The 72,089-nt window shown below is 32.8% G+C and overlaps 3 protein-coding genes across 7 annotated transcripts; all 3 read right to left on the minus strand.

Annotated features, from left to right (window-relative positions):
• Positions 1 to 15,415: 15,415 nt before the first annotated feature.
• On the minus strand, positions 15,416 to 16,897 carry LOC132736924 (fibrinogen-like protein 1). Its single transcript, XM_060724134.1, has one exon. It carries the CDS (start codon positions 16,680 to 16,682, stop codon positions 15,432 to 15,434), a length of 1,251 nt encoding a protein of 416 aa, XP_060580117.1. The 5' UTR covers positions 16,683 to 16,897; the 3' UTR covers positions 15,416 to 15,431.
• Positions 16,898 to 20,771: 3,874 nt separating this feature from the next.
• On the minus strand, positions 20,772 to 48,368 carry LOC132736925 (mucin-2-like). 5 transcript variants are annotated; one of them, XM_060724138.1, is made up of 21 exons: positions 48,185 to 48,368; positions 47,132 to 47,242; positions 46,437 to 46,571; positions 44,830 to 44,880; positions 43,618 to 43,725; positions 42,393 to 42,521; positions 40,349 to 40,399; positions 39,919 to 39,960; positions 32,661 to 32,726; positions 32,197 to 32,307; positions 31,566 to 31,604; positions 30,873 to 30,950; positions 28,259 to 28,315; positions 27,525 to 27,923; positions 27,207 to 27,326; positions 26,172 to 26,312; positions 24,325 to 24,402; positions 23,447 to 23,557; positions 21,824 to 21,946; positions 21,511 to 21,546; positions 20,772 to 20,909 (listed from the first exon to the last, which is right to left on the minus strand). In XM_060724138.1, the coding sequence occupies exons 1-21, from the start codon at positions 48,291 to 48,293 to the stop codon at positions 20,818 to 20,820; spliced, it is 2,187 nt and encodes a 728-aa protein (XP_060580121.1). In that variant the 5' UTR covers positions 48,294 to 48,368; the 3' UTR covers positions 20,772 to 20,817. The 5 variants fall into 5 exon arrangements, with proteins under 5 accessions (XP_060580121.1, XP_060580118.1, XP_060580119.1 ...); XM_060724135.1 differs by having other exon boundaries at positions 27,525 to 28,019; positions 48,185 to 48,367; XM_060724136.1 differs by lacking the exon at positions 40,349 to 40,399 and having other exon boundaries at positions 27,525 to 28,019; positions 48,185 to 48,366.
• A 7,105-nt stretch (positions 48,369 to 55,473) lies between these two features.
• On the minus strand, positions 55,474 to 70,610 carry LOC132736927 (peroxisome assembly protein 26-like). Its single transcript, XM_060724140.1, has 5 exons — positions 70,221 to 70,610; positions 60,601 to 60,741; positions 58,057 to 58,388; positions 56,949 to 57,092; positions 55,474 to 56,455 (listed from the first exon to the last, which is right to left on the minus strand). The coding sequence occupies exons 1-5, from the start codon at positions 70,418 to 70,420 to the stop codon at positions 56,358 to 56,360; spliced, it is 915 nt and encodes a 304-aa protein (XP_060580123.1). The 5' UTR covers positions 70,421 to 70,610; the 3' UTR covers positions 55,474 to 56,357.
• Positions 70,611 to 72,089: the final 1,479 nt, after the last annotated feature.

Consider the following 72,089-nt stretch of genomic DNA (forward strand, 5'->3'; position numbering starts at 1 on the left):
AATAAATATAAATGACCAAAAAAAGCAGTAATTTTCCACATTTTCCATAAAAAAAATTCAGAAATTTAAATAGCTCCAGAAGACTGATTTCTGGATTTCTCAGTAATTTCTCAGGAAATGCATATTTAAAAACTCCATTCCATGAAAACCACATGCATGGTTCAAAACATAATAAAGCAACAGTACATAGGACCTCTAGCTGTTTTTCAAGCAGCACGCCTCTAATTTCATGTTGATTTTCATTAAAAATATGAAAATGTATAAAATTTTACTATTTTTAAGTATTAAAAGAAAGTAATATAAACATTTCAATCCAAATAAATTTTTTAAAAATGCCAAAAAGGACGAAAAGAAGAAGAAGAAGAAGAAGAAGAAAGAGAAAAGAAGAAGAACACCTTACATTAGTCACGCATTAGAAATATGGTGATAAATACTATAAGTATCTTACAACCGGCTACCAGTACATACAGAGATACAGAGCTCAAGGGTAATTGTGTACGGTGGTAACTAGGCTCTACCGAGTTTGCGCTAAACAGTTACTGTCTGTGACGACAGCTGGTGTTTGATTATTTTCCTTTCATATTACAAATCAGTGATATTTCAAACAGACACTACGAAAACTAATATTTTTATTAAGTACTTTGTTATAGGAGCGTATGATTTTTTTTACTTCATTCATTAATTTTAGAAATTTTATCTGGCATCGAGGGTGCCAAATTATAGTTGCGTGCTATACAACGGCATGCTAAGGATGACGTAATTTTGCCGTTATGAATGAATGTGTAATGAAAGAATGTTGTTACTGGTGTAATGACCTAAATTTCCATGAAAATTGTTTTATTATGATAAAGAATTTAAAATATAATGGAATATAGTAAAATATGCAAGAAAATGGGCCGTTCTCCTCGGAACGGATATTCCAATCTGAACCGCCGCATATGACTGATGTTATTAGTCTTACATGGGGGTGTTAGACAGGTTTTTCTAGCACCGGTGTAAACAGTAGATAATCCTGTCTGATATGCAAGAATGCAAAGTTTTTAGCTTAAATTATTACTTGAATTGTAAAAAAATTGTGCTTTTTTTTCAAAATCTTAGTAGTTCATTTTTCTCTAGGTTTATTTCCTTGAAATTTTGGGCTTATGTGGAGGCATGCAATTTTAGAGTCTCATCCGAAAAACTTGTTAATAAACAAACTTGGAGAACTTGGTGATAGAACTGGTGACCCCCTCTGTGCTCGCTCTTGTAAACTATTATGCTTAAGGCCATAGTAATGTAGCTTCTATCGTCCGTATTAAGGTTATATTAATTTGTAAAGTCAAGATTATGCTTGTTTTATCTATTTAGCCAAGAACATGTCACATAATGTATTATACCATGACTTCATATTAAAGTACCATGTCTTGTAACTAGGTAAAAGCGTTCTCATTTAAATTTAAGTGGGTATCCGTACGCTATATCAGAACAAATCGGTTTGGTTTAGTATAATTGAAATCATGACCGTGTCCGTATGTTTCATTTCATATTGCTTTCATACTGTCTGTTTTAATACATTGTCAGAAATGACAGAATTCTACGGTGGCACAAAGGAAACATGTGTGTTTTTTTATTTATCTCGTGTGCACATGACACTATGTCGTGGGCACGAGCTACTAAGTCGTGGCCACAAGATAATTAAGTCGTGCGCACGAAATACTATGTAGATCTCAGTATTTTAAAAGATTAATGTTCATGTAAAATTTTAAACAGGAACTTTCTAAATAATTATCTTGTGACCACGACTTAGTAGCTCGTGGCCAGAACAAAGTTTCTCGTTCCCACGACTTAATTATCTCGTGTCCACGGCATAAAATCTCGTGGCCACGACTTAGTAACTCGTGGCCACGCCATATCTCGTTCCCACGACTTAATTATCTCGTGGCTATGACTTAGTAACTCGTTGCCACGACATAGCATTTCGTTCCCACGACTTAAAGATCCTGTAACACATTTTTTTCATGGTTTTATTTCATAAATATGATGCTCAAATTAAGATTTGTTAATATTGTAAGTTCCAATAAGCATTATTTGTATAGATATAACTGAATTTAACATTTCATGTAAATAAAGGGAGGGATTTAGAAATTTATTTTCTTTTAATTCTAAGTCAAATTTTCCAATAAAAAATGAATGCATATAATTGATAGATTAAATATAATGTGCACAAATATTTGCAGTACACATTTTACATGTTCTTGATGTTTGAAAATTGTTGTATTTGCATAATTATATACATATTTTTTTTTCAAGTGTGAACATACAGGATCTTTAATTATCTCGTGCCCAGATCATTTTGAAGAAAATAACTATACGTCTTTTACATTTCTAGAGGTGTGTCACTTTGAATAAATGTGATAAAACTATATCCGTAACCATAACTATTATTATAGCAATAGTTACACGTTTAATTTTATTTCATGTTGTCAAACCTTAAAAAAACCCTGACTTTTAAAAGAGCACCTTTCATTGACTGTGGAAGCTATTTTGTAGGCCGGTTTGAATCTACATGTGTACTGCCTAAAATGAAGGGTTTAAAATGTATGCTTTTATAATAAAGATTGAATGATGATAAAGTTATAATCAGCCACGAAGTAGTTGTTGGTTACATTTATGTAGCACTGTCAGTTTTATTATAATAATGATTATTATTATTGTTAATAGAATAATAGCAACACTAATGATAGGCTGATAATGATGTGGGTAGGTAAAAATATTTCTTTTGAAAGTATTTTTGTATTTTCTGATCTGCGATCAGAAAATACAATGCTGACATTCAATCTCTAGCACAGCGCTTCCAGACAAACCTAACAACAACTAGTTCTCAAAACAGCTTAAAACTAGCGATGTAAAAGAAAGAAGTATTTTTTTTTTACATTATATTTAGACTTTTTGAAAAATAAAGTAAGGATGTTTTGTTGACTCTAGGACAGGGACGAATAAAGGGGAGTCGACGATCGATAATCAATTTCTTCAACCGATAATTAAATCCAAATCAAATGCTATTCTTAGAGATGTCGATAACCGGAAGACACTTCAGAGCGTATTTACACAAATAAATCTAACTGTCGAGTAGTGAAATATATACATTTCGGACTGTTTAGGCGAGAAGATTTCCGCTAAATTATTTACATCAGTGTTAAACAACAGGCTTACCTAGAAATTAATAATGATTACAAACCCTAAATGAAAATTCTAAATTTAGAATTATTTTATTTTATTCAGGCTTTTTTCGTATAACTTCCCCATGGTGCAGGTATAAGGCGCTCGTTTAGGGTGTGAGATGTCTTGGGTTCGAATCCCAGTCGCGGCAACTATTTTTTATATATTTTTAAGTGTCTTTTTAAGAAAGTAGCAACGAAATGCAATTATAAAGTGTGGCTGTCATAAGAAAATGAACATAAATGATTTTTGATGCATCTCTAGTCATGCAAAATTTCGTATGTATCAAACATCAAAGTAAAAATCTGAGTCCAGTCGCTGCATCTCGGTGCCCTGCAAGATGAATTAAAGTATATAAAAAATAAAACTTATACAGAGCTTGCAGCCCTTTGATTTATTTATATAACTGAATTATATGATGTCAAAAACATGCTTATCGTCTATATAAAGTTTTAAAGTTTTATTCAATATACACGATTTTTACCAGTTTGTATATTTAGATTAAGAAAAGAGACAAAGATATTATTCACATTGACATACTCTGCTGCCATGTTATGTAAAAAAGACAACTTTTTTCATTCAACTGACAATATCTTTTTAGAGTAGGGGTGGAGGGGGGGGGGGGGTATGGACTCATGCTTTTTGAGGTTAGGTACAGGGACGGAAACAAACAATTCTCTATCAAAGCACCAGCAATATAAGTATTGTTAAATTATGTTTTTGTGCTGCATTAGAAACATATTTCTTACTGGGCATACAACCCTACTGAATAAAACCAAAGCACAGAAGGTGCTGAATTTGTTTGGGTCTCAGAATGTAAGAAAGGTACAGGTTGTGAGATTATATGTATAGTGCCATCAATGCTTTCCAGCGTTTTAATTGTAGTAAATTGGCTATAAGACTAATTGCAACACTGATATTCAAGGCCACGGTGAATTTATATGTGAACCATATTATTCTAAATTAGGGCTTGTAACAACTTTAACTGTTGTTTAACACAGATGTAAATAATCATGGAGCTTACTATAAGCATGTATCTATAAAGAATTAAAGGGCTGCAAGCTCTGTGGTATTTTCTGATCTTTGCAACCTAAATCGTACTGTTTATCTGTATGTATTTTCCTGTATAAGTTTATTTTTATGTACTATAATTCATCTTGCAAGGCACAAGGGCTGCGTTTCATGGAGAGTCCTAAATCCTAGGACTTATGACCAACTTTAGGAGAAAAAGTTTTTGAACTTAAGACCGTTTCAAGTAACTGTCCTATCTTTTGCCTGAAACTTAAGACTTATGACCAATTCGCTCTCCTGAAAAAAGTTACAAAATACAATGGCACGCGCATAATCCCGGATTGGATTTACTAATTAATTGATTATAGCAAGTATAAAAAGCAATGTATTGCCCTCTTATCATGTTGAGTGAAAATATATACCATATTTCACGAAAAACGATAAACATTTTATTTAATTTCATAGTAAAAAAAACGATTACGAACCCCCTTGCTTGCTACGCAACTGCAATTGTACAGCGTGCAGTAATATTATTATTTATAGATGCGTCTTGTTTTGCGCGCGATATTTGGCGCTACATTGTGACATCCTGTAAACAATTCTTTAAACGTCTGTACAGCGTTAATGACTGAATTAAAGATATTGGTGTTCGGATTTTTTTTTCTTAGTTAGACCATTATCTATCATTCTAGATAGTTTTCAAAACAAAATTCAACAATAAGTTGTTTGATTTTGGAGTGGTTTTGACTTAGGACAATTAAGATACCTTTAAAACACTCCTAGACTTAGGACTGTTTTTGGTCATTTATAAGTATAGGAGTCATAAGTTAGGACCTTTTTTAAGACTTTCTTTGAAACGCAAAATTGTCACAATTTTTATCCTAAGACAAACTTAAGACTTAGGACTCTCCATGAAACGCAGCCCAGAGTTTGATACATACGGAATTTTGCATAACTAGTGTTGCATCAAAAAATCATTTATGTTCATTTTTATGACAGCCACACTTTATCCTTGCATATCATGGCTACTTCCTTAACAAAGACACTTAAAAAAGAATTTAAAAAAAAGTTTCCTCGACTGGGATTTGAACTCCAGACCTCTAACACACTAAGGGAGCGCGTTACTCCTGCACCACGGAGAAGTTATACAAACAATAACTGAATAACATCAAGTCATTCTAAATTAAGAACTTCCATTGCATTTCGGGTTTGTAATTCTTATTAATTCGAGGTATTTTGTTCAGGATAAACCTGTTGTTTAAAATTGAAGTAAATAATTTAGCGAAAATCTTCTCGCCCAAACAGTCCGACATGTAGAATCTCTATATTCCACTACTCGGTTTGTGTAGTATTCGGTAATCGACATCGCTAAAAATAGTATTTTCATTGATAAAATCATATTCATCCGCGTAATTTGTGATTGTGCATTTATTGACAATTCTATAAGCCAACGCTACTTTTAAACTTTGAATGCGTTTTAATTTGTTGGATACTTGTAACAAAATAAAAAATATTTCTTTCTTTTAAATCGCTAGTTTTAAGCTGTTTTGAGAACTACTTGTTGTTAGGCTTGTCGTGAAACTTCTGTGTTCGAGATTGAATGTCCGCTTTGTAGTTACTTATCTTCGATCAGAAAATACAATAAAACAATATAAGAAATCTTCGACCATTCAGGAATTTTTTTGCTTGAACATTAATGCGTCTGTCTTTGGCCATCTTTACGCAGTGATCTCCCCTGAATTTTTCGGCGTTAGTGTACATATAAAGGGAAGTAACCGCTTCAAAAAAGCGGACTACTTTCGGCATTTGCAATTAACAGCATTAGAGTCTGAAATTTCGCTACCATTATTTGTTTGGTCTGACGACCCAAACAAATAATCAAAGGGCTGCAAGCTCTGTGGTATTTTCTGATCTTTGCAATCTAAATCATACTGACTATCTGTATGTATTTTCCTGTATAAGTTTATTTTTATATACTATATTTCATCTTACGCAGCGACTGCGTTTAGATTTTTTTCTATAACAGTTTGAGATTGATACATATAGAAGTTTGCATGAGTTGCATCAAAAAATCATTTTTCATTTTTTATGACAGCCACACTTTATCCTTGCATATCGTGGCTACTTCCTTAAAACAGACACTTCAAAAAAAAGTTGCCTCGACTAGGATTTGAACCTTAGGCCTCTCACACCCTAAACGAGCGCGCTACCTCTGCACCACGGTGAAGTAATGCGTATGCAGCTTGAATAAAAACAAATATCCCGGAACAACCAATATTCAATCAGTTAAGTTGTTTTCAGCCAATACTAAATGAAAGGGGAAATTATGCTTTAAATTTATTTTAGATATTAATGCATCTATCAACATTTATTCATTTTAAGGTTGGTACATATTCAACATGTCTTGATCTTTCTTAGAAAAACAATCAAAACGATATGACCCACTCAGGTCAATCCCAGGAATATTTTAACCTAAATTCAAACAGCAGTGTAATCACCACTAAAGAATTTGTTCAAGATAAATCAGGGCAAATAAAAATTGTAGAAAATTTAACAACAGTCTATTCAACGATTTTCAACTTTAAAAAACTTACACTAAATGTTATAACATATGTACAGTACAATGCATTGGTATGACTACTATTTATATGTATATAAAGGGCAGTTAAAGGTGTCACTTTCTAGTACGCTATTTCGAGTGCTAAATGCTAAATGCATTCAATCTTTACAGCCATTTTACGTTACCCATTTTATAATATTACCAAATATGGAAACTTGTCTAGATCTGCCAGATGGTATCGCATACAACAGATTTATTTTACAATCATCACTTAAAAAATCTTGATTAAAATTTAAGATTTTATTAATAAGGACCCCTCTGTAAAGTCTGATGAATATTTAGTGGTAAATCATATAAATAAATGTTTTAAATACACATAAAACTGAGGTAAATGGTAAAACCCTGTACCCAATACTGACCTGCTTGGAATTTTTTTTATCACTATGTTAAACAAGTGACTATTTTGATATAGTTTAAGTTTGGCAATTTATATTGTGTCACTTAAAACAGGGTCTTTCAAATAGAAATTTGACCCTGCTTAAAACAAACAATTTCTTATTGTTTTTCTGATAACATCTGACAATTAATCAAGTTTGGCATTCCTGCAAGTGTTGAAGTTAATACGGTTAATAAAGTGGCTTTATGTACTTTAGTCAGACATGGCATCAGCATCACGGACTCAAGAATGTGTTTGAGTTTAGGTTGTGATTGAAAATTGGTTGTTTCGGGATACATTGTAATTTACATTTCGTGTTTGTAAACCTTTTTAATTTCGAGGTATTTTGTTCACGATAACACTGATGAAAATAATTTAGCGAAAATCTTCTCGCCAAAACAGTCCGACATTGAGTCTTGAGCGAGGTACACGTTTCTGTTACGCTTTGAAGCATTTTGTATTAAATTATTCATGATTCATTTGGAGAAGTTTGGAGTTACTGCCCGGCGATATGTAACTGAAATGCTATTAAAAAGCGGATTCCAACCCAATAATAAGAAATATAAGAAGCAAAACACGAATTAACCATTTCTTTAGATCTACTCTGGTATTGTTTATATGTTGCAAAAATAGAACGAGCTCCGTCTGAGAATGTTATTCTTTCAGTCATCCAAGTTAAATTTCATGTCGAAAAGCGATAACTATAATGCTCATTCAACAGATAATTGTTAATATTCTTTATTTTTTACCTTGATTTGGACCAGTTCTACTACTTTAAGTGAATGGTTAATACACGCTATTGAGGACAGTTTATGCGTAATAAACATAAAGACATTCCCATTGGAAAATAATGGCATATACAACAATTACCATAAATGTAGTTTTGTTACATAATGAAAATCATCATTATTTTCAGAGTCTTCAGAACTACTTGGATATCGCTTTCGAGGGCTCCGGTCAAAGTCATTTCAGACCTTTTTTCTTAAATACAGTATAAACATACAAGGAATCGTTATCGCCACTACACACACGTCATCACCGCAACCACACCACCACCGTTTCAATAAGCACCCCATAACTTGACCATCACTACAAAACACCATCACTTCGGCAATAATGCCATCGCTTCCACCACCAACACCACAACACATCACTACTACAATAAGAAAAATTGGAAATTAAACTATAACTTCGAATTTGACTTTTCATCTTAATTATCGCAGATAGAAACTGTTATTCTTGTATATAACTAATATTACATATATATTCATATATAAATGTATATTTTTTAATAAATATAAGATCAAAAACATTATGATATCCTGCTGCAATTGGTTGATTTAAGTTGAACAATCATGCAAATCTGTTATGTTCTTCTTAATAGTTACAATAAGACTAGTCTGTTCATTAACGCTTGTACATACCAAAAGATACATGCCAAAAAGAAAAAAAATGTTTGGTCCAGTTCTTGCGAGTAACACATTTTTTTTATCATAAATGATTTATTTTTTACTTTTGTCTTTCAGCAATCTAACGTCGGAACATCCTTGTGTAACAGAACATGTGACCAGCTGCAAGGGACAGGGTGTATCTACCTTATCTTCTGTCATTGGTCCATACCTACCCCTTCTTGACATAGTGCACGAGTTGTCGTGCAAGAACAGTAAAAAGTAAGAATAAGTCGCTATTTGATGTTCTTATTTCTATGACATTAAAAATAGTAAGTTTTTGGAAACTGTAGATATACAAAAAACAACAACACCCCCACCTCCCAAAAAACAAAAAAACAAAAAACAAAAACAACAGTTTTTCAGAAATAGAAATGCGTTTCTGAAGCATAATGGGCCTATTATTATGCATAACCTTATTTTTTTAAACGGTAGTATCGTAATATAATAAATCAGAGACAACTATTACCTGCTTAGCGTAAGCCAAAGCAGTGTTATATTGCAAAGCTTACACAGTTTGTGCATTTTAATATTGAAAGATTAGACATCTAAAAATTCACAAAACTACTGCAGCACGGTAGAAGTTAATATAAATTACTTTGAAGGAAAATATTTGAGATTGAAATGACCGAACACGTTTCTTGTCTTTTAATGCCGAGAAAAAAGCACAAAAATAAGTGTCAATTGGAAAGACTTTCTCGTTTAATTTATATTTCATATGTTTTATTATTTTGGGTTCATATTCAAGTGTTCGGATTTTTTCTTTTTCTTTCCTTTTGCTTTCGCAGAAACACTTAGAGCTCAAGTGGTCACGCGAACTTGTTTTTATCCCACTTCAGACAAACCTCTTTAGCACTTTTAGCTGTTTGTCTACATTACTTAATCGTTGTACCGGGATGTCAAGATATTAGGTGGCCTTGATAGCAGACGAGATGCAATTGACCCCAGACCGTTGGTATATAGAATAAACCTCGCCTGTCAGTATATAGAGGACGGATTGCGTATCATTGATGATCCAGTTGCCATAGAAATGCAATCAAATTTAATTTGCAGGTATTTAGTTGTAATATTTATAATGGATGGGTTTTATTGGAATTAGAGATAAAAAAGTGCCTAAAATATTTTTTTTCCTTTTATCTGAACAACTTTTTCCGATGAATTCGTCAATTAGCTAATCAATTGTATTATACAGTTGGAATACTGTCGAAAATGAAAACTGAATCTTTTGGTTTAATATTTTTTCATGAACTGTTCTGTCAGTCGTTTCATTATAGAAACGAAGCGAAAGGAATAGAGAGAAACAAAATCCTTAAAGAAGGCCCAACACAAAATTGTAAAATGCTGCAGGATCGGTTTGATTGATACTGTTCATGGACGGCACTGAAAAGTGCAAGTTACCGTCCACGCCCCCAGCACCGGTTTAAGCAGAATTCAACAGGAAGTTGTAATTTCGAAAGGAAGTTATAGTATGTATGGTTCCTCGCAGATACTGATATATGTTTTACTTCAAGTTATCAAACTTTGCCTTTGCAAAATGAGTAACCATTCCGAAACAACAGTTAAGTCATCGTTAGCATACATAACCAACAACACTGGCCTTTGCGATTCCATCACTATACCGCAATATCTGTCAAAATGCTTTATGCAGTTGTACCAGTTCTCGGCTGCTTCCTGTGCAATCGGAACAGGAAATGAGATGACTTCCGGTTTCCGGAATACCATTCGAGCCCGTGAGGTCAAGGGTTATTTATTTAGTGTCAGTCAGTGCAAGTTACGTTATGGCTATAACAAGGGTCTGCTTACCTATTCAGGTATGTATATGGTGTCGGAAAATAATTCGTAAAACATTCCTCTGTTGAGCTTCTGGAAAAAATAGAAAAAGACCGATGCGCAAAATTTAAGCATGAATTTGATAAATATGCACATGCTTCTTTTCAAGTTTCGAATTGTTTTCAATAATGAATTTTGAAAGTACTTCACAAGGAAGTCAATTTTAGGAGTATTTATTTAAGGTCTCTTTCTTTTTTTAGTATATTCTTACTTTATGTTTGTGTCGTCTGCTTCCAGATTTCATCTCTATGATTTGCGCTGTGACGTCATTGTATCGACAATGTATAGCCGTCTTCACCTCGCTTAAAAAGTATCGCACCTTTATACGTTCGACCATCTGCACGCAATGAACATTATAAACCGAGTAATACTCACATAATGATCATTATTCACCGGCTTCAACTCACATGATAAATATTATTCACCTAGTACTACTCACACACAAAGAGTACTACTCACATCACGAACTCTCTGAGCACTACTCGCCTTATGACATGAATAAATAAATTACAACATTATCAAAAATATAGTGAAAAAGCAAATTAGTTTATAGATATAAAATCTTCGTAAAAGAAACTATTTCTTTTTGTTTTTATTATTCAAGTAATGTACATTTTTGAGGTAGGTTGAACCTCGTCAATCAGTCGAAATTTGACGGAAACAACCGAACAGTTGGAATTGCTGAAGAAGATATTTATAATTCTATAATACAACTTGCCTTATTAAGAAAAAATGACACGCTTAGCAAAAAAGTCATCTTTATAAGATGCCATTCTCTATAAATATAATTGAAAATACAGCTTTAGTAATTCACACGAAACGGTATAATTTTGCACCAAAATGAATGAAAATAAGCTTTCTTTCTTCATAAAAACACAAAATCAACGATGATATTGACATCTTTTATCGTAGAAGGCCATATAAAATGTTACAAGAGAATGTGTAGAGTAAAACAGTTCTTAGCAGATGTATATTTGCAATTTACAATGTTCTCGAAAACCATTAAATGTAGGACAATGCACTTGGTATTGATATATAAGAAAGTTACCGTGCATATGAAAGGCAAAGTCTAGTTTGGATTTAGGGAACGTTTCTCATCTAAATTTATAAATAATAATGAAACTACCGAGGCTCAGGAGTCGCCATTACTTGTTTGTATTACTATACAAAGTCACGTGATTTGTCCCGTGATACATGTAAAAGTCAATTTAATGTATGGTTTCTTAAACTGAATTTATTATGAGCATGTGTATAATCAATTTTAATACATTGATATGAGGAGAAATCATATTGCAATCAGTTAGCGAGTTTGTGTTTGTATAATTATTTGTACTTTAGAACTCGTTCTCTCTATTCCCCTTCTTGGGCTTCAAAATAATTTGTAGATGCTTTCATCAAATCTTCTGTTTCAAATGACACCAAGGACAATCAACACGCATTTTTATTATATAACAAAACCTTTTAATAAATGACAATGATCATATGAAATTTGTGAAGCTAAGGGGGACAATTCCTAAGTGTATTCAACAGAAAACCTGCTGTGATATGGTCTATGGAGTCGTCTCCCTTAGAAGCAAAAGTAAATAGTCTCTTATAATTCTGTTTAGAATTGCTTTTCATGTATTTTATATTTATGTTTTATGTTTTATATATATTCATGTATACATGTTACGATGAGACTTAAATAAATAAATAAATAAATTCAATTTAATTATTTTTAAGTAAAGATATCATGGTTATTGTGACGTCAACTTTAGAGGGGGATATCTCTGGAGTAGGATGGGTCGTGTTTACTAATTCTGAAGTTCCTGCAAGAAATGAAAGTGAATTAGTAACAGTAATTACCAGTACCCGTCTAAATACGTGTTTATAATAAATTTCCAGTCTTCAGCTACTCATATGTTTTATGGTAAATTTCAAGTCCCCATCTACAGACGTTATCATAGTAAATTACCAGTCCATCTACGAACATTTAAATGGTAAAATATCAGTCCTATACACACATTTATAATGAATTGCTAGTCACTGATTATGCACGTATTAATGGTAAATTACAAGCCACCGGCTATGCACGTGTTTATGGCAATTTCTGGTTACTTGTTGATTAATTAGCAGTCCCAGGTAATACACTTATCTAATGACAAATTTAAATTTCCTGGCTTTACATGGATTAGACATGCAAAGTATTATTTCATTGTTATTCACTTATTTTCTTCTAATTAGCAGTCCTAGGTTGAAAATTATTTTAATAAAAAATCCAGTTAATGGTTATACGCGTATTTATTTTAATTTACTAGTACCAAGTTTCGCGTAAACAAATATTTATCGAAAATAATGTTTCATGTATGTAGTCTATCCATCTGTCTGTGCAGCTTTCGCTGTCGGATATGAACCCCAGACCATGTCATTCGTAAAGATCAATTTTGAAGCACAATAACCAGTTATTTGGAATGAGGGGGTTGACAAAATGAATCATGTTTTCCGATTTTTTTTCACTGGTGTCTTGCCGGACAACTTTCTTTTTAATTCATTAAATACAAAAAAAAATCAAAGGGGAAATCTTTAAATTTCGTAAAGTCTAAATAGAAAAGTTTATAATGAACAGGAAAAAAACAAGTTTAATACGGGATGTGGTTTGAAAATTATCATTTAATTAAAATTTCTATGTCATAAATTGTCATTTAATAGACATTAAACGATGCTCTCAAATGTGTCAAGAAAGGACATTTGGCAATGGAGTGCTTGCTAACATGCCTGTTACATAATATGTATTTCGGATAAATCTCGAATTTGTTGGATTTTAAGCAACGTGAAGGTGAAACATTTCGTAAAACTTTTGCCGGCAAGTAATTCATGTTGAGAAGGTTAACTCCCTAACTCTGTTCTCTAATTTTCTTCGATTTTCATTTCACTGCATCTCTAAGTAGATTTTCTCTTTTTCTTCAGAAGGTAGATGTAGATCATATATACTCTATTTTTGGACGACCTCGTCTTTTAAAATTTAAAAAAAAAACTTAAGTTGGCAGGGGATACATTAGAATTTTTGCAACGATACAATTTATTAATAAAACAAACTGTCCATATTTCAAGGGAGATTTTGGTTTGTTGGTGCAAATATGAATTAAATGCAAACTGCTACTTTCTTTTATGTACGGCACTATCCTTGAATAATGACCAGCGTTATGCATATTGCACGTGCAATATTTTTTGTGTGTGAATATTTGGACTTTTGGCCACCAGGAACTTAACCCTTTACCTCATATATACGCGAAACAACGCACTTTCGACCCTCCCCCCCCCATCTTTTGCGCCTCAAAAAGTGAAAAAAATGTCCTATTTTTGCCCAAAACACATGTTTTCTTTTGAGAAATGTTGCTTAAAAAAGTGAGCAGTTTTTCGGCGACGCCGCCCCACCCCCCCTCCAAAAGATACATCAGGGGCATGCCAGAAGGGGGATGTGCACCCTTCTGTTTGGGGGTTTTGAAGGGGGCGGTAGTTCCCCTCATTGCCAAGAAAATTTTGGACTTGTGAGAGGCTAAAATGACCCCAGGTCAATCATAAGGTATTGTGTAACTAACGCTGAAAAGTCAATAACTCTTTCTCAATCCCTTGAGAAGTTGCAGCACTTTGATATTTTGATGGAAACAATCAACACAAAATAGTGATTTTTTGAGATGTCTCTTCGTTGCCATGGTAACAGCAAATTTAAGACTGATTATGTCGTTACAAAGGCAATGGTCCAGTCAACATTTATGCCAAGTTTGATTAGTATTGAAGCTTTTTTTATAGTTTCATAGCAGTTTGAACTTGTAACAGGAGGCTTTTCAATGAAAATGGCCATTTTTCACAATATGCTCATGAGGGAAAGGGTTAACAATTGCACATTTTAGATCCCTTTTCTTATAACAGTTCCAATTTGATGTAACTTAATAAAATTTGCATCCGCATTCAGTTTAATGCATTCAGTATTATCATATTGATTTTGCAAATACAGTACAAACCCTCTGTTAACGAAACTGGACCAAAAAGGTCTTAATTGCGGGATGGTCATATTTGTAGATATTATTATTTTATTTATATCATTATCAATGTAAATATAAGCATACGCAATAAGCAGACAAAAATGAAAAGCACGAATTGTATTAGAAGACGATTTATTACAATCTTCTTTCTTGAAGTTATTTTTCAAAATGTTAAGATATTTTTACTTACATTTTCTGAAATATATTAGGCTTGCACTGAGAATGTTACGTTCTAGTGAAATCAATGACAATATACGGTAAATATCGTACAATGTTAGTTAAATATAATCTGGTTATTGATATCAATGGTCAACATTGACTTTACATTCAGACAATAGTTTTATATGTCTATATAATTCTCTGTCCCTAATTTTTTAACAAACGTTAAGGTAAATTCTCTTTTTATTGTACAACGTGACCGTCAAATTTTATTTCCTGTAGTGGAATATTTTGGTGTCCAATTTAAACTGTTTCAAAAGGTTAAGTGAGTTAAATCCATTCCATGTCCTGTCAAGGTAACAATGCTCAATTTTATCCGGATGATATCTATACAGAACGATGTACACATTTTTCAAAAATGCACTTTCATTACAATATAAATTTTAAAGCCACATTTCGCCTGCCCTTTTGTTATTTAAATGGAATCTAAGATAATATTTAGCGTAAAAGTTTGCGGTATCTTCACATAGTTTGAAGGCTAGGAGACAAAACAAACTTGTATGAAACACTTTTAATTGCTATCAGCAACGGGCTATGGATTAAGCCAATCTTACAGTGATACGACTATGCGTGTTCACGGTCCATTTATCAGCTATCGCAAGAAATGTGTATTTAATGTTTACATAACAAAAACTACACATTATATTATCAATTATTCATCACTTTTTAATCAGTTTTTGTACTTTGATTAATCTAAGTTTATCATGTTAACGGAATTTCATTTCTACTTTTTTCAAACTGTAGTAAGTATTCTTCCAATAATACCAGGTAATTCCAGTATTATTTAATTTACCACGCAGGTTATAATACCGTCCATTTAGATTGGAAAATTGGCAATAGTTATACCACCACGCACCATGACGAGCTTTTGCACAATTGCCCGAAGAATATGTATCATGGTCTCTGTCATAAGTTGAGAACATCATTCCATTATGAAAGGCAAGAGAATCTCCAGCAGTTCCACTGTATCCACTCACCTCCAGTTTGTAATTATCTTCTTCCGGGTATATCTTGAACTTACTATACTTAGCATAGGCACTGTTTTCCTCAAAATCTTCAATCTCTATTCGAAGTTCGTATACGCTATCTGATGTCAGTAGACTCAAATATTTATTACCAAGCCAGAACTCACCATCTAGATCACCAAAGCCGTTTCTATATTCAGCCCAGGTACGATAAAAATCTGTTTCTCCATTCAGTCTTCTTTGAAATACTATCCAGCCCCCGCCGTCTGTAGTTTGGTCACAGTAAACTTCAACTTCTTGCCGCAATTTGTATATTCCATTTTGTAATTTATCAATTGCTCTAAGAGAACGACAGGAGGGGCCCCGAAATAAGTAACCTATTTGAGAATATAAGTTAGTTACAAGAGTTTCAATGTTTTCAATTTGTTTAGACATTTTCTTATCATTGTCGGTGTTTAGTTGCACCTGTTCAGATATTTTTTGTAACACTTTTTGGTCATTTGCGGATGTAAATATGTTTTCTTCAGCCGACTGTTTGACAGTTTCAAAACTGGTTATTAATTGATCAGTGTAATTAACGGCAACTTTGCAATAATCTTTAACATCTTTGTTGAGGGATGTCAAATTGTTTTCAATCTCTGGAATTTCCCGTCGAAACCTTATAGTCTCAGTTTTTTCCGCAGTGAAGGCTGCCCTTAGTCTAGCTAAATCCTCTTTCAATATATCCACAGTTTTAAAATCAATGTCACCAGCTTTTGATGCTGTAGGAATGGGCTGTTCTTTTCCAGCTGTAGCATTTAGCACTTTATCTATGTCATCTAGCCGTCCTGTAATTTCAGCAATATCTTCGTCTCTAAACGAAAATTCGGTATTAAGTCTATTTTCTAAATGTTTGACCCTTAACTTTAGGCGATCAAATTCCTTTGTTGAACTCGTCATACCAAATACATTTACACCGAAAAGAAGGACTGATACTTTACCAAACAACAGCATATTCAAATGTAACTATTTGTTATAGACCTATCTTGAATCTAGTACCAAATATTTTCCTTTATCAGTTAAGAATAATTTTAAAACAACTTGAAACAATCCGAATCCTTTATACTTAAAAACTAAATTTTATCCCGTTCGTACACTAATTCGCGTAAGTTTATGATGATAGGTTTTCTCTCGAAAGAATGTGTGTTATTTATACATTTCTTTAAAGTAGCTACTTATGTACTCTCATTCTAAAGAGGTTGTGTGTTGTTCTCTTGCCTATCAAAAGAAACAACTACAAGATGCATTTAAACAAAATGGAGCCTGTTATTTTTTTCTTCAAGTGCTTTAAAAAGAGGTACTTTATGTACGTTGTATGTTACATCATTAAATCTAATTATATGGTTACAAGAATATATGTATACAGTTAACCCTTCACCTCATATATACGCGAAACAACGCACTTTGGACCCCCCACTCTGTCTTTTAGGCCTCAAATAGTGAAAAATGTCCTATTTGGGACCCAAACACATGTTTTCGTTTGAGAAATGTTGCTAAAAAAGTGAGCACTTTTTTCGGCGCGCCCCCCCCCCCCCCAAAAGGGGCGGGAGTCCCCCTGATCGCCAAGAAAATTTTGGACTTGTGAGAGGCTAAAGTGACCCCAGGTTGATCATAAGGTAACGTGTAACCAACGCTGAAAAGTATTTGACTCTATCTCAATCCCTTGAGAAGTTACAGCACTTTGAAATAAATTTTGATGGAAAAAGTCAAGGCAAAGTAGTGATTTTTGGCAATTTTGAGATGTCCCCTCGTTGCCATGGTAACAGGAAACTTAAGACTGAGCATGTCGTTATAAAGACAATCGTCCAACATTTGTGCCAAGTTTGATTAGTATTGAAGCATTTTTCATAGTTTCATAGCAGTTTGAACTTGTAACAGGAGGCTTTTCAATGAAAACGGCCATTTTTCACAATATCCTCATGAGGGAAAGGGTTAACTGTAAGTTATTTTCACAATGTGTAGCCAAAAGAGTAAATCTAACTTATATAATACTAGTATCACATGATGTTTTGAATGTAATCTAAAATTGTTTTACTTTATAGATCTTTTTACGACGCGGTCCGTTGCTATGAAAAATTGACCGGAAGAAGTAGTGTTTCGCGCATGCGCAATCTGCGTAGGGCAGAAAGTGCCTTGCCCTACATAAAAATGTAATAGAAATTCATAGACAATTCCGAGTTAGTTTAAGGTAAAGATTAGAAAAACCATATAAAATAGCTTTTAACAGCTTTTCATAGCTTTGTGGCCAAGACTGCCCAAAAAATGCACGGAAAGACGATTTTTAAAGAATTCACCCTTACGATCATGGACCCGACATTGAAAATATTGTTGTGAAGAAATGTGGAAATAAATATATTAGCAAATTAAGAAGTCAATTCAATTGTTGTTGAAATCGTCTATATTATATAACATTTTTATATTAATTTTCTAACATTTAAAATCGAGTTTAATTATCATTCTGAAAAAAAAACCGGAATACGTGTTATAATGCATTTTTAGTTTAGCTTATTTTATCTTTTATCCGACTTGACTGAGATGCGAAACAAATTTTGTTTAAGTCACCTATATATTTAAATAATTTTTCAAACTCTTGGGAAGTTAAGATGGGTGGTGGAATAACACACATTTTGTCCGGTTCCTTGTAACACGCGTCTCGTACACTGTCACTTCACTAAATCATTGATTACATTGGTGTAAATAAAAGTTACTTAATTTTCATAGTTTTAAGTAATTAACTATGTCATGTTACTAAAACGACCCGGTTGAATGATAAACTAGCTGGCAAATAACAACCGGTCACGTGTCAACCTGTTACTTACCGCCTTGCCAATCCACTTTCAAAGGAATACCAATTGTGTAATATTATGTAATACATGGGTAATAAAATGTGATCTTAAACACCCTGCTGTTTTGATTTAAATCACTGATGAAAAAGTCACCTAATGTTACCTCGAACAGAGGACTTTTGGTCGTTGAATTATAAGTCCCGCTTATTTTATTTCTTTTTTCTGTGTGACATAACTTGAAATCACGCCTTTTAAAGTCTTTAAGTTCACTAAAATGTATTCTATCTTTATTGAGCTTTTGCCCTACGCAGAATACGCATGCGCGAAATGCAACATACGTTGCTATGGAAAAATCGTATTTTAAAAAGGTCTATAGCATATATTTTGAAAATTAAGTAAAGATATACAAATTGCCGGTGAATCGATGATTTTCCAACTTCATTTAACATTTCGGGTTTTATGTTTTTATGCTGTGGAAAGAATATTACATAAGTTTCATGGAGATTTTCATTAAACTCTATCATGGCACGTTTTTTACTCTTCCTATAAGTCTACGTATATACTATTGTTATAGGACAAAAGCACGTGGGCGCATATACATTATTTGAAAGCTGCCTCCTGAAAGGTTCTTTCCTTAGTTTTTTTTCTTTCAATTGCTGATACACATCATATTTTCGCTACACTATTTCAAGATATTAAATGTAGGAATAAACGACAGATTACGATTTTTTTTGAAGACTTCCTATACAATAGTGAAAACATTTTAAAACGAATGATTTTATATACATGTATTCAAATGAATGACAAGAACGAAAAGTAATCAAGCAGGACAATGTAAATCTATTGCGTAATTCTAGTTTTTAGGCTGTAGTCTTTACAGAACAACCTTAAATACTTATGCAGCTATTTGACAGCATTCGTTATATAAAAGAAATGCTATTAAAATTTACTGAGCTTTTAAACAATGATAACAAAGTCGTAATTCAGAAGTTATTATTGTATGTCTTGAAGAGCTTTAGACTAATAGAGCTGAGACAAATTATGTTTAAATAAATACAATGTCATAGACAAATACATATAGAAGCATTACATTTTGTGATATCATGCATGTATCCTATTTTGTGATTTTTGAAATTGTAATCTTTTAAGTCACCAAAATGTCTCCCCTGATAATGTTAAAAATAAATTGTGATCAGTTATACGAATATTATTTTTCAAATTACTGCAGAAAAGATCATATTGTTGTTTTCAATTGATATTCACTGTTTAAATTGCCATTATAATGATGTTTGATAAATGAAATTTAGATATTGTAACTGTTTGTGTGTTAGTGTATAAAGATATGTAAAATGATATATCATGTCTTATTTCTGAATACAGCGTATTATAATTATATAATCCAGTTAAGCTCTTTGAAACATATTCTTTATAGTCGGGATAATACATTATTTGATGAAAAGCATTTACATGAATATTCACCATATCAATAAATATCCCTTCATTCCACTGAAATTCCTTGTGAATGACACATTTGCCTATTCTTTTGCCTTCATATAAAAACGAAGACTGTTGTCTGACTTGCACTTAATATATAACAGGTGCCAAATGAATAAGACACCTTTATTGTAAATTTCACGCTATATATAAAACAAGGTCAAACTATTAAAGTATTATAGATTCCTATACATTCTTATCATAAATTTAGAATAATGATTGAAAATATTGATATTTAATAAGAATATGTTATTTGGAAAGTGTATCAAAACATATAAAATGATTAACGTAATAATTATGTTTTAATATTGTTCTCCTTTATGATTTGCTTTGTACTGCTGTTTTATAAAAATGATTTCTGTATCATATATCTTATGTTTGTATCATGCATGATGAACTGAACGAAATAAATGTGATTTGATTTGATTTGAAAAGCAAATAAGTGTCATCGTCGGTTTTGTACGAACAAATTTAATGTACGAACAAATTTAATCTCAAGTGTTTCACACCATTGTTATGAATGATTGAATTTAAAATTATTTTTAAGTCAGTACTATGTGCGTGTGCATAACGTTACGTCAAGGTGGAACAGAAACTGATATGTCTGTGCATTATATAAACGATCTCACGACGTCAACGACGTAACAAAATCAGCACTGACGTGCGCCAGGCGGTGACCATTGTATTTTTTGTATAGCTTTTTCCAAAGAATTTTTATTGTTTGTATTTTATTTATATATTTTGTATAACTACACTAGACATATTCCCATTCATTTTTATTATTTTTAAGTAATAAGGTATTTATAATATCATGGTTTTGGTGACGTCAACATTACAGGGTCGACTGACGAGTGGGGTATCTCTGGAGTAGGATGGGTCGTGTTTACTAATCCTGAAGTTCCTGCAAGAAATGAAAGTAAATTAGTAAAATCATATCAGTGATGGGGATGATGATGATGATGTAAGTGTATAGTGTATAATAATGATAGTAATAGTAATACAAAAATGTAATGATAATGACATTATAATCAAAAATAACAATAATAACGATAATAATGATGATGATGATGATGATGATGATGATGATGATGATGTAAGTGTGTCTATATGCTTCAAGCTTCCAACATAATCGATCCTAAATCAATGCCTTATTAATTAAAAATTCTTATAATAATAATAATAATAATAATACAAAAATGTAATGATAATGACATTATGATTAATAATAATAATAATAAAAATGATGATGATCATGATGAAAAAAACAAAAACAAATTTATTACACTTTACTATTTTACCAAACGCTTGGACTTAAAAGTTTAGTGCAAAATTTAATGAAATGGATTCAATTTATTAAATATGTTGTTGTTATTTTAATTGGAGAAAACTTTCTAAAAACAAATATTTTTCAACTTAAATTAACACATATTTATTATCTTATAAAGGAAAGCATGTCCGATGATTGATTTTGATAACTATAAAAATGGACATATGAATAATACCTGTAGGTCCTGTAAACGACGGATTTTGCGTAGGACCTGCAACAAGGAAGAACGGTATCAGTTTGGGACAGACATCAACTTACATAAATTTCAAACAAATATTTGACAAAGAAACCTAGAAAAAAAACAACAATAAAACTCTCCTTAAAAACGTTTCAATTCACGTGTATGCTATAATTTATGACAAAATTAATGTATTTATTGAATGACAGCCGGGAAGACATTAGTTAGAACAGCCAACATATAAAAGGACATGCATGCAAGTAAAACAATATTATACTGTATATTTTTCTATGAGAGAAGTGGAACTTACGAGCACACATGTTACAAAACTGTCTACAATTCTGCCTTGCCCATCCTTTAAATGAATCTCTGGTACATGATTCCGGAGGAAACTTGTCACAGTCTGGATTTGCATCCTCACAAGGTAAAAAGTCTGAAATGCAAGAGAGTTGATAGTCTGTATTACCTGCCCCTGCTACTACGTTATAACCGCAGAATAGTCAGAATGGCGTGGAAACTGACTAACTAGTTATAAGATTATTTTATGCGATTGTAGCAATCTGATCTCTTCTGCAATAATCCTTCGCAATAGAAACTAAAAAGATATAATAAGGCGACTTATTGGAACTAATTTCAGTCACATAGTAAAAAGGCGGCCTCCATGTGCCACATTTGTTGCAAAAGTGAAATATATAAGTTTCTTTTATAGACAAAAGAATAACAGTGATATTTTGAAACTGATAATTTCCCTTCTACACCAGGAGTAGAAAATTATTGCAGAAGTTGTAGGAGAACGTTACTTTCTCGCGAACGAACACTGTCGAATTACGTAAGTTAGCCATGTTCTACGTGCGAGGCCTCTTTGTCGAAGAATACAGGAAAGGCTGATGTTTTACGATGGCTATGGTAGTAGCTGAATTAATGAAAGGTCAGCATTCAAACTATCACTTGCAATTCACTGTTAAACTAGATTTGATCAATAATTGTTGCTATGTATATTTTTTTATTATTTACATATACCTTTTAACCAAATTCAAACCAAAACAAAACGATTTGTACATGCATCTTCTATTTCTGAAAATTCCATCAAAGGAAACACTCATCGCATGTTCAATAGCAAGACAACACATATCGTATCCCCTTTTTAAACAAGTATCCTCTATATTAAGAAGCTTCCAGAAAACGCGCGTATCCCTTTTTATATGAATAAAACAGCCACAAACATATCCATGTTTTAAGATTTACATATGCAACAGCCACAGCAGAAAGTACACTTTGACTGAACCTTTGGTTCATAAACAGACACATACATGTCCCGATTTATAGACTTATATTGGCAAAAATCACAGAGGTAGGCACACTGTGACCAAGCTCATGGTACTTTATACTTCCTTAGCAGCTAAATGAATGTACTAGCTGCCGTTTCTTCTCATAATAACCAGAGTGACAGACACACTGTGACCAAGCCCATGGTTCATACATCTCTGTTTTAAGACTTTCCTAGCTACAGCGATAGGTACACTGAGCAAGCACATGTTTCATACATAGATATTCTTTTTAGGACTACTTCACACAATAGCTACAGCTATAGGCGCACTGTGAGCGAGTCCATGGTTCATAAACAGACATTTACTAGTATATCTCTTTTTTAGTCTTACCTTCACAATAGCCACAGCGATAGGCACACTGTGAGCGAATCCATGGTTCATACACAAACATATACTAGTATATCTCTTTTGTAATCTTACCTTCACAATAGCCACAGCGATAGGCGCACTTTGAGCGAGTCCATGGTTCATACACAGACATATACTAGTATATCTCTTTTTTTAGTCTTACCTTCACAATAGCCAAATCGATAGGCATACTGTCAGCGAGTCCATGATTCACACACAGACATAATTATACTAGTGTATCTCTTATTTAGTCTTACCTTCACAATAGCCACAGCGATAGGCACATTGTGAGCGAGCCCATGGTTCATATATACCCACACACTTCTCGTCGGGATATGATATACAATTATCTAGCTTGTCGGTGCAATCTGAAATAAAAACAGAATGCACCGAAAGTACATAATAACAGTAAAGTGAAATACATTTATACGGAAACGTATTAAAGTTCATGAAAATGTAAAATGTGTCAGTTAAATGCCACTAGATAGACAATAAAATTGTTAATTGACACTTTTAATGGTTGTATTTCATATAACACCATTGCTATAATTTCCCAGCTTTACTGGTAGAGTGCACCTTCGTGCATATGTTATTATAGAGACAATTGGGGCAGAACTGCCGACCTTCCTTCAACTAGCTTTTTAGCTTGGACAATACATTTTAAAACATAAAACTAGAAAATGAATAATGAGCACATCATTAATAAACAAAGTGACACTGGTTTTTATTGTATTTTGTCTTAAAGGAACTCAACTGAGGTCCAAAAGCCTAAAACATAACATTTGAATATTTCTTACGTAGATAAACTAAGACACTTAAAACAGAAAATTGTGCAGTAGAAAATTAAGAAATATACTGAAAATGAATTGATATCTGTAATTTTGTGCTTGCAACGCTTTTAAATTTTAGGTCATTTTTCACAATTAGAATAATTAGTTTGGCAAAAAGAGTGAGCGAATGATCTGAAATTTTGCACCCAAGCTATTTGTCTAGAACTAAATCAAATGGAACATGAATCGCATTCATCTCGAAAACTTATTTTAAGTCCAATCATGTCAAAAAACTCAATGGAGTCCCTTTAATATGGTAATGGTTATTGACAAGTGTTTGTGAAATACCAAAAGAATATACGTACTAGAATCTGTTGAATTATGTTCTAGGACTGCGGAAGAAGGCGCATCCGCTGTTGTGGTCACAACTATCCCCGTATTATCTAAGGGATAATTTGCATTCCATGTATACAAACAAAATAACGAGTGTATGACAGTTCAAAGTCAAAATTTAATTTATTATCATATCGTCATCCATTGTTCGAAATGCATTGCACCAAAAGAAATAGTCCGCATAAGCCATAGAAATTAACTTTATGGAGTTGAATAAAGAATTCAAAAGGTCAAAAGCAAAAGCTAGTTGTCAGCAATTAAAAGGCTGATAAAAGAGATAGTTTTATTGTGATCGTGGCTCATTAAGGACATGGTAGATGGCCCTAGGTTGATGACACCACCAACATATGTTTTCTCGATAAGAACAGCTTGGGACAATGCAAATAACAGTGTTATGATGAAAGATATTAATAGTGCAAGGATAAGTTCTAAAGGCATTTATTTCGTACGACAAAATGCTTTAAAAAGGAATGGATTTTACATGTGTTACACAGCAAAACGCTTTTAAAAAGAGTTTATTTCGAGTGCGACAGTTAAAACTAAATGGCCTTAAATGAAATTATTTCTTGTCCGATTTCTAACACAGAAAACTGTTGTTAACTGACTATATTTCATAATCTATATGTACATGCAAGACGGCAAGTTCTTGTAAAAATTCATCACGCATTGAAGGATATACAAAAAGTTTGCACCTAGTTTCCTCACGGACCTAATTATCAGCATATTCTTAATTTAATTTCATAATTTAAGCCATACCAGTCACTGATATAGAAGGTTCGGATATAGATCACAAACTTGAAGAGATATTGGGCGACTCTATCAAAATGTCACACAACACTTTTTGGTGTGAAAAGATTGTAAATAAGTGATCTTTCACTTTATTTAAAAGCATAACTCACCGTTCGTCAAATGTAATTGAGACCAAAATGTTTGTGGTCTTAGATACAGCACTGACTTTAATCCGCATGGATTTCCTTTACGAATTATACACTTTTTTTCCTTTTATAACCACTCAAGTTAAGAACTCAAACTTTTATTATGAAACAAACACTGGATGTTTTATGTGACATACAAGGTGGTAAAAGAAGACAGTAAAAAAGCGACAGAAGACATGGACTAAGGTTATACCGAAGTTAAACTCTAGCAGTCATTGGCGGTGTTGTTGCTGAAATAAATGACCAACAAAAGAGTTACATTATGGCGGAGTTATTCTTTGAAGAGCAGACTGGAGAAAATTCAGCTTACAAATTATCAAACGATATCACCAATATTAAGCTTTTGTTTCCTCTATAAAATTTCTTAAAATACGAAGAAAGGGCAAAAACTGCAGAAATAAAATAGCTTTGCTTTCATTTTTGGATAACAAACATGGATTACTCAACCAAAGCACATAAAAGCTTAAGGATATAAATATATCTTTTATGATGCATTTTTAAAAAGAAGTAGCAATTAAGCAAATATCTAAATATTTCAACTGACATACATGTTTATATCACGTGCAAACAATTTAAAGAATTAAAACAATTTCAATTTGAAAATAAAATTGATACTTTACGTATGCCGTGTCTTTAACAAATACATCTAAAATAGCCCTTTATTTCAATTACTAATGTATTTACAAATTAAGGTTCAATTTAAATAAATACAAACATGTTAAGCAACCATAAATAAACCATTGATAATGTATTAAATCACTCATTTTTGTATTTCCACATAGCATCTCCTTAAACTTGAAAATGACTTTTCTTAAATCAAAACTGGACAAATTCTATTAACAGAAACAGGACGTTAAGTGTTAAAAAATAAAACTAGTTCTTACTTCCGCATGGAGGGAATCCGCAATAGTTGAAGCAATTTTCTCGTGCCCATGCAAAGTAGCTATCAGCCGTACAAAGGTCACCTCCGTCAAATTCTTTACAATTTGCCAACTTGTCTTGGCAGTGGAATGGTGTAAGAGTCACTGATAAAAAAAATATATCATCTATTCATATCAAGTCAATGATGAGATCATAGCTAATCTAGTGTAAAGTTTAAAGTAAAAAAAATACTCATTTGATGTGCTCCTAAATTTAATGTAATTCCATTTAAATTGTTATTGAAGTTATTTAAAAGTTATATTTCTAGATGCAATCTTCTAAGTCATGATATCTTTTCCGCCTTATCGAAATATTTAAACTTCGCCTTAGGGAGTTGTATTTCGTACCAATTATGCATTAAAGAACGCAGTAGACCTTTACAGACCAGTAAGATATAGAGGATATTCAAGTTTTTTCTATAAATACATGATTTATTTTCAATGAGTGGTATGAAAATAAATATTTCATGAGTGGCGGTAGCCACGAGTGAAATATGGTAATTTTCATGCCACAAGATGAAAATAAATCATGTATTTATAGAAAAACTTGAATTTTCTGTTTATTATATACATTTTTCTCCTTTTTGATATTAAAATTTGAAAAATTTTCCCTTAAATTTTGTGTACTGGCAAAATTTAAAAGAAAGTAGTCCGGCAAGACACCAGTGAAAATACGGAAAATATGTTTCACTGCAGTGAAAAATAAATTTTTACAGTGAAAATACGGAAAATTAAAATACGCATTTTATTTCATCAATATTTCTCAATATTTCATTTATAAGTATATAATAAATATTATTATTGTTGTTTCAAAACGACATAATGAACGCTTCCGGCAATGATAACTTGTTGACCAAAGTAAACTCAAAGATCTTAAACTACTTTTGGTAAGCGATATTTTTTCTAATTTGAAAGGTTATTACTCATTTTTTTTTAATTTTCTTAGAGGGAAAAAGTCAAATTGACCTGATTACAAAAAATTGCAACATCATCAATTACCTGGTACGCAGAAGCCACAGAAAACACTACAATGTGCTTTAGCCCATGGACGGTATACCCCACTTTCACAAGCCGTCTTTCCGTACATTGCACAATTATCCACTGTATCCCTACATGCCTCTACAACGACACAGCAGATTTTCTTCTTCAAATAATTGTCGATCTTTTATTTGTACACTTGAAAATACTACATGTGTATGAAACACACCAATTCTTTACTCGAAATTGCACAATACACTGTAATTAACATGTATTACCTGGAGCATACTAGTACTATCTTATATGAAATTAATATTATATACACAGTATTTAACGTACCTGTAGTTGTTCCGACTGTTGTAGTCGACGTTGTTTGTGCAGCTGTGTTAGAAAGCGGTGGGGCTTGCGTCATTGGAGGTGCGGTTGGAGGCGCGGTTGAAGGTACGGTTGGTGGCGTATTTGTTTGGGTGGTTGATGTAGTGGTCGGGCCTGTAGAAGTGGTCGCGGCTGTGGAATCGGTTTGTGTATCTGTAGAGGACGAAGTTGACCTACTTCCAGGTGTCTTAACAGCTAACACGGTAGTTGATGGTGTTTCGGGTTTAGGGGTTGTCGTTGCTGCTTCAGTCGTTGTGGGCGGGACAGTTGTAGTTGAAGGTTCCTCTGTGACAGTAGGCGGAGCTGTAGTCGTTGTGGGTTTGGTTGTGGTCATGGGAGGAGCTGTGGTTGTTGTAGGGGCATCTGTAACAGTGGTTGGAGCAGTAGTTGTAGAAGGACTTTCAGTGGATTGAGTTTGCCTTGTAGGCGTGGCATGATTAGTTGCAATAGGAGGTTTTGCTGAATAAAGCACAAATTAATGTTGGTATTTCATTTATATTTTGATACAACAGAGAATATAAATGAAATACATTGCTTTAATTGCATCGGCGTATTTTTTGTTCCAAAAGTTGAGCTAGTAAGTTTGACTTTGACAGAACATTTTCAATATTTGTTTGTCAATACAAGATTCGCATGCTTTAATCAACATCCCCTTAATAAATTAAATTATCTTACCCATAACAAAAAAGAAGACTCACCGTGAGTAGTAGTGGCTTCAGTTGTTGTTGTTGTAGCTGCTGTTGTTGTTGTAGTTGCTAAAAGACATTTGTCGGTATTAGAAATGAAATTTACTATGAATTACAAATGATTAATCTGCAGTTTCTGATAGTCCGATAAATAACGAATCATTTTAGGAATTTTAACACAGTGCAGTCATGAGAAAAATAAACACTTTGACTGGTGTAAACAACGCAGGGAGACATACATTTTCCTATTCCAATTTAAACTTCTATTCAAACATTATTTAACAGCCAAAACTATATACAACTAAATTTTTGCTAAGCACCATTAGTTAATTTCTATATTATCACAGGTTTCTTTCCAATTTTTGAAAATTCTAATTCAGCAATGTTTTGAGATAGTCCCCTAAAATGAATCCGTGTTGACTTATCCTGGACAACTCGACTAGTTAGCATTGAAAGCATGCACCCAAATATTTTCATGTTTTGATGGGGTGTACAATGACATGTTTTTTTGTTATACGGCTACATTACCGGCTGATTGTCATTCAGTGGCTTGCATTTTTACATATATTACTTCGATATGGTAAATGCTAACATCAGGCGGCATGTAAGAGAAACAGGGTAATGGAGGGGAGAAGGGAAGGTGCTGCATGAGGCACCTTCAGCCAGGTTGGTGCGGCGCTTTGTGTACACCACACAGTCATCATTAGAGCCTGGGAGAGATACCGGCTACATGGTACAACCGCCAGGAGGAATGCTGGTGGTCGGCAAAGGGTCATAACACCAGCTAAGGGTCGGTTTTTGGTCGTTCAGGCACGTCAGACAAGGTTTTCGACAGTTACTTCTCTTCGAAATGACATTGCTAATGCTGTAGGGGTCAATGTTTCCACAAAGACAGTACGTAGAAGGCTGTATGAAGGTAATTTGTGCTCGAGAAGACCTTGCATACGTATCCCCTTGACGAATCGACATCGCAAGGCCCGTTTTGAATGGACCATGGAGCATACACAATAGACCATGCAACACTCGAGACACGTTCTGTTCACTGATGAGACCAGGTTCTGCCTAGACTTCACAGATAGGCATGCTAGAGTATGGTGAAGACGAGGTGACCGGCTTCAGGCTGCAAACATTGCTGAGCAATATGGACGTGGTCAGTTATGGGAGGTGGGTCAGTTATGGCGTGGGGAGGCATCAGCTCGGATGGACCAATCGACCTGGTTGTGCTAAATATAAGCACAGTGACAGGTAAGCGATACATAGACGACATCCTAGACAACCAGATAAGGTTGTATGCTTGAGCAAGCGGCGATCAGTTCATTCTAATGGACGATAATGCTCACCCTATAGGACCTGGGTGGTCCAGGACTACCTAGAGATGGAGTCTATTGAGCACATGGACTGGCCAACTCGCTCACTTGACTTAAATCCAAAAAATACATGTGGAATGAGCTGCAGGCTAGAATTTCAGCTCGTCAGCTGCAACAAAGAACCATCAAGCACTTTGGAGCCATGTAAGTCCAAGAATGGACAGCCATGCGATCAGAAACCTAATACGGAGTATGAGAAGGCGCTGCCTAGCTGTCATTGATAGTCTCGGGTCACACACACGATATTAAGTCTAAAAGTGTAAAAATGAAAATAAATTTTACAAATTTGGAAAACACGTTGCATGTTCTAAAATCCTCAAAGAGGGGTGCATCCTCTTTTCTAGCACAAAATCAGTGAAGGGATAAATTCGTCCTTCAGCTTCATTGATAAAACTGTAAATCAACATTTGACACTTTTGCATGGCGTTAATAAGATTATCCCAAAAATTATTCACACTTAAACATATGGTGCTTAGCAAAAGTTGAGATATATATATGAGACGCAATTATCATTGTACTAGTATAAGTGAACGTTCCTTAGGAACTTTTTCATATTTGTCATTATTTTATATTAGTATTTAAGTTTTTTCCTATTATAAGTGAAACAGTATCAACGAATAGTACTATATGATGCATTTCTATAAATAATACCCAAGGTTGAAAAAGCGCTCCTCAATGGTTTAAGTGCCGGCGTTCAAAACAATTGTGTATGGCCCTTCTAGGCAGGATGCGAATTTCAAACAAGGATTAAATGCTTTCCAGATGGCATTATTTCAAAAACTTTTCAAAAACTTATATAAACATATACCAAAATGCATGAACCAAACTAGTTGGCGTTGTTTCAACAATTTATATATATATATATATGCATAACAATATACCAAAGTGTACAAAACTAGTTAGCATTGTTTCATTAAGTTATGTCGATGCATAACATATACCAAAGTGCATGTACCAAACTAGTTGGCGTTGTTTCAACAACTTATGCTGATGCATAACAAATACCAAAGTGTACCAAACTGGCTGAAATGGTTTCAACAACTTATGCTGATGCATAACAAATACCAAAGTGTACAAAACTAAACAAGAGAGTAATTGTTGTCTTTATTTCTTCGTTTCTATCTTATGGTACGCCAAAGATGCAATATCCACTAAATTTATTGAGCTATGTATACCACTCCTGTTTATTCTTTATATTTCATAAACTGGGGAATCACTATGCTACAATCCCACTTTGTCTTCAGGGTTAAAATACTTACATGGTGCTGCTGTGGAGGGTTTAGAGTCCCAGTTGTTATCAGGTTTTTGGTGGGGATGGAATTCACTTCCGGGAAATCCTGAAAAAAGGACAAGCTATAAAGACACTAAAAATGAAAATGACACCTAAAATGCCTAATTGCGGATTCAAATAGCTTTTTAATGTTTCAATGCAAAATGTGAGTATAGATAAAACATTTGTTCACTTTGAAGAGATATTGTATATCTGACTTTTTTTTCTTTTTCAAACATTTTTACAAGTGATAATATTTACGAAACATATGAAGATTTCAATCACTTAAATTCGACTTGAAATGCCTTTTGTTATTTGGAAACATTCTTGATAAGTAAGGATACAGTAATATAGTCACAAGCTATACTGAATTAACATTTCAATGCCAATTGGGAAGTATTTGAATTATGATTTAATGTCTTTTACCGAGACACTTCTGAACTTTTACTAAACACTTGGAGTTCCGGTCCCCCACCACAGTACAGATACCAAGTTAAGGTTCTTTGGCCCTATGTTGTAAAACGGTGTAAGCTAATCTGGGTAATACGTGTACTCTCGTAAAACAATTATGTTAAATCTGTACCGGATGAAATAATCTTATAAAAAGAGAGACAAATTTATGTATTTTCTTGTATTTTATTTTAGGGTGTTAATGAGGAGAATTTCGGCAAAGAATACTTACCTGTTGAATCCACTAAGGACGAGAGCGTTGTCTCACGTTCTGCAAGTGTATTCAATACATATCCATAATTAAACATTTCAAATGCTAATTAGATACACAGATGCATGTATTACGCATAGAAAATTAATAAAAAGTAAACTATTTGGCAACATCATTTAACATCATTTAATAACACATATTGGGTCATAATATGAAATATGGATATGGATACTAACAATCTGGAGATGGGGATGTGGAGAACAAAATATAATAAATTCAGTTCTTCAATCATATTTTGCATAAAGAAAGATATCTGCACGTATTGTAAACAGTTATATATTGTAAAAAGATATAATTTGTAAACTGCTGTCTGATGAATATTTCTGTAGTGGAAATTTGTGAAAATTTAGTAACGTTCCATTGTGTTCACCTAAACCTTGCAAAAACACTGCGTCACATAACTTTCCAACACCTTTTGGATAAAAATTTCATACATTTATGCTTTACCACAAAATACTAAATAAAATACACAGTTTTTTCTGAACTGCACTTATACTAAAAAGCACCGAAATGGTTTTCCAATGAATAAGTTTCCAAAAAACGAAACGATGGTTAAAAGTCAGAATACCTGCGCATCCGATGTTTAACTTACCTGTTGGTGCTTCTGTGTTACAAAGTGGATCATTAGACGTTGCGTCCAAGCAGTCATGTGACATCCCGTGATGGTGGCTTGCGTGAAATTGTCGTTTAGAACGCGCAGACACTGTAATGACAAATGCTTTGAGTTATCTCACGCAAAAAAGTCTGTCTATATTACTGTAAAATCATTAGCATTGATATGTCATAAGTTTTGTAAAAAATACTATGATCATTTAATTTTAGAATTGCGGATCTATTGTAAAAGATTTTCACTTCCCAAAAGTGATGAAAAAGGTTCAGTGTACACGTAAGTTATTATAGTAGCTTTTCCCCTTTTATCTAGGTTTCGATGCATAGAAAAGATTAAGTAAAAGATTAACAATAACATCATCATCAGCATCAACAGCAACATCAACAAAAACAAACAACAACAACAGAATATGACACACTGTCAAACCTAGAAAAGAAATTACTGACCCTTTGAACGTTTTCCGGGCAAGGGTGGTGCTGCGGTAATGTAACTAATAGTTGGACTATTCTTACCTGAAACAACAAAAGCTTACATTACATAATGATTATATGAACTATGAGGCATGAAATTAAAATTGGAAATTTCAATAAATGTTTTACAAACCAAGCTTACAAAACATAGAATAGGAATTTCCAATGCACGTTGTACAAACAAAACAAAGAATAGGGAATTCTAATGCATATTGTACAAACAAAACATGGAATAGAGAATTCTAATATATGTTACACAAACACAACCTAAAATAGAAAATGTCAGTAAATGTTGTAAAAACTAAAGCTAGAAAAATGAATAACAATACATGTTATACACACAAAATCTTAAATAGGAATATGTCAATCAATGCTGTACAAAAGAAAGCAAGAAAAAATAATAACAATATATGTTGAACAAACAAAACTGTCAATCAATGGTGTGCAACCGAAGGCTGAAAAAAGGAATAACAATACATATTATACAAAAAAGCCAAATGCCAATATATGTTGTACAAAAGAAAGCTAGACAAATGAATAACAATACATGTTATACACACAAAACCTTAAATAGGAAAATGTCAGTCAATGCTGTAAAAAGAAAACATGAAAAAAGGAATAACAATACATATTATACAAAAAAAAACTTAAATACGAAATGCTAATACATGATGTACAAAAGAAAGCTAGAAAAAGGAATAACAATACATGCAGGCAAAAAAAAATGAAAAAGGGAATTTCGATACATGATGTAAAATCAAAAGAACATTTAGGGAATTCAATACATGCTGTACGAACGAAACCTAGAATAGAGAATTCCAAAACATGTTGTTAACAAAACAGAATAAAAGATTTTTATGTAAAAACAAAACTTGGAATAAAGCATTTCATTGCAAACAAATTTTGGAATAAGGCGTGCCATTGCAAACAAATATTGAAATAGAGCATTTCATTGCAAACAAATCTTTGAATAAGTCATTTGATGGCAAACAAACTCTGGCAAACAAAATTTCAGCAGACAAAACCTAGGAAATTGAAATTAATTCAAATAAACTAGAAAAAAGAATTTCAATAAAACAAAACGTCTAATAGAAAATATCAAAACAGACAAAACTTAGAAAAGCAAGACAAACCCTAGAAAAAGATTTACAATACAAAAAACCCTAGAAAAACGGATTGATTTTACGGCAAGCAAACCCCAGAATATGAAATTGGAATACAAACAAAACATGAAAACGAAAATTACGATAAAAACAAAATTAACAATATTTAATTTGATTTTCTTAAGACCTTTATCATTCGGCGCTACAGTACTGAATGTTTTTGTTTGTCTTTTTAACTACGAAACCTGAAACCAAAAGAAAACGAATTTCAATGCACCAATATGTACATTTTTGTGTTTTGCTTTTTAAAGCACCTCGTATTTTAAAGGAATTAGCACTTAAAAATCCGTTATATTATTTCTTGTAGCATTGTGATGCAATTTTTTTTGCTCATTTATACAGCAATTCTTAAAAAAAGCTCCGCAAAATAAAAGTCTGAGGAAATACATCGAGATCATTTTGATCATTATACGAACTCATTATTTAAAAGTTCATATTCAACAAGGTCTTAAAATCCTTACCGCTGTACATGTAACGCTGACAACAAAACAACGACAAAAAACAAGCGAACAAACAGGCCTTAAAGCATTCTTTAGTTGAAACAGATTTGGCAAGATTACCTAGGATCATTCTTGGGAATTAATAAAATAGTTTGATAAAAGGATTTTTTTTGCAGGTCAAAACAAATCAATCAATCTAAGAGTTTTCTCTTTACATGTAAGGTAAATTAAAAAAATGCCCACCACCCTTTCCTTTTTAAAAATTAATAAAAAGATAAGTTTGTGTTAAATGACATACAATCATATCACCACTATTGTGATCAGAAGATTTTTATCGATTACCTATGACAATCACGGTTTCACATAGAATATAAAATTTGGAAGGAATCACCAAAAGGTCAGTCATTCAAGAAATCGTCTCCGTGGTTCACAATAAGGTGTTGCTTATAAATTATGTGTTCTTGCAGAGGACGAACCGACAATGAGATAATCACTAACAACAGTTTATGTTGTACTCTGCTGAAATTTATGACAGACCTGATCCTCTTCGTCTATTTGACATATGAGCCGTGACATGACGTTTCCAACATAGTGGTCAAATGATCATCATAGAAACGCGACGTCAAAGTTGACGCCAATATTTCTAAAGAATATGACGCGCGCTTTTCCAATCAGCGCTGTGCAGTTTTCAGGAAAAAAAATAATCTGATCTATCATTTTTATATTCTGCTTTTTTATGGTGAATCCTGTTAATTTCAATTTGAGTTGTTATCATTATCATAATGATATTTTGAAATGATAATCAGAAGCCGAGAATCTTTATAAAAGATGTTTTTTCAAATAAGAATCGAACTACCTCTCTAATCCAAAGCCCACTTAGCTACCATTTCAAAAATTACTGTTTCGTAACGACAGGAAACGTTTCATTGTGTCAATATTTTGCGTTGTTATTTGAAATATACTCTGTGCTTATAAGTGAAAGTCTATGTTTTTATTAAGTGAGATAAAACCCATAGCATTCATAGTATATCCCTCATAGTGTTCTTATTATAGCTTTGCCGATTTCTTCTTTTTCTATTTCGTTTCTTCTTTTTTTCTTTTTTTTTGTGCCCTACGTATTAATTTATCATTTCGTAAATTTCTTTATAAATGTATTGTGTATCTCGTTCGGTAAAGTATATTTCTCAACTCAAAGACACTTACTGTAATAAAAAAAATCACCGCAATGATGACTTTTTTCCGCAGTTAAACTCATTTTTTTAAGTAACAACGGCGCTGATTAACCTTGAACCCCTGACTAAACACTTGCCCAATCGTAATTCAAGTACCTTAAGAAAGAGATTTTGAAGGAAAATATGAGTTGACAAATCTAATTTCATGTATTCAAACGACTCTTGACATATTGTCCTTGCAACAGGACACACACAGGGCGTATATATATTCATTCTTTTGATTGTTATTTTTTATTTCCAGAGTCCAGATGTTTTTCAAGTATTTCTCTTTATCAATTGTAACATGTCGCGGCTGATATATATAAATCATAATAAAACACTTTAATGTTAATAGGATAAGGAAAATATAACATCAAGTGGATATGAGTGTTTAATATAACGGACATGCCAAGGAAGAAGTGGATGTGTGTGTGTCAGATGCTTGAAGATGTTGAAATATATAAAAAAAAATGAGGGGGGAAATAAACCATACTATTTATGTCTTGATTTACTACGGTACACTTGAATTAACAGTTAGAATAACTGGGAAGTTAACTTTTTTTTAAACATTTTTTTGAACATTAACATTACAAAAATAGTGTGGAGAAATAAAATAAAATAAGTGTTAAAAACATGCGTGAATATTTTCAGTTATCAATATAGATTCGAAATTAAATTCGAATATTTTTTTTTCAAACTGTATGTGATTTCACATATTTTTTCTTTTTTATTTCTTTCAGCGGTAAAATGTCACCGCAGGCAATCATATACAACATATAAGCTTGTTTGCCATTAAATCTAAAACTGAATATAAAAAGTTAATACAATTTTCAAAATATTATGGTGTAATAAGACGTAAACACAAACAAATAATGCAAAAATAATGACATGTGAATTACAATTATTGCCAAAAGTTTATATCTTAACCCTACCCTGACTGCATTAATTAATGGTAGACTGTTCTAATAATGGAAGCGTCGAACAGTTCATTTACGAAATTAAGCAATAGGTTAAAGGTTAATGCCCTGTCTTATCATGTTGATAGAAAAGTGTGTCCTTTTTTCACATGTAGGCCAAAATTTGATCTAGGTCGCAAACAGTACATGTATTTACATATGTTTATGTTCAATTAACTGACCTCTGTGTTATCTATGCCTAAAATTGTTTTGTAGTAAACTATTTCAGTTTTATCATTCAATACCAAACTCAAAATTATCATAAATATTGAAAAGTGCTTAATCTATCAACAGCAATTTGGTTGATTTAATCATTGTTCGAAGTTCTTTTTCTGAGAAATAAAAATAAAGCTTAAGCCACACACAATTATTTCCCGTTCCCTAACTGGGGATAGTGTGGGAACATAACCGTGCAATAACCTTCTTTCTGCCCCTACAGTATTAGGTCAACGCGACAGACTAGTTTTGTCGCAAAAATAACCGGGAGATATGTCCTACTTGCAGTGCTGGGGCTTTTTTGCGGCTTTTTTAATACTACCCGACTGTTGCACATGTTTGAATTATAAACTGTACATGTATGATTGCCATTATTAAAATAATACATTGATGATTTTTCAAGAACTCATGTTCAAATACATTATAAACAGGAAAAAGACAGTTGCAATCTTACGCCATTATGAATATAATTCTCTTGTTTACACCGTTTTCAGAGGACAAAACAATCAACAAGACAAAATGAGGGTGCGAATAGCCAGTTGCTTTTCCCGATATATTGTGTCGTGATGTAATAACTGAATTGAACAATACAAGTATATCATATCACAAAGTACAATGCGTATAAAAAGCCTGGAAGTGTTCATACTTAAGCTGGCGAGAGAAAACGTTCACAGTTTCAGTTCAAATGTAAAATATGCAATAAGCGAATAAATATGTTAAATACGAAATGAAAAATTCATTTAATGTAGCACCGCCAAGATTACGCAAATAATGTCATTCGCAACAGCTTGTCAGTTATTTTAGTCCATTATTGACCGAAAGGACTGGAAAATGTAGAAGACACCATTGTATTTGAACAAGAAAACTTCATGTCAACCTCATAGCAGCGACAATATGTTTTTAAACCACAGGGATAAGACGCGTTGATCTGATAGTATCCCCTACCGGCCGCTACCACCCCCCCCCCCCACCTTCTAGTCCCTGTTACAACTTCCAAAAATATGATTCCATATTTAGTATTTATAACTACAATAATACGGCACTATTACACAATTTTCATTATACCTCTATAGTAAAAGATATACAAGGGTAGCAACTCCTACGCAATTCCAGTGCTTTGATTCTACCTAAGCTTACATTCAGCCAAATCTCTATATGCAATGTATTCATACAAAAACTTGGTTTCGATATAGTATAGATAGACGTATGCAATGACATCTTTCATATTAAGCAGTGTTGCATTTTGTTAATACGAAAATCGAAACAGTCGGTATAAAGAAATTTGACCATGTTGACCATGTTATTGTCTCCATTAAAAAATGTATAGAGTTTTGGCTGACTAATAATATGAATGAAAACTTTGATAGAATCAAAGCACTGAAAGTACGTAGGATAAGTGCTACCCTTGTATAACTAATACTATAGAGGTATAATGAAAATTGTGTAATAGTGTCACATTATTGTAGTTATGATTACTAAATGTGGAAATTGACTTTAAGTCATATTTTCGGGGCTTGTAAAAAGGGACTGGAGGGAGTGGGGAGGGGATAGCGGTCGGTAGGGGATAATATCAGATAAAAGCGTTTTATCTCTGAGTTTAAAACAATAAGCTCAATTTAATTATAAAGCAATGTTAAAAACAAGCAAATTAAGGATTCCTTTGGTGACAGCAAACAATAAGAGCCACTTGGGAACATCTTGTAAAAGCGTTGAATGTATGCAATCTCGCAATACCACGCATAAAGTCGGTAATTTTCCGCTACATTCAGTTTCTGGTGTTTATATGGGGAAAATTTTATTGATGGCTAGAAATTCTAAACGTAAGGCTGATTTTTACTTTATGAAGAATTTATTTTAACTGAAACATAATTTCACTTCAGAGTATATGAAACTTATTTCCCTGGAACTAAAGCAGGGGCACCACCTACAAAGTAAAAGAAGTGAAATAAATGTAGTGTTTCTGATCAAGAAGAAAATGCTAGGGTATCTTTCATGCTACATGAAATATCTTAGTACAATTCAGTGCAAATAATCAGAACAGAGTTGTTGCCCCTTAGTCAAGACAACTAAATGTTTAGATATTTGATTTCAACAATATACGCTTGTAAATACCCCCCATTTTAATATGTATATAGACATTGCTGCGGTCACCGAAATTAGTACAGGCTATCAACTTTAGTATATACTTATATCACAAAACCTTTATATTCTGTAAAACATTTTATATCGTAATTGTATGAGTTATTATAGTCAAATATGGAAAATAAAGTTACCTCCCCTTATGTTTCATAGTATAATTTTTTAACGAACACAGTCGTAAACTTCTTTCCTACTTCTGATTTGGACATACATGTACATGTACTTTATTTTTCTATATACCATAATCAGAATTTCAACGATTTCAGTGGTCATTCGAATCTATTTTTATACTATCGCAACATACTGTATTAAACTTTCTGCAGCAATTACACCCCTTGATCAGTAAAGTTAAAGTAACGTAACGTATTTAACAATGCAGGTGATCTATACCATGCAGTGCAAAGTTTGGCAAAGATGATCGTATCTTTTTTATTGTAGAGAAACTTTACGATAGAAGTGTATCGAATCTGAAGGGTATTTTAAAAAAAAACTACAGCTGTTTGTTGTATTTCACAAGCTGACTTTTCTTTTAAAGAAAAAAGCAAAGTAAGCCACAAATCAAATCAATGAATGAACAAGGTACAAGCAAACATTTAAAGCCATGCCGGAAGCGGAAAAAGCCAACAACAAAAAATAAATGAATAAAGTCTTTCATTAAAGTAAGGAAAGATAAAGGCATTTACTGATAACCTTATTTAATCTTAATATTTTTGGCACTCTTAAGGGATTCTGTATTGTTCTATTTCTTTCTTGAAGTCTTTTTTCAAACTAACTGCAATTCAGTTTGCGCAAATTCGATTGCATGGGGTCATTGCTACTTGTGGAGTAAGGCAGAGGTTGTGCCTATCAGTAACTCGTGATATTTCGGGCAACTCCGTTACTGTCCGAATCTGGTTAATGTACATGCATTTGATCAAATTTTCCTATTATTGCCATATATACGCTTTTGAGTTAAACGACACGGGGGTAACGAAGTTTGTCGACTTTTCACGAACTTAAAAGTCTGATATCATAGTGGAAGCGTCTATATTTACGCTTTTTATCAAAAGTTAAGAAATTCGGCGTCCGATGAGGATTATTTAATCTTTAATTCCTTGAAGAACTCTTACCTGGGCTATTTATTAGTGGAGGAGCGAGTGTCGGGTTGCCGCCTAAAAAGGAAAATAAACATATTTCAATAGCATTGTTAGATGTAAATGAAAAGTAAAAAATAAAGTTTAAAATAACTTGCAATTATTCATGAATATTCACTTAAACAATTTATTTTAATAGCACTATTTACATTCATGAATGGGTCGGCTTCAAGAAAAAAATAAAGAAAAAAATGAAGAAAATACTAACAGAATTGACTGGACCGAGAAGCTAATCAAACTGGAGTCAAGTTCTTGTAAAAGTGTAATTATCTTCATAAAATATATAACCTGGCAAAATAATTTATGACAAAATGATGCAAGACACATATCGCGTGTCAGAATTGCTTTTCAATGTGTATTAGCAAAAGATTTCTGGAGCATGGCAAGATGTTATGTAAACCCTAACCTATGGCTACTGGAACAGGTGGAGCAGCTGTAAAGCCAGACGATCCTGGGCCTGTTAGAATTGAGAATAAGTTATACAGAAAAGCTAAAAGTGTTTTATTTAAATATCTGTGTGAGAAAATAAGCAATGGTTAAGCTTTTTATAATAAGTTTATTACATGCTATGTAACGAAATTATCATGCATTGCAAAATCAAGAAATGGCAAATAATGGAACCCTTAGGAAAACCATAACCAATCGAATTCTAACATAGTAAAAAAAGTCTAATAAATCAATTTAAAATGATATACCTGCAGATTGAATGTAAAAAATGGATTCATTCGTTTTATTTTATGATTATGGTAACATTATAAAGTCTCTATTAAAAAAAATAACTAAACAAATATCACGAATACCTACCTTCTTAATCAAAATATCTCCGGCTTCATAACATAATTGGAAAACACCGAAAGCTACATTTATCGGGTATGCATGTATAATTATATATATCCTCATTAGCATGACAAAAAGCGATCTACTCGAAAAATATATGTATAAATCCATAACCAAAGGCTATCAATAATTCCAAGCATAGGTTGAAAGTTTTGCAAGTCAATTCCTATTTACAAGGGAGGAATATCTAAAATGCTTTAGGTGTAAACTATAAAGTAATTTTATAACAATGCAAATTTATTCCATTGATGATGTAACATGCATTCCATGTTATGAAATTGCTAGTCACGTGGCACATTTGGAATATGCTCAATGACCTGAAATATAAACGCATTCTTAAGCAGGCAAGCACTATTTTTTAAGCAATTGTGAAACAAACTATAGACAAATTTGTCATAAAATTCGCCAGTCACAAATTCTCCAGTCATTTACATTATAATTCAAAGATTCATGACCGCTGCATTTGACCTTGACCTTGGTCACATTGGCATGTATTTTGCGCACAAAACTATGCCCTACAATAAAGATCATTTGTACCAAGTAATTTAAAAAACGAATTTTAAAGGAAAAAGTTTTCCTTTAACCTATTAGTGTGACCTTAACCTTTGATCTTGAGTCCAGATTTATGGTCACAAAATGGTATACATTTGTATCCAGTGTAATACATGCAGACACAATTTTGACAGATTTCTTTCAAATGGGATATCAATTTGATAGGGGTTTCAATAGGACGTTTCTAAATCTAAGTTTTGTAACGTTATCTTGTTTACCTACAATTCCATATATCTGTACTTAATATCAAGGATTCTATAAGATATTTTCATTAGATGTTTTCAATGTGATACTTGAAATTCATATACATGTATGCCTTTCTTTTCTTTGACACAAGAATGACTTTGTACGCAAAACAGATTTAAACATATCTAATATTCCCCTTGTAACTGCCAACGTTTTGACAACCATACAGTGTTCAGGTTCAACACTTACTTGTTGTTCATTTTAGCAACAGGCAGTGTTAATGCATTGTCTATTAATATCTTATCATGTCTATATGTAGTCACCGGCAAACAAATGTATATTTCAACAATTTCTCACTGTCCATTAAAATTTACCCCTCAATTATTTAAAGAAATCATGTTTTATATGCAACATTTAAATGTAGCAACGTTCCTTTAAAATCAGCAAGACTGTTTTTACACAGAATACTACTGTCAGTTAAAAATGATCTTTATACTCTATTTATACACTTTTGGTGGCCAAATGTCATTTAAAATTAAATGAATTCATCGCTTAAAGGTTGTAAAAATCGACCTAAAATAAAGATAGTTACACAACCGCCAAATGCCAAGTAGGAGCGGCTAAAGCAGACTTTGACATTAATGTGACGTAATATATATTTTATAAATATTCTTGTATCCATTAAAACGTAGGCAAAAAAGATAAAGCCGATGTAAGCTTTACCCAGTAACGCATCGCTATAAAAGCTGCACACAGTAAAAGTATTCAGCATTAAAGCATTTCGCTTAAAAGCAAGAATCATTACATAAATTATTTAAAAAAGTTTTTATTTCATAGAACATCGTTAAAGACAAGTTACTTAACCATGTACTTACATAAACCGCAGAACTTTTGGCAGTTGTCTTCAACCCACATTTTGAATTGAGGATCGGTGCAGGTGCTTGGGTTATATGCCTTACAATTTGGAATTTTATCTTCGCACACTGGAGGTGGGGTCGGTAGGCCTGCACGTAAAGAAATAATAAGAATTTGAATAAAATAAAAAATGAAATGAAAATACAATTTGAATTGTATCCAATCCATTATATCCATGGTATTTAATTCATAAAATTTATATTAGCTAAACCTGTCTTATTTAATTTAAAGTCAGGACAATATCTACAAATGAGCCGCGTCACGACAAAACCAACATAGTGCGTTTGCGACCAGCATGGATCCAGACCAGCCTGCGCAGTCTGATCAGGATCCATGCTGTTCGCTATCAGTTTCTCTACTTGTTATAGGGTTTGTAAGCGAACAGCATGGATCCTGATCAGATTGCGCGGATGCGCAGGCTAGTCTGAATCCATGCTGGTCGCAAACCCATTATGTTGGTTCTGTCATGACGCGGCTTAAATCTGGAAAAGTGGTGATCACACGGTAGCAATGAATACAACAATATTACACGAAAATTGCAGACTCGAAAAGACAATAACAAATTGTTACAACAAACTAGTAGCGTCATTGAGGATGGGCATGAACGTGTTTGAAGTTATTCAATGTTACACAATAACGTTTAGTTTTACGGACAAAACAATTAAACGTTGTCAAAGAAATGGTGAAAATATGATAAACAAGATCAATAAGGGAAGGCGGCGCTCAATGAACGCAACACCCACATGACCCAGCAACAAGAACCAGCGGCAAGGAGCTCAGGCGGACCCCAAACAAAAACAGGACAGGACAGGGCACAAGGCAGAGCACGGACAGGCCAATCACCAACAATAAAACCAACAATAAGGCGCTCAATGAACGCAACCCACACATGACCCAGCAACAAGGACCAGCGGCAAGGAGCCCAGGCGGACCCCAAACAAAAACAGGACAGGGCAGGGCTCAAGGCAGAGCACGGACAGGCCAATCACCAACAATAAAACCAACAATCAGGCGCCCAATGAACGCAACCCCCACATGACCCAGCAACAAGAACCAGCGGCAAGGAGCCCAGGCGGACCCCAAACAAAAACAGGACAGAGCAGGGCATAAGGCAGAGCACGGACTGGCCAATCTCCAACAATAAAACCAACAATAAGAGAAATTGAAAAGTAATATAACTTTTACCTTTGCAGAATCCGCAATAATTTGCACAATTGTCTTTGGACCAAGCTTCGAAAGATTTTGAACAAGCATTGGTGCCATATTGTCGACAGTCCACTTTGTCTACACAATCTGTTGTAAACATGTCAAACAATCATTATCATTTATTTCACTTACAAATATATTTCATTACAGAGTTTCAGTGATAAAAATTGAACTTATTCTGATACTAGTAATTACTCGGTTTTAAAACCAAAAAAGGAACATGTATATTGATGATAAACATACGATTTCTTATAGCGGCAATAAACACATAATAATTATTTGTGGATGCTTCTAAAAACTACAGAACAATTGCAACTTTTCGGTCTTTTTCGTCAAAATTAGTTTAAGGGGTGAAAAAGCATTTAACGAATACGGTATTTTCTAGCCAATCATTCAAAATCTAAACGCGCAAACAAGTAGTTAATAAATTCTAAAATTTGTTAACAGACACTTGGGGTCAGACAATGCCCCTACCTTTTTCCGCCTTTGTCAATGTTAATAGCTTTTTACATTGTATCTTATTGAGCCTTAATTTAAGACCATGAGGAACATTATTACAGGTAATTTCTCAAGCATTTTTAAGGTAAAAAGAAAATTACACGGTTGATTGTTAGGTATTATTTTAAGCTCAACACAAATGTGCACGAACGATACATTAAACAATTACATGTATTACAATTGGAATACATATTAATAAATAAGATTAACTGTCAGTAGGTTGGGTACATCAATTGTAGTAAATTTTGAGTATACAGCGGATACCTGAAAAGAACCGCTGACATTTTGTTCTCACACAGAAAGTTGCCGGCAGAATGCAAACCTACAGAGGCGAAAGGCAAATAATTCAAAGTGAGTGACCTTAACGACATGTTGGCATAGGCATGGTTTTATGTTCAGATGAAAGAAAATGACAAAAGATTATATTAAATACTGATGGATTTGACAGGTATAAGATATCAGTCCCACTACCCACTACATGTGGAGGTTTATTATGAGGAATTTCGCAGGGTTCAACTAACGTGTCTATATTATTTTCAACTATTCAACACTCCAGACTTAAATAAGTGTAATGGTTTAATACTATGCCACTAGTGACAGGTAACAATCATGCCAACCTAAATCAGATAAGCCGGACTACGCTTTAATACATGTAGTTTTGCTGATCAAGATAAAAACAGAAATAAGTCATACCTTCTGGTTTTATTGTAGTAGTTATTGAGTCCAATCTTAACAACTCGGCCTCTGAAACAGAAATTAAATATTTATATAAAAAAGTCGAAATTTCATTAAACCAAAATATTTACAAATAAAATAGTTAAACAAGATAACCATTGGTCAAAGAGTGCTCACATAAGAAACAGACTGGCATAATGGTGTCTATTATGCGTTGGCTAAAGTTTCAGTGGTCAGAGCAATTGCTATCTTGATCTTTGACCAACTGACCTTAAAATCAATAAGGCTACTTATCTCCACAACAATCTTAGGTTTGTAGGACCATGTTGTTTGAGAAAAGAACATCTTTTAATTGTTTAAGATGTACATAAAGGGAAAACCCATGCTCCCTTGGGCAGGACCAATAATGATCTCAAAACAGTTATATGAACAATCTTGGCAATGGTCAACTAGACAATGTTTCTTCCCAAAATATCTAAGCTTTCGCCTTTGAGCTTTCAGAGGAGAAGGCTTTTGAAGGTTGTATTATATACATAAAAGAATAATTCATGATCCCAAGGCAGGTCCTATTTTGATCCCAGGACTTTAATTTGAACAATCTTGGTTGAGATGTTTCATGACAAATATATCTAGGGTTTTCAGAGAAGAGCATTGTTTATGTTTTTACTTTAAACATATCAGAAAATCCATAACTCCTCGGGACGAGTCAATTCTGACCCTAGAGATATAATTTTAACAATTTTATTAAAGGACCTCTAGATAATGTTATATCATGTATATATCGCATACCAAAGCCTTGGTCATTGTACTGTCAGACAAGTTGTACTGTCAGACAAGTAGGTTTTTGAAAGTTGCATTTTAAACCCATGTTTGGCCCTGTGACCTACTTATGTAACCGATTGGAAGCATTTGAATAACTTTGAAAGGAGACGATCCGAAATTATTCCTGTGTTATCTGGTACATATCCAGTTATTTGTGACAGCGGAAATAATTTTATTTCATTTTTTAAGAATTTGTTACACGACGACACACGACGAACAAGGGGGGGTGGGGGGGTCACAATGGCTGAACGGTAGTTAATATTTGATATATGGAAACTTTGTGATGACCCCTGAAGTGGCTCAAACCAACGACTCTTGAGTTGAGAAACACATCATCAATGACTAGAGGTACGATTTCTTGAAACACTTCATTTGCATTGCATAATTTATTTCTTTTTAATACGGTAGTTAATATTTGTATGTTTATATGCCTAGACATAGTGACTGAATTTGCCTACTCAGACTATAATCTAATGCAATGTCATACACAGAACTGCGATTTCTAAGTAACTTTGAATGGTGTTTGTATTGCATGAAACGTGAACCAGTGTCAATGTCTATCTGTTATGTATCATTTCAATTTTCAAAACCGAGAGAGGGTAGAAAGAGCATTAAATTGTTTATACCATACTAAGAAACAGCCTTTCAAACGATATGTTCATATGATATTATTGTGAAAAATATAAACTAAAATATGATATTCCACTTGAAATTTTGTTAATTTGACTGATCTACCTTTATGCTTGAGCAAAAATTAGAACCAAAAAGTAAAGCATGTAAAAAGCAAAAGTAAAGTTACTCACGGCTACACATCCTGCAGAAATAACGACAGTTCTCCCCTGCCCATGATCTGTAATCGGGATCTGTGCAAACTGACTTATCATACGATTCGCAATTCGGGAGTTTGTTCACACAAGCCGGTGCTGGGGTGGTTGGACCTACAATAATACTATTTATGTCAAACTTTTGTACCCGAACGATATGAGATACCTTTGATTATTTTATAAGTTATTAGGTCTTTTGATGTTGAAATTTAGGTCGAACCAACACAGCAGAGGTAATGTGGCGACTTTCCAGCTTGACTAGCGGAGGGAGACCTCAGGTGCTCTTCAATCCGAACAGACAGCAAAGTAGAACCACCGACGTTTCAGCTAGCCGAATAGCATGAAAGACAGTCCCTGACGGCTTTCGAGCCCACAGCGGTGACGCAAGTTGTCTGGTCTTCCAAACATGTTTATTAAACACCTCAGATATGTCTTTTTCATGAATAGATAGACAAAACGTTTCAAGAGGGCATCGGGCAAAACATAATCTACCTTTATTAATCTGAATGTATGAAACAAGCAAATAATTATGTTAAGATATCAGAATACTTCCAAGTCCGTAAGCAAAGTTGTCGTTAGTGCCTCAATAAAACGTATCAAAAGAATGGGTAAAGTGGAAGGTTAACCAATTATTCATGAAAATCATGAAGTTTATCAAGTATCCAGTGTCTTACCGAGACAGTATCCACATCTGTTTGGGCAATATTGTTGGGCCCATTCCTCGTAAGGTTTTTCACAATTTGACTGAGGCATTTTCCAACAAGTGTCCATCTTGTCTATACAATCTTGAAAATAAAGATGCAAACATTTAAAAACCATTTGTTAACAAAATAGAATTTAATTGACCATATTATCTTCTTCTGAAAAGTTTTTTTAACTAATATAATTATGAAGACAAATATACAGTATCTTTTTTAAAATGTATTAGTTATAAGTCCATTAAGCCAGAAAGACCCTATGATTTTTATTGTTAAAGTTTTATTTTTTGTTGTTATGTTACATGTTTTGATTTGAATATTTACTCGTTTGCCATACTGTTGGCCAATTCTTCTTTTTTTATTTTGATCATTGGTAGTTATAGAAATTTTAATATTTAGTATATTTATATGGAAGACAAAAACACGTTTGTCTTTTGTTTACGTTTTGCTTTGTGATAAATTATTTCACATTCGACTCTACTTTCATCACACGATATGCATCTTAACCCAGAACATGCGGAATATTTTAAATGGACTTGTCCCACTTCCATTTTTTGGGACTGTCAATTATCAAGTTTTAAATTATCAGGCTGGCCTGGCTCTGTACTGGTGGCAAAGGTTTCTGTTCCAGCACTTTAATAGTTCAAAGCTGCTCAATATCTATTTTTATAATATTGTAAAACACATGCTTTCATTTTTCGAAGGAAAACTATCATTAACAACGGGTCTTTATATGAGCCGCGTCACGACAAAACCAACATAGTGTGTTTGCGACCAGCATGGATCCAGACCAGCCTGCGCATCCCCGCAGTCTGATCAGGATCCATGCTGTTCAGTTCAGTTTCTCTACTTGTAATAGGGTTTGTAAGCGAAGTTTTGATTAATGTCATGAAAATAAAAGGAAAATAAAGGAATGTAAGACAAATGTTATATTTAATTGTTTATGTAAAATATTATGACACTGAAAATTATACATGTAATGTATAGTGGAATCAAAAAGAAAAAAACCTAAAGTAACAAAAATCTCACTTGGATCGAATGATTTAGGTCCCGGTGGCGCACTTGTTCCAAAAGAGAGGGCAAATTGCCCGGACACCCCAGTAACGGCTATCAGAGGTAACAGCAAGAAAACAAACATTTTGTTCGTGTAAAACACCGAGTAAAAATGATCAAAAGTGATAGTTTGATTTGTTGATAACAATTCCTTTATAAACTAGTTGTGGGAGTGTTGGCACATGGCATACTGTCACCAAGATAACGGTACCAAAATGTTCGGGTCATCCTTAAGTTGAACAAGTGTGATACAATTTTATACAACTCTAGTATTACAGTTTATAAGTCGGAATTCAGAGCATTGGAAGATAAAGAAAGCCAATTTGGTTTTAAAATGATTTTGTTCGTTTAAAAAAGAAACATTCAAAACGATACAATGTCGCAGACACACATCATTTCTATTAAGCTTGCCAAAGAATTATTTATACATGACATTAGACATGCTGAAGTATTTATAGCAATTCATAATACTGTAAAATTGCTTGTTTTCTTTGATTTGATTAGTGCAAAGGTTATGGGAGGGTTGGGATTGGGATCGGGGTGTCGTAAGAGGTAGCGGGAACTTTACTTGTTTGACTTTCTGAAACAAAGCTTGCACTGTATGGCCTGTCTCGTTGCATTGGTATCAGGAAAGAGGAAGTTAAAATAAAGATGTCTCAAAAATACCTCAAAGACATGACGTTATATAGTTAATGTCAAACAATTAAACAAAACAGATAATTCGCTTATCTTTCATATTACTATCACAATCGTTATTTATTTTCATGACCTATTTTACAATAAATAGTTGAAAAGTGAAGAAAGTCTTTTTGAAAAAAAAAATGTTAGTAACAAGTAAAAAGTAATTCTGTATAACATTCGTGTCAAATTTATAAAACTTATGTTTAGTTTTATATCTTTTGCATAATTTATAGGTTACCACTCAAATTTCTTTTCATATTTGAAAGTCATTGGCGGCTGGTACAGAAAATATTGTGAAATATAAGTAATTATATTAATTATATTAGCGTATGATATGTCAAGAAATATTTCAAGAAATTAACAGAACGGATCATAGTGTTGTGAATTGATCCATAATGGGAAAGTCTGTAATATCATGAATAAATATGCCGAAAGTGTTTAGTATCAGTCGTAATAACAAAATACGAACTAATTATACAATGATGTTATTGTTATGAGATGCATTATCTTATAATACATACATTTATCTATATATGGCAGATAATTTTTCCTTCTTGAATAAAATATCATAATTCATCACATAAATTTTCATACTTCTACCACTTAGTACTCTGTTGTATTGTATAAGTATATTCAAATAATACAATTTGTATTGTTTTATCAATATTTGAAAGCATTTTGGAAAATATGCCCATTGAAGACCAATCCGCTTTACATAGATGTATTTGTGACATGTATCCTTTGTAGATATGAGCCGCGTCATGACAAAACCAACATAGTGCGTGTGCGACCAGCATGGATCCAGACCAGCCAGCGCATCCGCACAGTCTGATTAGGATCCATGCTGTTCGCTATAAGTTTCTCTACTTGTAATAGAGTTGGTAAGCGAACAGCATGGATCCTGATCAGACTGCGCGGATGCTGGTCGCAAACCCAGTACGTTGGTTTTGTCGTGACGCGGCTCATATATACTATACACTGCGTATAAAATACATGTATGACGAATACTTCAAACTCTGGACTTGTATGCAGAAGGACATGATAATATACACGTATATTGAGGTGCATATATTACAGACAGAACAAAGAAATAGAAAAAAAAAATATTGTTCAGCGGCATCAATGAAATATTTGCTCTGTTTTGTAAAACAAACACTTGGCTACTAGTTATTAAATGTACTGTATATTATTAGTCAATTTATCATTGATATATTGAAACAAACATTAACTTGAAAAATTGTCTTACTATTAAAGCAAAATTATTCTTGATGGTGTTTATGTTATTGACAGAATAAGTTTAAGGAAAGAAAACGGGAATGCTTTTGAAATTGCAATATAAATATTTTATTTTTGCAATATCTTATCGTTCATTTTGATACATGCGAATACAAAAATAAATAAATAAAAATGAAAAACCGGGAGGTTAATTTAAGAGTAAAATAAGAACAAAAATTGAAAAAATCGTCCGGAATTCGGAGTAGACGGGTTCCGGATCCGGGGTATTTTACTGAGCTATTGAAAATAGAACGAGTAAAATCGGGACCGGACACTTCGTTCGGATAAGAAAGGATTCCGGATTAGAAGGGTTCGGGTTAGCAAGTCTCGACTGTATTTACAATCAGACTGTAAAGGAAATAAACGCTTTTTTTATTTAAAAAATAAATGAATAAGTAAATAAATCAATCAATCAATCAATCAAAAAAATAGAGAAAAAATATCTCAAACAAAAATATCAAAGATGAGAGGACTCTCTTAAGTTAAAAGAAATCACAATAAAAAAAAGACCAAAGGTCAAACAAATATATAACATGTTAAATGAACAATCCACAAATATACTAAATATAATCCGTAAAATAAAATGAGCTGTACGGTAAAATTTTTAATGCAAATGGAAGATATTGTAATTGAACCTGTAACATCATGCGAAGATAAAAAGTATAATGACAGATTAGATTTTCAGAAGTCAATAGATATCTGCTTATTTCACTATAACATAAAATACCAAATATTAAAAACAAAAAAGATTTATATGTGTCACTGTACTAATTAAGAGCGACAAAACACCAAAGTTGTCATTCTCACAAAACCAAAACCCAACACTTTCCATACGTTTTACAATATAATGTTTTAAAAGACAACGCGTATACATGTCCGAATTATTTTCTTTTAATTTGATTTAGTATAAAATCAAGTGATCTGTTTACTTACATGCTCGTTAGGACCATATTGTTGAAATTTCTGTGTATACAGAAAATTACAGATACATGCAAATATCATCATCATCATCATCATCATTATAACCAGTAGATAAACTTGATTTATTAAGTTACTTTTAAAGCGTATTTGCTATAAATAAAATGTGAGAATGATGGGTATGGATTTTATTGTACAGTTATTTCGAAGTGATCCGTATATTTCAAACCAACGAAAGGTTAAGAGTTATCTAAGAATTTACAGATTAACTGCTGACAAGTCATTCGGGACACCTTGCCAATAGTCCCTAGGACAGGGCCGAAACTGTGATGTTACATAATAAATTTCTTTTTGCACAGGAAGGTTATCTTCTAAATAACAACATAGTACGTCTTAATCAAATTGCACTGAACCCTTCGTAATGTCACGAAATTTAGGGAAAGAGGAAGTTGAAATAAAATAATAAAATACACTTAAATATACTACATGAAGTACGTGATTTTCTTTCACTACAATTGTAATCTTCCACAAACATTGTGATAAAAGCTTGTAACACAGTTCATCCAAGTTCGTATGTCGACAACTTTCAGGTTCGAAATAGAGCTATAAACTGACAGTTTTCGTAAAATTGAATGAGTTTAGTTGTCATATCATTGATCTGAAGGATCTTGTCTGGTTCCAGTAGCTTAGCAACTCATTATTCGACTAGAAATTGTTGCTTTAAGAAATAGGGGAAAGAAAAAGACTAGTATTCGCCATTGTTTCGTGTCAAATGCGGCGTTCTAGTAAAAGATATTCATCAATTCAAATTTCGTGTGGGCTCTTGTGTCATTTCCAGATGAATCAAACGCTTTGTTTGTTTGATTGGGTTTTACGGCACACCGACACAGTATAGGTCATATGGAAGACATACCGTGCATTATTTCAGGCACAAACTTGCACCCGAGTAGAACCACCGACGTTTAACGCTCTGCATTATATACTATAAGAATCTTACACCGGCTGCCGGTACAGACCGGAATATCTAACTCGAGGGCGACTGTTTACGGCGGTAACAGTTACCCGAGAGTCTGTACCGACAGTCGGTGTTTGATTCTTTTTCTTGCATATTACATATCAATTATTTTCAGAACAGAAATTACGAAAACTGATATTCTCATTACGCACTTTTTCTTATAGTAGCGTATGAACTTACAACTTCATTCATAACGGTTAAGTGACGTCATCCTAAGAACGCAATTCATTCATGAAAGGTGCGCGGCAATGACGTCATTTAAAGCACGCGACTTGTCTTACATGGGGGTGTAAGACAGGGTTTTCTAGTTTCTTGCATATCAGACAGGATTATCTACCGTTTACACCGGTGCTGGAAAACTCTGTCTTACACCCCCCCATGTAAGACAAGTCGCGTGCTTTAAATGACGTCATTGACGCGCGCCGTTTATGAATGAATCGCGTTCTTAGGATGACGTCATTTTTCCGTTATGAATGAAGTTGTATGTTCATACGCTACTCTAAGAAAAAAGTGCGTAATGAGAGTATCAGATTTCATAATTTCTGTTCCGAAAATAATTGACATGTAATATGCAAGAAAAAGAATCAAACACCGGCAATTGGTACAGACGGGAATATCTAGCTCTCGGGTAACTGTTAAGCGGAAACTCGGCAGAGCCTCGTTACCGCCGTAAACAGTTACCCTCGAGCTAGATATTCCGGTCTGTACCGGCAGCCGGTGTAAGATTCTTATAATCTAGCTTGAGGGTGAATGTTTACGACGGTAACGAGGCTCTGTCGAGTTTCCGCTCAACAGTTATCCGAGAGCTAGATATTCCCGTCTGTACCGACAGCCGGTGTTTGATTCTTTTTCTTGCATATTACATATCAATTATTTTCAGAACAGAAATTGCGAAAACTGATATTCTAATTACGCATTATTTTCTTATAGTATCGTATGAACATACAACTTCATTCATAAGGAAAAATGACGTCATCCTAAGAACGCGATTCATTCTTAAAAGGCGCGCGTCAATGACGTCATTTAACGCACGCGACTTGTCTTACATGGGGTGTAAGACAGAGTTTTCTAGCACCGGTGAAAACGGTAGATAATCCTGTCTGATGTGCAAGAATATAAGAATCTTACACCGGCTGCCGGTACAGACCGGAATATCTAGCTCGGCTTTGCTGAGTTTCCGCTAAACAGTTACCCGAGAGCTAGATATTCCCGTCGGTACCGACAGCCGGTGTTTGATTCTTTTTCTTGCATATTACATGTCAATTATTTTCGGAACAAAAATTATGAAAACTGATACTCTCATTACGCACTTTTCTCTTATAGTAGCGTATGAACATACAACTTCATTCATTCGGAAAAATGACGTCATCTTAAGAACGCAATTCATTCATAAAAGGCGCGCATCAATGACGTCATTTAAAGCACGCGACTTGTCTTACATGGGGGTGTAAGACACTGGTGTAAACGGTAGATAATCCTGTCTGAGATGCAAGAAAATCCTGTCTGATATGCAAGAAATTGTGTATAGACGTCAAAACCCAAAAGACGATTGATAATGTATTTCCAAGTGCACATTCCCGATAGTTTTAAAATATTTAAGTTATAACATATTGAACGCTTATAAAATTCATCAACTTTGGTGTTTTTATAAAACAAATCTCGCTATGACAACCGCGTTTTCGTGTAAACGGTTAAACATGGTGAAATATAATAATTTAGACTTTAAAACGTAAAAATAACTGATCATTTATTTAAATGTAAGCTAGTTGAATAAATTAGTTGTAACGAGTTGAATAAATTAGTTGTTACGTTCTAGTCAACATTTCTTCAGCAGACGATAAATTATAGAACAAAAACTGTGGGACTTGAGGGTACTGTAGTAAATAAAAGCAACTTTTGTCGCATATTGGTCTTGTCTGACACAAGGGAAATAATCCATTGAGTTTTGGGTTTACTGCCCAGATACGGTTATCAAATTTAGATGGAGACCTATTTATTACTAATGACATCCTTATTTAAGAGGTCTTCTTCTATCCTTAATATACTGTATCCATCTCCTTCTTTTACAGGGTTGTAAATTTAAAAGTGTTTTTTTTTTATGTTTGTGCGTGTGTGTTGGGGGGGGGGGGGGGGGTTTAAAAGCCACACCATAATAGTAAAGGTAAAATAGCGACTTTCAAGCTTTACTGGGGACACCCGAGTAGAACCACTGTACGCCGGCCAAAAAGCTTCATCACATGAAAATAATCAATAGTACCTAGCGGGATTCCGACCCATAGCAGAGATATACATGTACAAGTGGTTTGAAGTGAAGACCTGAATCAATCATCACGGTGGGAAAGGGTGGCGCAAGGACAAGAGTCACATGACTAGCTAACACAATGAAGGTAAACAATAATTTTTAAAAGAAAATTTAATGAAATAATGTACAGGTTTTATTGTATGGCATTTTTACAAACAGTAACGTGTAACTATATTGCACTGTGTCAAAATGACACAAAGTAAAGAACCAAAAAAAAAAATATTCTAAATGCTCATCAGACATAAATCTCGTATCAAAAATACACATTATCTTTAAGTCTTATGTATACGATTTAAAAAACTTATTCTGAAAAAACAGTTCAAACAAGTGACCAACAGTACAAGACAGCAGAATTAGTAATATCACTCCACTGACCAATCGGAACTCCTTGGCTATTATACATGATAACCTCGGAATTGAAAGTAGTTCTGCCACGCGGTTTTAGATGTAGACAAAAACAGGCAGTGTAATAATGTATAGCTAATGTATATATTTGACACCCAAAAGTAACGCCTCTTTCGTTAAAATTATGATTGAAAAATATGTCTGACAATTAAATTGAATTTAAAAATGCCACTGATGTACAATTATAAACAAATCCGAATTGATGTAAACGAGTAGACATTTTCTTCAACCATAATAATTAAATAACTATTTGTTTACATGTTTAGTTTCTAAGCGTTGTTTAGAACGAAATAATACCGTATTAGTTCTGTATATTCTTATTATCGTGTTTGAGGTCCGAAATTTGACGGAAAGAGCCGAGATGATGTGTCTGTCTATTAGCAGCAGATTTAAAACGCATTTACTTCCATGATGCCCATTTATATACGTTGAATTAGAACTATTTCATGAAATTAAACAATCCTCATTTTTCAGTGTCTTCATAAAAAACTTTAATTGCAAATCCCCTTAAGATAAACAAGGAAATAAAAAAGGCCAGCTTTAAAAATATTTTGTTCCCCTCTACAATATTAAGATGTGATTTTCATTGACCGACTAATTCCATAATAAAAAAAAAATCATTTCTGATTTTGCTCAGCAATAAAAATGATTTTTGTGGTTAAGTAGTGGGAAACAAATATTTTATACAATATTTATTGGTCCAACAAGGTAGGAAACTCAAAGATGTCCAATTGACATTGCTAATAAAAAAATAATTAACAAAGTGAGATAAAAAAGTGCAAAAAATCTATTTTTAGCCTCAGTGACCTTGACCTAGTAAAGCGAAAATGATAGCGGTCCTAGGATCAAAGGTCAATGGATAGTTCCTACACACTAGATATCTTAAATATCAGTCAACAAATAAAGATGCTATGAGAAATGGTAAGTTAATGTGATAGGTAATGTATATATTATATATATGCTAAACTTATAACATTCAAAGAGAGCATTAAAACTATACAAGCTTGAGATCAAAAGTTTTAAATGTTTCCAACCACATTACTATAGAAAAGTAATAATCACAACTTAGGTTAGGTTAAAACTTAACAACCCAAAGTTACTGTCAAGTAATACTGCTTAAGGAATAGTCTGTAGGCATTTATTGTTATCATACTAGTACCAATCAAACTGTGCCTACATAAGTCTTATCAATATTTTCATTTTTTTTTTTTTTTTTGGTTGGGTAATATCACATATGGCATAACCTTCCAGCAATCTTTTTCCCCGGAAGAAGTCAGGTGACACTTTGTGCATTTTTCAAGAACAAGCAAACCCATGCCTTTAAGATAGGTTCTTCACATGAAAGAGACACTAATCCCTTGCAGTGAACGATATGCATATGATTCTTTATCAGCTACCCTGGCCACTTGGTCATGATGGTCTCTCAATATTTTTATGAATGTTTTTGGAATGCTAATGACTTCACGTCTTTTACAAAACTCCAAAGCATTGTTATCTCATTTTACTTCGCATTACACTTGCCTCAATTATCAAATGACACTTGACCCTTGTTTTTATCTTCCTGGTCTATAAGGTGTAAATATAGCTTTCAATGTGGTCAACATGTATTGCCAGATCAATGTCAATTTACCAAGATACAAGGATGAATTACCTGAAATATATATATTTGAAAACTTGTGTACATTTTTTTTAGGTTACAAAGGTAACCAGTCAACATATCAGTAATACAAGATAACTGAACATAATGACTTGATTTCAATTTGATTAAAGTGGCAATTAACTGATTGCAGGGAAAATCAAACTTTATTTATGTTTTTATATTACATTTTTTCCTGCTAAATATAAACACATTTAGTAAAATCTTTTTAAAGTTATAAAATGGAAACCAGTAATTTCACAGAAAATTTTGCTGAACTAGGGACACAACTCTTCCAATAATGGGTTGATTTAACTGAAAATCGAACTTGTGTTTTGATATAAAAAGCTTACATGCCAAATTTAAACACAATCACTGAAATCCTTCAACAGTTCTGCTACATAAACCAATTATCTACGTACAGACAAAGGGACAACATCATACCATAATATGTTCCAAAAGCCTCTAGGCATATAAAAAACAATCATAAATACATTGAACAACAAACCTTTCAGGAAAATTTTAGCCAACACACAACAACTCACTATAGCTACTGCAATCTTCCATAAAATATCAAATGTTGGGAAGGAAAGTTTGCTGGCAAGTAAACAACCAAAGTACTTCATGTGTTTCATAATTGAAGATTCTGACTCTGAAATAAAATATCACTATAAATACATGTGAGCTGCGTCACAACAAAACCAATATAGTGCGTTTGCGACCAGCATGGATCCTGACCAGCCTGCGCATCCTCGCAGTCTGATCAGGATCCATGCTGTTCACTATCAGTTTCTCTACTTGTAATAGGGTTGGTAAGCGAACAGCATGGATCCTGATCAGACTACGCAGATGCGCAGACTGGTCTGGATCCATGCTGGTCGCAAACCCATTATGTTGGTTTTGTCATGGCACAGCTCATGAACAATATAATTATCCTGAGTAGTGATAAAGGCTTGCCTATCTCACCAGTATGGAGGCCTGTCAGTCTGAGTTTTCCAACACAGTGTTCCCATTAATATTTAAAACAACTGACGGTAAGAAATAATGTTTTTGTTTTCATCCTTACTCTCTTGTTATGAAATATATCTCCACAAAACTCTTAAGACCTTTGGGTAATGTTAGTATTAACAGCTCTTGTGTTATGGTATTAATCATTATTTAATAAAGTATGGTATACCAAGTTGTAGTAAAATAACTTTGATAGTTTCTGAGAAAATTGGTTAAAGTACATGTAATAAATATTTTCATCTCAAATGAAGAGTTTATAGGTACATGTATGTACATACTTTAATTATTAAGCAAGTCTTTACAGTTCTATAGACAAAGTAATATGTGCTTAAAGCAACAGTGTTTTATACAGCTAACACAGGAACCCCCCAACAGACTTTCTGCACTCTTACTTAGAGAGATACCCCTGTCTGTCTTTTCTGCTCGCTCACCAAGAGGGTAACCTCCACCAGAGTTTCTGTCCTCTTTCAAAGAGAGATAATCCCAACTGACTTTAATTCTCTCTTAATAAGAAGTACTCCAACCTGACTCATCTGTCAAGACAGAAAAAACTTGTACAATAAGTACCAACTTTGTGTGAGATATTAATACAGATATCATAACAGTACCTTCTATATTTTTTGGTTCCTCCTCATCACAAACAGCATCCTTCTCTTTTGATGTTTCTGTGTTTTTCGATTTAGAATCTTCTTGTAATTTTACATTAAGTTTTTCACAATGTTTTAACATTTTATCCTTCATATCTTGAGTCAGGAATGTGCACGAGTTTAAAAACTGTGGAACTAATAGAAATCTGTCTTGTGGAAGCATAACATGTTCAATATAAAGGGCAGCAACTCTGTCATAACCTGGTTTGTAAGAGTTATCTTCATTTCTTAACCATAAACTTGCTAGGGCGTGACACTGAGAATATTCCTTCACTCTTGCATGTAATAATATACTGAAACAAACAAAAAAAATATCTTAGAATCAATTAAATGGGTTTATCATTTTAATCTCATATAGTTTTTATTTCCCCTACTTATATGTTATAACAAATATTCATTTAAATTTAACATTACTTCAAAATTATATACATATACTAAGTATGTAGAAATATGTGTATATGTTTTCCTTCAAAATTCATATTAAATTCGACATGACTACATTAACCCATTACTTCATATAGACATCTTTTTTGCGCCTTTAAACCCCCCCCCCCCCTTTTTTGAGACCTCAAATAGTGAAAAAAATTGCCCTATTTAGACCCCAAACATCTGTTTTCGATTAAGAGATGTTGTTAAACAAGAACCGGTTGAACCGGGTGATGCTCCCCGAGAAGGTTCTGGACACAGGAAAGTATAAAAAAAATGAACAAAGGGCAAAAACTCCAAAATTAGGCAAAGCGGAGTTATGTTTTTTTGCACTGCACTTCTCTTCAATGAGATCTATCTATCTATAAAGTTTCCTGATGATATCAGAGTTATGTCTCAGGTAAAATTCAAAGTGTAAAAATAAACAAGGGCAATAACTCCAAAATTAGACCAGGCTTTGTTTAGGTTCTTTAAGCATTGCAGTTCTATCCAATTATATCTAGCTACCTACAAAGTTTCATGTTGATATCTCTAATAGTTTTAAAGTTATGTCCCGTACCAAAGTCAAAAAGTAAAAATAAACAAAGGGCAATAACTTCAAAATAAGGCAAGGCAGAGTAATGATTCTCAAGCACTACACTTCCACCCAATGAGACCTATCTATCTACAAAGTTTCATGTTGATATCTCTTATAATTTTAGAGTTATGTCCCAGACAAAGTTCAAAGTGTCAAAATGAACAAAGGGCAATAACTCCAAAAGTAGGCAAGACAGTGTTACAGTTCTTGTGCACTGCAAACCTACTTAATGAGATCTTTCTACCTACAAAGTTTCATAATGATACCTCTTATAGTTTTAGAGTTATGTCATGGACAAAGTTCAAAGTGTGAAAATAAACAAAGGGAGATAATTCAAAAATTAGGCAAGGCAGAGTTACAGTTCTTGTGAACTGCACACCTACTCAATGAGATCTATCTACCTACAAAGTTTCATGTTGATACCTCTTATAGTTTAACAGTTATGTCCTGGACAAAGTTCAAAGTGTTAAAATAAACAAAGGGGGATAATTCAAAAATTAGGCAAGGCAGAGTTACGGTTCTTATGCACTGCACACCTACTCAATGAGATCTATCTACCTACAAAGTTTCATGTTGATACCTCTTATACTTTTAGAGTTATGTCCCGGACAAAGTTCAAAGTGTAAAAAATAAACAAAGGGGAATAATTCAAAAAAATTAGGCAAGGCAGAGTTACAGTTCTTGTGCACTGCACACCTACTCAATGAGATCTATCTACCTACAAAGTTTCATGTTGATACCTCTTGTTGTTTCAAAGTTATGTCCCGGACAAGAAAAGGGGACAGACGGACGGAAAGACCCGACGGACGGACAAGGCGGCGACTATATGCTCCCCCGAAATTTTTCGGGGAGCATAAAAAGTGATCACTATTTGGCACCATCCCGTCAAAGAGATACTAGTACATCAGGGGGGTTTGAAGGGGGGCAAGCAGCCGCCCCCCCCCCATGTCCAAGAAGATTTTAGACTTATGAAAGGCTAAAATTGGCTTCAGGAAAGTTTTACAAACACTGAAAAGCCTTTGACTCTGTCTCCATCTAATTCTTTTGAGAAGTTGCAGCACTTTGAAATCAGTTTTGATGGAAAATATCACAACGCAAAATAGTGATTTTTGGCACTATTGAGATGTCCACATGTTGCCATGGTAACAGGAGCATGCTGTTACAAAGGCTATGGTAGAGTAAACATTTGTGCCAAGTATGATTAGTATTGAAGCATTTTTTTATAGTTTCATAGCAATTTGAACTTGTAACGGAAGACTTTTCAATGAAAACTGCCATTTTTCACAAAATGCTCATTATGCTCATGCAGTAATGGGCTAAGTTACTCTACCAAATTACCACATTACAACACCTGTTTGAATAAACATTTCTCTTAAGACAACTGTTATAATGTTATTTAAGTATTTAACCACAGCTGTATAAATTTATTATTACCACAATGTATGCATTTTCTTACTACAAACATTTACCAATTTAAGGCAATAAGCATAACTTTATCTTACCACAATTGTATCACTAAACTAGGACAAAGTTCAATACTGTTGTAGACATCTTGAATCAATGGTAATACATCTTGCCATTTATTCATTTCAGCCAATGCCTGAATACACAAAACACAAAGACGTTCAATGCAATCTTGGGCTCTGAAAATATATGAAAAACTTAGTCTTTATACGGGGAAGTCAAAGACCGGGCCCGCGAAGCGGGTCAGGGCTTTGGCTTGCCCGGCTATAGACTACACGTGTATATTTAAAAGAAAATCAAATAAAAAAACAATTAAAAATATATAGAATTCTATACCTATCAACGAAATTTTCAGTGTCAGTTCTAGTCGGGCACCGCCATTTACAATGTAACTCAATGATAATAGGCGGGGTATTCCGATAACGTACCAAATCTCAACTTTTCGGATAAATAATAATCGTCGAGTGTTCCGAGTGAAAACGGAAGCAGTGCATGTAATACCGAATGACACCTTTAAAACGGAAGGAATGAAAGGAATATTTTAACGACTTCCCCGTTCATAGGCTTTGCCTAATTTCATATTAAGTTATAATTTGTTATTAATAAGACATTAATGCACAGTAGAGGAGAGCTGTAAGGTGATAATCAGCCTGCAAAATGAATAATGGCCCTGATGGCTTCAGCTTCTGGCCCATCTTTGACTTCACTTAAATTATTGAAAATATTAGACAAGGATAAAATTTAATGAAACTAAACAAGAACCAGTTGAACCGGGTGATGTTCCCCGAAAAGGTTTTGGACACAGAAAAGAATACTTCTTGAAGTGTCAGAGTTATGTCCCAGACAAAGTTCAAAAATGAACAAAGGGCAATAACTCCAAAATTAGGCAAGACAGAGTTACTGTTCTTTTGAACTACACTTCTACTCAATGAGATCTATCTGCCTACAAAGTTTTATGTTGATATCTCTTATAGTTTCAGAGATATGACTCAGACAAAGTTCAAAGTGTAAAAATGAACAAAGGGCAATAAATCCAAAAATAGTCAAGACAGGGTTATGGTTCTTGTGCACTGTACATCTACTCAATGAGATCCATCTACCTACAAAGTTTCATGCTGATATCTCTTATAGTTTTAGAGTTATGTTCCTGAGAAAGTTCAAATTATAAAATGAACAAAGGGCAATTACTCAAAAATTAGGCAAGGCTGAGATATGGTTCTTTTGCAATGCACTTCTACTCAATTAGATCTATCTACCAACAAAGTTTCATGTTGATATCTTTGATAATTTTAGAGTTATGTCCCGGACAAAGTTCAAAGTATAATAATGAACAAATGGAAATACTTCAAAATTAGGCAAGGCAGAGTTATGATTCCTGTGCACTGCACACCTACATGTTTCTTTTTTTTTTTCGCCGATTTTTACATTTTTCATTCATTCTAGGCCCATCATACATAAATCAATGTGAAAAAGTGAATTGGACCTGTTAAAGTTCATTCTGTTGGGTAAAAAGGCAAGATTTTAGCATTTTATCATTCAAGAGCCTTGTTCGGTATATAGCGGAATACAGTATTTAGTGTGGTGCGCCAATCCTTTTTTGAGTCGATAAGGGAGATCACAGTGTAGCAGTTTGGTTATCCTCAGACTCCATAGAAAAGCGATGCCTCTTACTTAACAACCAATTGGTACTTTGTCCATGTAGAATTGTTAATAGCGAGCTCGACGAGCTGGCCCGAAGGGCCTGCTCGCAAAGCGAGCTTTACGGTAACGCGAGTACCTGCTAAGTGATGGTTTTGAAAACTTTCGTTCAAAGTAACGAATTTGACACATCGCAACCTTTCGAATTGAAAGATAACGATAAAAACTGAGGAATTCTGACTGAAAACGGATGTGTAGACTGGTCACCCGCGCACGTCTATGGGAACCATAATTGGACAGGGAACCAGAATAACGGAAGCTGTGTATAAAAAATGAAAATCGAAGGCGCCATTTTGTTTGAAAAATCTGATAAATAAAAACATTTTTTTTGTCAAATTTTGTTGTGAAAACTATCTAGAATGAAAGAAAATGGTCTAACTAAGAAAATGAATCCGAACACCAATATCTTTTATTCAGTCGTTAACGCTGTACAGACGTTTAAAGTATTGTTTTTTTTTTTTTTTTTTTTTTTTTTTTTTTTTTTTTTTTTTTTTTTTGAGGCCCCAACTGGGTAACCCCGTTTATTTACCCCGTAATAGGTATGAGAGGGTCGGGGTCATCCCTCTGATACCTTACATGATATATACATAATATTTAAATCATCATCTATAATAATATTTTTTAGATAATTATAATATACATTATATTCAAACATTCAATCAATTTTCATATAAATATGTATAACAATTATGTATGATAATGTATTATGCAACAGCTTCAAAACAAACAAAGAATATTGGTTTGGGGTAAATTGATTTAGTGTAGCCTATTAGTTTATTAAAGTTCTTACAATTTGCCATCCTTCATTTACATGTTTGGTCAAATTTGTATTTTTTGTAAATATTCCACGCCAATTTAAGACTATTTCTAAAACCAGGTATTGTAGGTAACACGATTTTTCTCTTTGACAAATAAATATATCTTTTCAATTCTAAAAACAAAATATCATATTTAAAATCATTAACTTCAGAACCTAAAATAAATGATTTACAATTAAAATTATCATCCAAATTATCTATCTTGTCTTTCAGATATTGAAATAACAATTGAATTTTTGGACATTCCCAAAATAAATGCAACAGAGTTTCCTCTTGGCAATTGCAAAAAGTACACATTTTACTATTGACAATTTTCATTTTGAATAAAAGTGAGTTTGTTGCTAAAGTTCTATGAATTATTCTTGTCTGAAACCACTGAATATAGGAATCTTTGGTACATTTAAATACATAACTATATATTAAATTCCAATTTATATCAAAATTTGTAAAAAATGAGTTCCATTTTTCTTGACATGTTGGTACATCTTGATTTTTAACTAGAATATCATAAACATATTTCTTTTTGATATTTTGTGTAATTAAAATAGGTTTTATATAACAACTCATAATAGGGTATTGAACATTAATAAAATCTTTACAAATAGAAATGTTAAGCTTTTGTGTATATAATAATATTGCTTTTTTCAAACTATGATATTGTAAAAAATTTACTTGTTTTTGTGTCACCTGCTCTAAGTAAGTTAAATCTACAAAATCGCCTTGGGGATTAATAATATCATTAACAAATCTGATTCCTTTTTCATAAAAAATTTTGATATAAAAGTATCTATTTCCTGCTAACAAGTTATGATTGTAAAACAATGGCATTTGTAACACTTGTTCTAAACTGTCTATACAAAGTTTATCTGTAAAAATCATATAAGCTTTTAAAACATCTATCCAAAAAGCATTTTTAATTTTATCAATTGTCAATTTACAAAACAATTTACCTGTGCTAAACACTTTATCAATATTGAATAAAGCCATCACTAGCTGTTACATTTACTGTTACTATTACTAACATATCTTTTAAACCATTTTATCTTTACAGAATGTATATAACTATCAATATCAATCATATTTAGACCACCTTCCTGATATGTTTTAATAACTACTGATTGCTTTATCTTTGCTTTACCTTCCCATATAAATTTATAAAATAAGTCATTAAGTGTTTTCAAAAATGCTGAATTAGGTGTTGGTAAACTTGTAAAGCAATGAGTGAATAAAGGAAGGAGTAATGACTTAACAACAGTAATTTTTCCTATAGGTGTTAACATTCTTTTTTTCCAGTATCCTATACTATTTTTAACTTTTTGAAGTTTTTCATTAAAATTTAACTCTATCATTTTTTCTAAATCAACATCAAATATCAAACCTAACAATTTAAACTGTGTATCACCCCATGTCAGTTTCCATTTTGTCTTAATAGATCTTGTACTGTATTTAAGAGAGCCTATCCAAATAACTTTAGTTTTATCAAAATTTACTTTCAATCCTGAAATTTCTGAAAACGTGTTTAATAACTTTAAAACAGTATTAAGGGAATTTTCTGATCCATCTAGCAAAAGTGAAGTATCATCAGCAAATTGTGTAATTTTATATTCTTCCCCATCTATATTTATACCTTTAACATCTTTACATTGTCTTATTTTTATTGCTAAAATCTCTGCACATAAAATGAAGATATAAGGTGAAATAGGATCGCCTTGTCTACAACCTCGTTTAACTTTGAAAAACTTTGATAAATATCCATTTAAAATAACACAAGTTTCAGTATTATATAAAAATAAAGATATCCATTTTTTAAACATAGGACCAAATTGAAAAAGTTCTAGACATTTCTCTATAAATGTAAATGATAACGTATCAAATGCTTTTTCAAAATCTATCATCATTACTAAACCTGGTATATCATTATCCTCAGTATATTTCATAATATCATACAATAATCGAGTGTTCTCACCAATATATCTATTTTTAACAAATCCTGTCTGATCCTTTGAAACTAGAATATCTAAAACAAGTTTAAGTCTATTTGCTATGGAACCTGAAGCTAATTTATAAACTACATTTAATAAAGTTATTGGTCTCCAATTTTTTAAAAATTGTTTTGGTTTTTTTTCTTTTGGAATGCATGTTATTGTTCCTAGCTTTTGATTTCTAGAAAAAGAATTAACAGTATAAGCAAAGTTTATAGCTTTTACAACAAAATGTCCAATTCTATTCCAAAATATTTTAAAAAAATTTGCTGTAAATCCGTCACAACCTGGGCTTTTATCATTTTTCATGTTTTTTAATGTAAAAGAAACTTCATCATATGAAAGTAGACCTTCAAGATTCAATGCTTCATTTTGAGACAACTTGGTAACATTACAATTTTCTAATTCCATATCAATCTTAGATTCTTCAGTTATATCAACATTTTTATATAAATTTTCATAATAACTACATGTCTTTGTAAGAATATCTTTTTGATCATATATAAAGGATCCATCATCAAGTTCTAGAAAAGGAATAATTTTATCTGAACAATGTGTTTTTTCTAAGTTTAAAAAATAACTAGTAGGCTTTTCTCCAGATTCAATCCATTGTGACCTTGACCTTATCATAGCACCTCTTATTTTTCTATTTCTTAATTCAGTCAATTCATTCTGTAAGTGTAAAAGTTTGTCTTTATTTTCAATTGTCAGGTTTTGCTCTATAAGATTAATTTCTTCAATTAACTTTTTTTCATAAGTATTTCTTTCTTTGACCTTATAAGAGCTGTAAGATATAGTTTTACCTCTTATTTCCATCAAAAGAGTTTCTAAAAAAAGTTCATCATTTATAACAAAATTTACATCTTTGTTTTTTGGATCTAAAACATAGTCTATATTGTATACTGGTAAACAATATTGTAATTTTACTTCATCTATTTTTTTATTTATAATATCAAGGAATTCAATGTCATATAACAGAGCATTATTAAATTTCCATAAACCTTTTCCATGACTTACAGAACTAAAACAAAAATCTAAATATATTATTGAATGGTCAGATTTATAACTAATGTCAATATCACATTTTCGTACATACTGATATAAACTATTTGATATAAGAAAAAAATCTAGTCTACCTTGTTGTATAGGGTTGATTCGTCTCCATGTATATCTTTTCATATTACCATGCAGTTCTCTAAAGGGATCAATGAGGTCTTTTTCTTCAATAATACTTATTAAAAAATTTCTTGCCTTTACATTATTGTTTTTTGATTTATAGTTATAATAATCTAAGTCAGGATTTTGAACAAGGTTGTAATCTCCACAAATAATTAGAGAGTCATTATCATCAAAAGAATCTAAAGTATCAAAAATGTTTTTAAAGAAACTAGGACTGTCTATGTTTGGCGCATAAATATTAACTAATGTGAAATTTATAGAATCAAGCATTATTTGTAAAATTATGAAATTTCCTGAATCATCAGTTTTAACAGAATTAATTTTTATATCTAAACCTTTTCTGCATAAAATAGCCACACCTTTGGCATTAGACCTACCATGGCTGTAAAAACATAAACCATTCCATTCAGAATAAATTTTCTTTTCAATTTCTTTTATAAAATGTGTTTCCTGTAGGCAGAGAATATCAGCTTTTTTTGACTGAAATAAATCTAAAACATCTTTTCTCTTGATACTATCCTGTAAACCTCGACAATTGTAAGAGAAAATATTAAGACTACTCATAACTAATATTTACAATAATACATTCAACACTATATCTACAATATACATAGCTACACTTAAGTAAAGTAAATACAATATGTACATGGACCCAGAGAAACACTTCTAAATAACATAATGACCTCAAAAATATAAAAAAATGTGCTTGTATATAAAGAAAGAAATACATTTTGCCAATAAACAAGTAAAATTTACTTATGGAAGAAAAAACTTTTTGTAGAAGATGCATAATATGTTTATGTTTCATCTAATTATATCAAAAATTGAAACATTCTTTTTCATTGTTATTTCTAAATGAATAACACATTCAATGAATGAAAATTATAAATTAGAGGATATCAAAGATTTTCTCATAAACGTGTGATTCATTCTCTTAGAGATGTATAAAACAAACAATTTTCACTTGTTGTGGTATTCACAAGTAAACAAATGAAAAACAGAAACAAATATTTTATTCATAAACAATTTAACAAACTGAATTTTCTGTAAATTATATAGAACAGAAAATATGTTTTATTAAGACTTTGTTATGCAAATAGATAAATAAAACAATTATAACATCATGTGATCATGGTAACATAAAGTGTAATATGAAACTTAGAGTAAATATTAGATAAAAAATAATGTTTTAAGTAATAAGTCAATATTTCTCTATCATAGCAGTAATAGAATTACTACTGGCAACCTCACAGGATATTGTATACCATATTTTACCCAGTGAGTCTAACCATCCCACTGAAAGTAAAACTCCCTCCCGATAAAGGCGAGGGATAGATGTTAACCAGCAGCAGAACTAAATACTTACTGGACAGGTTTTTTTGTAGATAGAGAAATTGGAATTCTTTACAGTATGATGACATTAAAAGTGATACATGAATACACACAAATATCATATGATAATGAATCAAATAAAATTTCTATTTAGAAAAGATGAAAATAAAAGTAAGTGTTTATTTCATCCATATTTCACTCACAAGTTTTATGAATATATAATTACCAGTTCAAAATAACAAGTACTTTATTTAAGATATAGACCATTTATTTAATAAATATACCTATTGCCAGATCAAAATAACAATTATTGTATTTAAAAAAATAGAATTTTTTTTACGTATAACGTATATTATACAAGAATTTATAAATTGTCAAGGTCTTCAATCCACAAATCTATTTTAAGCATTACTTGGCAAATAGGATTTATCATTTATAGCATGAAATGGCCTTATATGATAATACAATTTTCCAATATTCTATAAATAACTAAATAATTTACATGTATATAGGTATAGCATGTTATTAAGAATTAACTATCACCTGCTTAGAAAATCACTTAGTTAAGAAATAAATATATTAAAAAGCTACTTAAATGTAGCCATTTTTGCTTATATCAACATAAGAATTTATTGAAAAATAATCTAGAAATATGTACTTTTTAACTTTTTAATTAATTGTCTTTAATTGCTGGACACATTAATTTTTTGAAAACAACTGAAAAAAAAGAAATCATTATATTTTAGTCTATAATTACATATATATTTCATCTGTTCTCTTCATCCTGTCTATGATACATTTATCTTGTAGATGTTGTCTTTACATGGGTCTTCTTTTCTCTGAAAGTTTTTATCACTTCATTAATATTGTCATACAAGTCAAATTTTATTCTTTCATCCATTTCAGTTAGTCCATAGACAGATCCATTAAAGAACCATGCACTTTTTATTGTAGGGTGCAACAGTAAACGGTTTATTAAACCAGAGTTTAATGTTGTTACATCATCTACCAACTTGTGTCCAGCGTCTTTCATGGTTTTCCTTTTCCTCATTATTTTGGACTTGGCATCATTGTTGATTGTGTTTATTAAGACAGGTCTTATTTTGTGATTCCTTGAAGGTAGTCTGTGGATAGCTGCTATTTCTTCTTTCTCGAGTTTGACATCTTTTTGTTGCAGAAGGTTTATTACTTTATCTGTCAATATTTGGATATTTTCATTTCTATCTTCAGCTATGTCCATTATTTTTATGTTATTTTTTCTGGAGTACTGTTCATTATGATTTGCTTTTTTGTTGGCATCTTTGACAGCTTTTTCATTTTGAGATATTCTTTCTTCCATTGTGCTTAGCCTTTTTCCGGTCTCTGTCTTTGTTTTTGTCAGACTTTCCTTCAAATGATTATTTTCAAACTCAAGTGAACTTATTTTGTCATTTAACTCTTTAGTTTTTTCTTGAATCTCTTTTTTTATAATGATTTCCATTTTTTGCTGTAATTGGGTCATGGCATTTGTGATTGATCTTGAAATTATTGATTCTATGTCTTCTTTTTTTATGATACCTTTTAAGTCTCCTTTAAGCTCTTCAAGATTTTCTGACATTAAGTCTAGCTGATTTTGTATTAATGACATATTCATGCTGTCATTACTTAATGTGCTGTCATTACTTACTTCTGAAATTGCTCTTTTAGCTGGAGGTTGTTTTCCTGTGTTCCCCTTCATTGATGTTTTAAATTTTGTACCAGTAGAGTTGTCCTTTGACCCTTGTCCTGATCCTTGACCTTTACTAGACATTTTATCAATTATTATACTTGCTGTCAAAGTTTACTGTTAAACAATTATTTAAAGTGTAGTATCTATTATTGTCCAATTGTATCTTAGAATTCCTTTGTATGTGATAAATTATAGTCCAGTTTAATCCAGCTTAATCCATTATCCTTACAATCACAGGTAAAAATCCAGGTAAAACCATGTACATAATCCAAAAAGCAAATGATTTCAAACAATAGAAAAAATTTTCTTTATCAAATATCTCCATAAATCTTTATTTATTTTTCATTATATTTCACCATCTAATGCACTATTTTTTAAATTTCCATTTGATATAAAAATTATTACTATAATATCACTAAAACAACATATTTTGCAGAAAAACTTCAGAGCAAATTATCTGCACATTTTTAACTGAAAAGCCCTGAGGGAAAAAAAAAAAAAAAAGTATTGTTTACGTGACGTCACAGCGTAGCGCCAAACAGCACGTGCAAAACAAACAAATCAAGTACACTAATTTAATGTCGCAAACGTGTTAAGTATTACATTTATTTCACTTAAAAAAATCTTTATTTCGCTTGAAAAATTATAGAATGAAATAAAATAAACAAAGTTTTATCAACGTTTTCAAAACTCGTTATTCATTTCACGACAGGGGCGGAGCCATATTTAACACAGTACGTGTGACGTCACACGCACTCGTCACTGCATTTGAAATAAAAATGAGCTTTCATACAAGTACATCGAGCTCGCTTTGAGGCTTTGCCTTTTTCATATTATAACCATTAGATCTACCTTTGAAAAGGTCATCTGTACTATAAATTATATATTGCTACTACCAGTTCAATAAAGAGGACGCAAGATATAATTTTTGTAGAATCTACCTTTCATCTTCAATAAACTGTTTAGCACGTGTTATTCCGCTTAAGCACGTATATCGACAATCAACAAAGTCTTTCAACAATAAATTATCAGTTGCGCGGTCCATAAAACCGTTCAATTCACTTGATAAATCCATTTTATTTATCGGGGATTCCACTTTTGGGGAAATCAGCGTAGCCGCCATTTTCATATCATGTGACATAGAAAGGTACAACTAAACGACGGATAATGGACTTGGTATGCGGATAAGACAAAATTTTCTCATAACACGAAATAAAATAAAATAAAATGATTAATTCGTTCAGTAAGGCAAATGCCAAGCATGCTGGCAAAAATTGACTTATTTTAACCGAAATATTATCAATAATATTTTTTTTCTGACACATCGATCCCGTATTAGGGCAATAGCCCTCCCGTGAAAATGACAAGGCGGACAAAAGCCCTCCCGTGAAATTGACAGGACGGACAAAAGCCCTCCCGTGAAAAATAACAGGGCGGACAAAAGCCCTCCCGCAGCAAATACATATCTGTACATTGAATAGTTTGTATTTTCAATTCAATGCACTCCACATAATAAAATTGTAATCATGAATATTTTTTGTTTTCCATTGGCATAAGCGTGTTTGTATGAGCTTGAGTACATTCCTGACTGACATCTGAATAATAAGTACTAAAATCTGTAAGTGCATATTTATTCACGTAAAAATGAAGAATTACTCACATGTGAAATTAAGATTAATAGAGTAATAAATGATGAGAAGAAGTTAAAATTAACTAAAATTAAAAGTCCGAGTGCCTTGTAATGAGTCAATTACTTTAGAAAGTGACTTTGTTTTAAACGAAATTCGTGTGAAAATATTACCTCGTTAATCATTTCTGAAAGGTACATTCTGAATGAAAGGTGGTTCTAGCTCATAAAAATACTTAGACCAATAGAAAACAACAACAAATATATATGTTACAAATTTAATATCTTAAGTGCATTGAAAAAACCCTCAGGTATGTAACATACATATATATTTTGTACGGGAGGGCTTTTGTCCGCCTTGTTAATTTCACGGGAGGGCTTTTGTCCGCCCTGTCATTTTCACGGAAGGGCTTTTGTCCGCCCTGTCAATTTCACGGGAGGGCTTTTGTCCGCCTTGTCATTTAACGGGAGGGCGTGTCATTTTTATCCGAGAGGGCTTTTGTCCGTTTCCCATAAACTATCATATGATAGTACGGTGTGTCAGAAAATGATAATTGATATATTATATACATGTAGTATAGATTCTATACGGGTATGTGCCAGAAAAATATATTTAGAAAATATTTCGGGCAGTTTGGGTTATATAGGTAGGTATTTTAATTTATCTCATGATTATTTAAGGACTCTGGTGCCAGTGGGGAACATATGCCAGTGGACGGATACTTTAACCCAGAATCCAATACGGATCATGAATGACAATAGTCGAATAACTACATGTATGACGTCCTTTTGAGATATTTTTTCTTTCCAAAACAAGTTCATATCGTAATTGCTCACTTTCCGCAAGAAAATCTTGCTGAACGATAAAACACTTACTTAAAAGTCATCATAAATACATTAATTATGATCAATTACGAACAAAACTAAAAAAGAAATACTTTTTAACAAAATGATTAAACTGTCACATCCGAAAAATCATGATTAAATCCTTTTATTTCTTGAATTAAATTCTTGCCGACTTAACTGTAACTGTAAGTAATGTCTGATTATATTTGACTAGAATATCAAGTTAGTCAGTGATAAAAGGGTCTTTCAAATAGTATTTTTAAGATCCTGGTGATAATTAATGGATCTTAGTTTTCAGCCAAGGTGTTCGTCAGCTTAGCCAAAGAATGTGGTCACT

This window comes from Ruditapes philippinarum, unplaced genomic scaffold (genome assembly GCF_026571515.1).
Source record: "Ruditapes philippinarum isolate M1 unplaced genomic scaffold, ASM2657151v2 ctg3871_1_1_1_1, whole genome shotgun sequence".
Classification (NCBI taxonomy): Eukaryota; Metazoa; Mollusca; class Bivalvia; order Venerida; family Veneridae; genus Ruditapes; species Ruditapes philippinarum.

Excerpts from the sequence above, each read along its gene's own strand:
- LOC132736924 (XM_060724134.1), bottom strand. The coding sequence starts at position 16,682 with ATGCTGTTGTTTGGTAAAGTATCAGTCCTTCTTTTCGGTGTAAATGTA.
- LOC132736925 (XM_060724135.1), bottom strand. The coding sequence starts at position 48,293 with ATGTTTGTTTTCTTGCTGTTACCTCTGATAGCCGTTACTGGGGTGTCC. Across the intron at positions 31,605-32,196 it reads TAACACAGAAGCACCAACAG|AACGTGAGACAACGCTCTCG; the intron begins GTAAGTTAAACA and ends ATACACTTGCAG. Across the intron at positions 27,327-27,524 it reads AACAGTCGGAACAACTACAG|AGGCATGTAGGGATACAGTG; the intron begins GTACGTTAAATA and ends GTGTCGTTGTAG.
- LOC132736927 (XM_060724140.1), bottom strand. The coding sequence starts at position 70,420 with ATGTCACATGATATGAAAATGGCGGCTACGCTGATTTCCCCAAAAGTG. Across the intron at positions 58,389-60,600 it reads AGTTTAGTGATACAATTGTG|TATATTATTACATGCAAGAG; the intron begins GTAAGATAAAGT and ends TGTTTGTTTCAG. Across the intron at positions 57,093-58,056 it reads GGAACCAAAAAATATAGAAG|AGTCAGAATCTTCAATTATG; the intron begins GTACTGTTATGA and ends ATTTTATTTCAG.